The sequence below is a fragment of the Magnolia sinica genome, chromosome 4 (assembly GCF_029962835.1).
Source record: "Magnolia sinica isolate HGM2019 chromosome 4, MsV1, whole genome shotgun sequence".
Classification (NCBI taxonomy): domain Eukaryota; kingdom Viridiplantae; phylum Streptophyta; class Magnoliopsida; order Magnoliales; family Magnoliaceae; genus Magnolia; species Magnolia sinica.
Window position 1 is genome coordinate 98,017,549 of NC_080576.1, and position 72,089 is coordinate 98,089,637.

The window sequence follows — 72,089 nt, forward strand, 5'->3', positions numbered from 1 at the left end:
TTGCCAAAATGTGGGCTTGTTTAGTCCAGAGGGAGCTGGGCCCATTAACAACCTGATCATAACCCTTCAACTTTGGCCAGCAAATAGATACGTATAAACAGTCCGAGATTAATAATAGTATCTTACAATCATGGAGAATTTTAGAAATAGTATAACTACTTTGGGATGAATTAGATAAACGGTTTAGATTACTGAACATGGGCCCACTTATCTGGAAGTAATCATCTTTTTTCTTCACTATGATACTATACTCAGGTTTCCAGCTTCTACCAATAGGGCCCATGGTTTGGCCATTGGGTATGAAGGGCCCCCAGAAATGTTCTCTGCTAGCAGGCTTCAAATTGAAAGGCTGGGATTGCCATATCAGAGTATGGTCCATCCACACTGGGGCCCAAGTGATGAACCACTTAACCATTGGATACACCACCATTCATGGGGTTGGATGCCAAAACTCAGGCTTATTCAACACTTTAGTGGCCACCTAGAAAAATTATACCTAAAACATCTAAATTCACTTGGTATGGCCCACCTGAATATTGGAATACCGTTATAATTTTGGGGCATTTCTCTCATCGTGACTCGGAGCATCAGATGAATGGATTGGATGGTATAGAAACACCATGGTGGTCCATACAAAACTAATAGTTGGCGTTCCATATCAGTTGTTTCCTGTAGTGTGGCCTACCTGAGTGTTGGCAGATCATGAAATTTGAATTCAACGGTTAAAATGAGTCATATTACCTGATGAACGGGGTAGATCTCATGAAAGTTCCATCGAAGTGACTCTAGTTTTGTGAAAGTAACCCCGTAAGTATATGTGACGCTTCAAACGTACGGATCCTGTTAGTTTTTCACCATTTAAAAGATGGATACGCTTCAAACGTACACGTGTTGCAGTTTTAATGAACTCCAGAGGGCCAGATTGTTTAGGTGTTGATTGAGGATAAATGAAAAGTTCCACCGAGAAGATAATGTTCATTATCTGACTTTTCCCTTGGAATTTGGACCACTCACTACTTTTAATCATCTGATTGACAGCCATTAGCTGGACGGTTAGGATTTTTTTCTTTCTAAGTGTGATTTTAGAGATATACTCTAATCACAATGGATCCCACGGGTCATGATAGTCGAACATCAATGCAGATAGAGAATGAGTCACCACCGTCTTTTAAATGTTGCATGTCTAACATTCGAGTTTGCTCTATGCGAATATTGGTTACTACTATTCTCAAAGTGGTAGTGACTCAGCTGCAGTAGATGTAACACCCTTTCAAGGCAATCTGGACAGCCTATATCAAACTATCATAATCATCAAACCGGTGGCTGTCAAATATACTCTAGAAAATATCCTCAGTAATCCAGATTTGATGTGAAAAAATCAGAAGGTTAAGATGGTCGAACCAGGGTGGTTTTCTGGCTATACTCCATCTAAAATGGAAGCCTCCATCTGATCGGTCCAGATTGACATACACGTGTACAGTAGTCTGGCCCACCACTATCTTATAAATCCTTTTTCTAAGCTCCTCAAAACGTATGGTTCGGTCGGTAAATAGCCACATCAGGAATACAGACATGAAGAAAAGATTTCATTAACTGAGGTGTCAATCTAGGGATAAAAGAAAGAGTGATGATACTGTAAGTGTATAGGAACCTTCACATGCATATAGTTGCATTTGGACCTGTTAGAATCCACATCACATATCTGGACCACCCATTAGATCCAGCTCATATTTAATAGGTTTCCTAGAAAGAATCATAGTGATCAGATGATCCATACCATCCAATCAGTGGCATGCAAAAATGGATGTACAAGATTGTCTGTAAAAGATAGATCCAGACACAGATATTTTGGACCACCCGATTACTTTGATTTTTGCACCATATGAGAAGAAGAATGGACCAGACCCAACGGACGGTCTAGATAGGTGATGTAAATTCTAAAATGTCCAAATACAACCATGTGAGTGGGAAGGTTCCCATATATACTCACCCAACGTCTTCCCTCCATCGTCTTATCTTAGTAGAGGGATTAGGTCTTGAGAATTATTCTCCCATGCCATATTAAATTAGCACGTGCACAAGGCTACCCATCTACACGCGTGCACACATACCAACATGGCTAACAAATAAAAGATCCGAACGGTTCATCCGTTGGGTCACAAAGATCAGATACTCTAATCCAAAAATAACACTGGTTTACTCCTTAGATGGACCACAGTATAGAAAACAAATGGAAGGCTGTTATAAAAAAATTTAAAAAAAAATTCTTTCAGCCATCCATTTTTTCGTAAACAATGACCCACTATGTGTTTTCTGGCGACAAGATCTAGACTGTATATTGCAACTGATGGAATGATCAGATCCTTCATACGTGTACTACATGGGCATATGTGGCTCGCAATGGATAGGTAGAGGCCTGATAAATAAATCACTGATCTGCCCTAAGCTTTCCCTTCCCAAGACCTGAGTTAGTTGATCACAAGTAATTTATATATTTCTATGACATAAGCATGCCCGGTCTTGTGTTAGTTTTAAAGGTTTTGCTCCCTCACCATGATCACACTGTGATCATCTCACCACTGTCCACTTTCATGACTTCGTGGGACGGCTGAAAAACTCTTATTTTAATCTGGGCCTTGGTCACATCAACCGATAAAACATCCAATCTTGTTATATATAAATTGAAAGATTCTATCAAGGTCTGGTAGAGTATGGATTGTAGTCTTGCAAGAAGTACAGTATACTTGTGGGATGCATGTACTTTGATCCAGACCATTCAAAATGTGGTCCACTTTATGGAAGGGGTGTATGCAAAAGATTTATACCATTAGAAAATCCTGACGGTTGGATTTAGATTTAGATTTTTCTGTGGGATTGTTAGTGGTGACCATCTCCTTTCAAGGATGATGACTACTTATCGAATGGCTAGGATTGTCGCATCGACATCCTCATTTGTATATGGTTCATGAACAATGGGACCCACAATTTGGATGGCTTGGATCAATCTATATGAGTATGATTAACTATAGACTGTCGGATTATTTTATCATTGGTCTAAATTAATCAACATAGTTATCTTACAAGTTAAAAATCTCTCTCTCGAACTGCACACGTGTCGAGTCCTACTTAGCCACACCCCCAGCTCAGATTAGTGCAGTCCCTGACATCTGGGGTCTAAGTCTAGATTTTGTAGACCTGGACCCGCATCCACTTCCTGTCCGGTGCCCATCAGGTCTTTGTATCGAGATTTTGAGTTGGGATCGGGACAATAAGAACATTTAAATGGTTGGACTCACTCAAATGATGGATTAGATCTCACACACATGCCATTTTGAAACATGCATGGTGTGTAAACAGGTTCTCTCACACAGGTGTGGCTTAAGAAATCTCATTTCTTATGTTAAAATAATTAAATTATTAAATATATATAATTTTACTGATTAGTTTATTAAAACTAGCTAGACCCAATTTGGACCCAACTTAACTCGACCCAACGCAATATTAACAGATCCATCACACGAGCCAAACCTAACATTAAAAGGTCCATCAAATGAGCCAGACTAATGGAGCGAAGGACGTGTAGAGGTCGAACACGGTCTTTGTATCGAGATTTTGAGTTGGGATCGGGACAATAAGAACATTTAAATGGTTGGACTCACTCAAATGATGGATTAGATCTCACACACATGCCATTTTGAAACATGCATGGTGTGTAAACAGGTTCTCTCACACAGGTGTGGCTTAAGAAATCTCATTTCTTATGTTAAAATAATTAAATTATTAAATATATATAATTTTACTGATTAGTTTATTAAAACTAGCTAGACCCAATTTGGACCCAACTTAACTCGACCCAACGCAATATTAACAGATCCATCACACGAGCCAAACCTAACATTAAAAGGTCCATCACATGAGCCAGACTAATGGAGCGAAGGACGTGTAGAGGTCGAACACCATCTTCCTATGAGATAAGTACTCCGAATTCATGGAGTTTATTTGGACTCCTCCCATAGATCTCTCGAATCCAAGAAAATAGAAACAATAAAATAAAAATAAATTTTAATAAATTCATAATTTGATTAATGATCCAAATAAACTAGTTTACAACTCTTTAGATAGGAATATTAACCAACTGGAGAAGTTTCAAAATCAAACTACGACTAAAACTCCTAGAATTCGTGACATACTATAAATAGTAAACTTACTATTTACATATGATCATGATCTCTACTAGTGTGCATGGTTTTTGGCTAAAAATAGTAAGTGTACTATTTGGCTGAATCATGACGTTTCCCTAATTGTTTTAAGCATTTTTCATGTTGGATGCAACTCCTAAAGCCCATCCGATGAAGAGTTATAACCAGACTAAAACTTACTATAAATAGTAAAAAATGGAAATAAAAGAAGAATTCGAATGTCAATTTGGTGGAATCTCGCAAATTCAAGTTGCGCAACCCGGCACATCCGGGTTGAGTAGCTAAAGTAGCTTGTCCTACCCTAAAATCATGTAATGGTATGTCAAATAACTCATTCTAATTTGTGAGATACACCCGATTTAAGGTCCTGACAGGCCGAACCAGTCTAAACTCATTCCAATTTGCGAGATACAACCAGTTTAAGGTCCTGACAGTCCGAACTAGTCTGAACTCATTCCAATTTGGAGATACACCCGATTTAAGGTCCTGACAGTCCAAGCCACTTCCGCTTGGGATCGAGCCAGAAGATAGTCCGGATCACTTCCGCTTGCAATCCGGCCAGAAGATAATTCGGATCACTTCCGCTTGCGATCGGACCTTTTCTAGTCCATCTTAGCCATGAAATTATCCATGACCCGCTCTACATCACAGACCCACGTGGGTCGATCATGTACGAGCGGGTCTGATATCATGGATCCCTATCATGAAACAAGCCCAACTGTCCATTGAGCATTGACTAGTGGGCCACTCTCTCCCTTTCTCTTAGATCCAAACATGCCCAGATGTCTAGTTGGCATTGGCTAGAGGTGATGGAATCACTACCACTATACTTGAAGATAACATCATAACAGTCCTACTAAACTAACAATTTAGAAAGGACAAGGAAACCCACCATAAATGATTTGGGCACATGGGTTTGTGACTAAGCTTTCATACTCTTGCTTTATATTATTAGAGAAGCCTTATAAGCAGCCTCCTTTTCTGGAATACATGATTATGTTTGCTAATCCCACATGTGACAACCTACCAAGCATGGGGACATCCACACCGTGCATCAGGTTGGCACCTCCATTTAGATCACCTGCCACCCAAAACTGAGTTCAGGCCGCTAATAAGGTGGGCCCACATGTTTATATTGAAAGTGGGCTGCTGGCAATATTTTTGAACTGTGGCCTAAGGCCTGTTGGAAAGTGGGGACCACTTGATGAATGGTTCAGATGTCCCACCCACGTGATTGATGGCGTGTAGATTACCAAACCTCGTAATAAATAGGGTTAAGAGAACCCAATACACCTATACACATGCCTTTCATCAGGCCTAGATAAGGGCTACTATAGAATGTACAAACACCAAGGAGAAAGCTTTGTGATACAAGTTAAAGAAGACCTGCACCATTCCAGAGCCTGGGCCGCACCCAAGGTGAACGTTTCAACCATGAGGCTCTTCGACCGCTTTCGCAAGATTATCATGAGGCTCATCTTCTCACTCGCCACCCGATCTCAGCCGTCCCGCCAGAGGTCCGGTGATCGCCCCGACCCTCCGAAAACGTCGTGCAGCTCGTATCAATACTCGCCCAACTCTCATTACACTGAAGCCATTGCTGATTGCATAGAGTTCTTCAACAAATCTTCTCAACAGACAACATCTGAAGCCTTGGTTTGAAAGTCTTTTAAAGATATGGAAAACCCAACTTGTCATTTCAATACATCTGTCGAAGCTTATGGCTTTTGTTTGATCGAATTGCTTGTTTTCTTTGTTTTTAAGATGTGTTAGAATAGAAATACATGCGCTTGAGTTGCATGGATTTTGAGAGACTGATCATACAGGCAACAGACCACCGCACCACAACTTGCGGTGCCAGACCATCCTTCCTTTCCAACGTGTCGCTTGTGTTGGATATCAGTACCATGAAAACAGTAGGTCCCACCATGATCATCACCTAGCACAAAAATCAGGCCTCTGTTCATCCAATGGAACGATGGATAACTGACCGTCCAACTCAACATATTGGTGTGGCCTACCAAGTGATGGATCACCCGTGATCTTCATGATGGGGCCTACTTTTTTAACGGTACAGGTGTCATACACAAGTGGCACGTTAGCAGGAAATATGCGGTTGATGTACTAAATGAGAATATCTCCTGTACATCTTCTCTGTCATCCCAGTTGTGTACAACATCCATACCATACAAACAGTTGGCCCCGCCGTGGAGATTACGTGGCACAAAAATCAGGCTATTCTTCACATCAGGTGGGCCATGCTGTTGGAATCAGTGGGCAACCGTAGGTCTGACTCCATATACACGTATGGCCCACATGATGATGAGTGGTCGACAAGATACCCGCTATGGATGATCTTCACGATGGGGTAGTACCACAAGTTATCATGCAGGTACATGATGTGATCGGTTCTCCTTCGAACCAACCACGTAAACATGCATGTGTGAAGAGAATTGATCGCATAAAGTCAGAGGTACCATGCAAATCTTTCATTCTAACATGCTACGTGTGGGAAATCAGTACCGTGAAATCGGTAGACCCCACTATGTAGATCATCCTTATAAAAAACCAGGATGATACGCTCAACAGCTTGGCCACACCTGCACGTTGAGCTAAACCGTTGGTTGTCCATTGATTACAATGGTGTGGCCCACCTAAGGGTAGAACATATTGATTTCTGTTTGAGGTGATCTTAAAGAGTGAATTTATATGTGGGGACAAGTAGAATCGCCTATTATCATGGTGGAAAAGTATATAGGAGGGTCTACCATGTGTTGCAGATGGTCCTAATGCCAACATGATTGGATGATCACATCTTCTTCCTCTTGCTTTGCACTTTTTTGTTAGCTATGATCACATCCATTCAAATGACAGCCTAATAAATAGATGGCAAGACCGTTGTTACCCCCAACCTCCTATGTATGGCTGTGATTATCCAATCATGGTTTTTTGATCTTTTTCTTTTTTACAGGGTAGTCTTCCATCCAATAGTCTTTGTTGGTAATGGACCAGTGGGCAAATCCGTGGGGCTGACGCAAAGATTTGTATCATGCTGGTGAGGAGTGGTAATCGGATTCGGTAGTGAACCCTCGTGTATTGGTATTGGTAGGTGCCGTAGGCCATCATGCGGTGGGTGCCACCATGATGTATGTATTTTATCCACGCGGTTCATCCATTTTCCCGGATTATTTTAGGGCATGAACCCAAAAATGAAGCAAATCCAAATATCAGGTGGACCACACCACAGGAAACAGTGGTGATTGAACTCCCACCATTAAAACTTACTAGGGCCCACTATAAAGTTTATTTTCCATCCAACCTACTGATAATTTTACACAGACTTGGATGAATAGAAAACACAAATATCAGCTTGATCCAAAACGCTTGTGGCCTCCAAGAAGTTTTTAATGGTTTGTGTTCAATCAACACTGTTTCCCTTAGTGTGGTACACCTGAGAATTGAATTCGCCTCAGTTTTGAGCTCATACCTTAAAATGAGTTGGAAAAATGGATGGACGGCATGGATAAATACGTACGTCATGGTGGGGGCCACGGAACACCAACCACTACCTAGGTCGGTACTCATGTGGAGAGTGGCTGAACAGTAATCGATATGATGACCCTCACTATCTATTTCTTGTCTCAAAAGTAGCTTATGGAAGCGTTGAGTCGGTGGAGTATTTACATGTGAAATCCGTTCCCTTCTTTTCTTAAAATCTTTTAAATTTAATGCTTGATTATACATCAAATCAAAATTTTCTTTTAAAGATTTGATTTCCCTCCATCATATGCCCATTGGTATTTTTCTGCGGTAATTAGAAAATACAAAACGCAGAATATTTGGCCTTTTCCATATTAAATGTGAGCCGTTGCTACATTTTCTTTTTCCAACGTCCAATGTGGGTGGCTGTTAAATGATAAGAGCTTTTCTTTTTTCTTTTTTCTTTTTTCTTTTTTTTTTTTTAACATTGGGAGATTTAGTGCATGGGTCGTTCATATATAGTGGGGTCCACATAATCAACGGTTTTGATAACTGAAACCCCCAAGGTATCAAATTGGCCCAAGCACTTAAGAGCAGCGACTCCTTAATCAAATGGGTGATGTCTCAGCTCTAAAGAGAACTCATCACCTGCTATAGGTTGTAGCATGCACTAACTAGGGCTGAAAGTCAGGCAGGTTGGGTTGGGTTGGGTTGGTGGGGTCGGGTCGGTCGGGTTGATGCTCAACCCTAGCCCAACCCTAGGTTCCTATACCTCAACCCTAACCGAACCCAACCCAACCTCGAGTTGGGAATTCTCAACCCAAGCCCAACCCAAGTGGGTTCAGTCGGGTTGGCTGGCTTTGGTCAGGTAGATAGATGCTAATATTTTCATTATTACATTAGTCTATTATACATTCAACACAAGTTTTATTTTTTTTTACCTATAATTGTATTAATTATATATATAATTATTTATCATAAAGAACATTTTTTCTAAACAAATAAGCTAAAATATAGGACAACTACTCTTTTAAATGTCATATTGTGTACCAAGCAATCTATTTGGAAGAAAGAAATCTAGTGTATCTTGTTAACTTGAGTCATTAGAAATGATGTAGACCAATGAAACTTGATGGCATTGGAATTTTCGTGCCTTCAACATGGATGATCCGCACTCAATTATAATTAATTTATAAGAAACTTATGTATTGATTGAGTTCGGGTTGAGTCGAGCAACCTGAGACTTCAACCCGAGCCCAACCCAAGTTTTATCAGGTTGGCGTGGCCCAAGCCTGAGACCAAACACTATATATCCTGCACAAGCCTAACCCATTGTCGGGTCGGTCACAAGTTGGTCGGGGTTCAACCCGTCCAACTTTCAGCCCTAGTAGTAACATTTAACCAGCCACGTGTCACTTGTGTAGGCCATCCCATCAATGTAAACAGTGGCCTCACCATGAAGATCTCCCAGTGCAGAAATTAACCCCGCACACCAATGAATCATGATACAAGCATCAAAATTAAAGGGTTGCTGGTACAGGTGTGGCCCACCCCAATGAGTGGATACATTTTCAAGACAGGCCATCTTCATGGTGTTTAAATGGCGAGCCACCAACATTTTCAAGATAGACTATCTTCATAGTAAGACCCACTTTTTAAATGGCTTGGATGTCTTAAGCAAGTAATCGTTAGCCATCATTCTCGAATCCATAGTTGTCAAACTTTACAAAAGGAGGGAGTTCAATAAAACAAGCATGGAATATTAGAAAGAGAACTACTGATCACCTAAAACGACTGTAGGTTAACTTAACCTACAACCCATTATGATATTTTCAAGGGACAAAAGTGAAAATAACCCAAATCTCCGCCGTTGATCTTTTCTAAAGAAAAAAAAAAAAGGAAAGAAATGCAAACTCATCATGTATTGATATTATTACATCACTCACGTTTACTCAACATTCATGCCCTCCTACAATATCATTGCAAGGAACCAAAACTATCATTTTCTAAATGGTATCAAATCAACAAAAAGTAAAAAGAGAATGATTCTATACAACGACCTCGCATTGGATTACTGTGCAAATTAGTTGTATTGGAACATGAGCAGTTTATTCATCAGTCTGAACCGTCCATTTGCTCCATCAAAACCCGGTGTTGATGGCCACCGATAAGAAATAACACTTATCGGACAATCCTAACCATCGGATTGATAAATTTCAAAATGACGCCCCAGATGAACAATAGAATAAAATGGCCCGATCGAACTAAAAAAGTTCAGCTAGGAGATTCTGGATGGGACGATCCAACGATCCTAACCATCCAATTGGTCTCTTGAGTGATAGACAGTTGCAACAACAAGGTGGCTATTGTTTTGATGGGTAGGATCATCTGATCAAAGTCATATTGGCATGGTACTCCACAATAAGTGAGATGGACTGTATGGATGGTTCAGATCAATGTTTTAGACTATTCAAGTGTTCAATACAACTTATTGGCACTGCAATGAGCAGCCAAAACTAGTTTCATAGAATCATTCTGCAACCAAAAAAAAAAGAAAAAAGAATTATTATCATGGGCATTGATTATTGGACCGTAGAAGCGGTTTTGAATCTTCATATATCTACTAACCTTATGCTTGAGCTCTTGGTGAGGAAGCTTCTTGAAATCCCTTCTTCTTAGAGAAAATCCCGGCAATCAACGGTATCAACGGCTTCTTCTTCTTCTTCTTTAATGATGGATACCTCTCAAGAACTTGCCCACCACCTTCTGTGTTCAGAATCTGAGCGAAGGACGGCGTGTCGGCGAACTTCACATATCTTCTCCTTTGAAACTCCGTCCCTTCATCTTCGACCGTTGGGACCTGGACTTCTATCTGTGTAGTGTTCTCGACGAACTTGAGATCTTCAATCTCTGAGTCGAACGTTATTGGTTGTTTCTCTGACTCCTTTGATTTCAACCGTTGGAGTTCTCTCCTCGTCTGTTCGAGCTCTTCTTTGAGAGAAGTGAGGCAATTCGCCAATTGTTCGCCCTCTTCTTTAGCTTTCTTTAGGTTTTCTTTGGTTTCCTTGAGCTCGGCCGTTACAGTCCCTAGCTTCGATGGGCCATGGCTCGTTCCACCTGGTGCGCCTCTCATCTAACAAAGAAGAACCATGATCAGATCTTTAGAGAGATTCTGAGGGCTCATCTGCGCCCTCAATTTGCGATTGTTAGGGATGAAAGTCAGGCGGGTTCAATCCGACCGACCTGACATTGGGTTGGGCTCGGGTAGGATGTATCAGGTTCAGTCTTGAGCTTGAACTATACAAACACCAACCTGATAAAACTTGGGTTGAGCCCAAGTTGCCCGACCGTACCGAACCCGAACCGGATCGATATACAAGTTACTTATAAATTATAATTGAGTGTGGATCATCTTTGTTGAAGGTACGGGAAATTCCATTGCCATTGGGTCTCATTGGTTCACATCATTTTCGATGACTCAAGATAACAAGTCACGTGGGATTTTTCTCTCCCAATTGCATGCTACACAACACGACTTTTAAAGGAGTAGTTGTCCTATATTTTAACTTGTTTTGAAAACTGAAATTTTTTTAATGATAAATAACTACATACATAATTAATAAAATCATGGGTACAAAAAATAATGTGTAACGAAATATAATAGACTAATGTAACAATGAAAATATTAGTATATATCCACCCGACTAATTCGACCAACCTAGGCTTGGGTTGAGAATTCCTAACATGAGGTTGGGTTAGGGTTGAGGTATGGGAACCTTGGTTTGGGCTAGGGTTGAGCACTTGCCCAACCCAACCAATCCGACTTCTAGCCCCAGCGATTGTGCCCCACTGTGTTAGATGTCCTGGCCCAAAGTAGGTCAGTCGTTCATCTAGTGGACCACAGGTGTAGGTTATTTTGAACAGTTGGTCATTTTTGTTTACGTTCAAAGACGTTCGTACCCATGGCCATATTCGAGTGGATAGGAGCTTTGGATAAAGGACAGCCACACTGTGTGGGCCGCCTGTTGAATGGCTTGGATAACATCTTATTATCGGATGTTAGAAAAATCCAACCATCCAACAGATAGCCCACCTAGGGGTGCACACGGGTCGGTTCGGTCCGGTTCTGGGGTGAACCGGAACCGAACCATTCCTAACGGTTCTATGATATTCGGAACTAGAACTGGACGGTTAGCACCCTAGAACTGAACCGGTTTGGTTCCGGATCGTTTCCACGGTTCTAGGCTTTTTATAATTCAGCCCAATTGCAAGTTTTATTTTATTATCTAACTCATGTCCATTCATGTTGAGATTCATTTGATGAACGGTTTAGATATTGTATAAGTTGTGCAAAAATACATTTATAGAAACAATCAAATGGTGCATTATAAACCACAAATCATGAGTCAAATATGGAAACAATCGAAGGGTTCCTGGTTCGGTTCCAAGTTCGATTCCAAGTTCAGTTCCACAGTTTGGTTCTACGGATCGGATCCACGGTTCGCTTCGGTTCTACATACCTCCAAACTGAGAACCAAACCGATATAATCAGTTCTTTAATTTTTAGAACCGGAACCAGAACCGGTGCACTCTAGAACCGGACCAAACCGGACCATTTAGTCGGTTCCAGTTCGGTGTGCACCCCTAAGCCCACCTGTTGGATGTACCGTATGTAGTACCATTTGAATGATCATAACTGTCTGTCTGATCAGTGGAATTCTTTGCGGAACTTTGTTCTTCAACAAGTCTGGTAACTGTACAAAAGCCCAGTAGTATGCTATTGTCGAAGTTTAGAAATCTCTCAGTCATAGGACATCCATGAAGTGGGTTATTAATTGAATGGTTTGGATGGACGGATCTTTGCATCCATGTATTGTAAATATAGTAGTATACACCAAGAGAAGTTAGTCAAACTTTTGAAGAGAACTGAGTTGAGTCTAAGGAAGAAGGGTCGTGATTCGACGAAGGCTACTAATGGGAAGGGGCAGAATACGTATGATGGGCAGAAGGCATACGTGTCAGAGATTCAGACCATACATTCAGCTCAGTCATGAGTGTACTCCCCTGATTTTTTTGGTATATGGAATGTCCACAGTGCACGTGCACTACTTGGTGAATGGCTCGGATCTCTGACACATGCCTTTCCACCTAGATATCTGAGACGTGTTCCACTCCTCACACGTGGGGCCCTTATTGAATCAGGACCCTCGAGAGAATTGCCTCAACCGGACTCAATTCCGTAGATATATAAATAGTGAAAAATCAGGAAAGCACGTGATTTGGCATCGTTTGTGGCAGAAGAAAGCATTTGGAGTCTCCATCTCTTCCCAAAAAGCTTTAATACGATTCCATTAGCTTTACTGGAAACTTCCTAACAGCCCTGTTTCAGATCATAATAATAGTAATAATAATAATAATAATATTCTTTACCATGTATATGTATGAGGTCGCGAGCAATATTTGGCTGATTTTACCCCACAACTAGTTGAAGAGAGATAAAGAACTTTTGAAAATGATACATGTGTGAACCTTTAATTAAGGGTATTTTTCTCATTTTGGCTTCTTCTTTTTTTTTTTTTTCCTTTTTTTTTTCTTTTTTTTTTTTTTTAACGAAGGCAGCAGCTCTCACGTCGCTTCTTCTTTGATCTGCATGCTTGTACAACAAAGGTTACATGAGGTCCATCACCATAAAAATGAGGGAGATCAAAGGCTCAAGTGAGCCATAACACCCTGAGAGCTGATGGATAAGTTAGCCTTTGTTAAAACCATTCTTGTCTCTTTTCTCTTCATGTAGATTATGTAGAGTAGGCTGCGGAAGTATCCTCATATCGCTTTTATATATATATATATATATATATATATATATATATATATATATATATATATATATATATATATATATATATATTCTTTTTGGGAATTTTATAGTCATAGTATGAATTGTTGGGAACGTGACTCGTGCTCCGGTGGTAGACTCTCAGGAGTTTCAACACCCGGTCAAGGGTTTGAGTATCCATATGTGGTGAAATCCCACTACGGGGTGAGTGTGTGGGGGTGTGTGAGTATCCGTAGGTGGTGAAATCCCACTACAGCATTAGTGTGTGGGGGTGTGTACATGTGTAAAAAAAAAATAATAATAATACTATGAATTGTTCAACATAATTAATTTAAGACTTTTAATCTTTGGTAAACTTTATAATGTTTTTTTTTGCTTTTTTTTTTTTTAGGTCTTGTAATTGAGAAGTCAATATTATTAAATAATAAAATTTTGAATTTCTTTTTTTTATCTATGGATTTATGAACAACTTGTGAATTTAAAGTTTTGATTACTTAATGACGAGAGCCATGCCTTTCCCTGTCAGTAATCTACACCTATGCGTAACCCTTTTCCTAATCCTCTGCTTTTTCTCTCTTACCCTGCTTTATCTCTCTTTCCCAACTCTCTCGATGCCTACACGTGCCTCGGCACATAACAATAACAATAATAATAATAATAATAATAATAATACAAGGAAGCCAATTTACATATGGGGCAGGGAAGGAGCCGGGTGGGCCTGTCCAATATGGGTCCAACTTGGGCCTGTAAAATCAGGCAAGTGGGTTTGGCTCAAGCCTCTTATTTGTAAGCCCATTTCATAAATGGATCAGGCCCGCACCTCACTTTTTCGGCCAACCTGGGCCCGAAGAGGGAATTCCACAACTTTGATGAAACTGAAGGCCTGGTCACTACTAATGGTCCAGGCTCTGGCCTGATCTTTAGTAATGTTATAATCCATCAATTCGAAGCTGGGCCGAAATTCCCATTGCCACCCAATAGATATTTAAACCCATTCTAACTGATAAATACACCCATCCCTACTAATTGTAATGGTGGTGGTGGCGGCGGCGATGATGATGATGTGTAACTACGCATTGAACCAGATCATGTCAAGGCCCAGCCGAAAAACCGAGTCTATGGACCATGCTGGTCCAGCCCACTAACCAAGTACTTAACCCAATAGTTTTCAATTAATCGGGCATAATTGGATGTCTCATCCGTTTTCAGGCCCTCATGCATGCCAAGCCCAAGCCCAGATAAATTACCGACCATCGAAGTACAGTCCAGGCCCACCTCAAGGACCTTAAACTTCAGCCTAAATTCACAGAAATTGATCTGGGCGAGGGCCAGTTTCGCCCACTTTCGCTTCTTCCGTGAGAATTCAAAAGACTAGGCTTATTGTTCTTCATTGATTATCATGATGCGTATGTTGTATCACTTGGATTCAAGGGCTAAGATTTTTCTACGAATATATACCTACTAGAATGCAACTTAGAGAGCCAATCACCTACAACCGGTTGTACGTTAGCTTAACCCACAACCCATTTCTGCAGGCCGTTTTTTCATTTGAAGTATATGAAATTGTCGTGGGCAAAGCTGGAATGGAAATTCTGAGGAAATAACAACATGGATTGTAGCATACAACCGAGTGTAGGTGATCAGTCATTCGTAATTTAGAACTAAATGATCATAATAAATTCCAACCTTATAGATACCTCCTCTCTACACACGTGTATGCACGTGCACCCAAAGGAGCCCAACCGTGATAGCAGGCTCTGGATCATCCAAACCGTGCAACGGTGGGACCCACCACGTATTGGATCTTATCCAGAAATCAAGCCAGTCCATCATCAGCTAGTCCACACTTCTCGAAAATAAAAAATAAAAAATTGGACGACTTAAAAAGCTGGGCACACAGTCCATATCCAACGAACACGTGTAGTGCACCCCGATGAGTGGACCAGCCTGACTTTCTAGCCAGGTGGGCTCCACCAGCGGTCCATATTCAACAGACATCTAGGTTCATCGGCTGGGCCAGTTGCTGCACCCAAAAAAAAAATGGATGGATGGAAAAACCTTACCCAGAAGTGCACATCAAATGCACACCTATGATGCATCCGGTTCGAATTTCCGTCCACTAAATCTACACGGTGGGCCCCACCTGTTGCATGGTTTGGATAATCTCCAGATGTAAATCTAGTAATGATTCTGAGGAGATTGTAAATCACCTCTTTGAGCTTGTTGGCATAAACCTCCCCTGCTAAGACTCTCTCTCCAAAGAGTGCAACAGCCTCCTTGACGGATTGAAACGGTGCCCTTGTGTCGATCTCCGCTCTCCTTACGGTAACGATCCCTTCTTCGCTTTCCATGGTGCTGCTCATCATCTTCCTTGTAGCATCTAATGGAGAGAGAGAGAGAGAGAGAGAGAGATGGAAATGGAAGTGTTGAGAAGGGTCCTTTTTATTTTGGGAGGTTTCAGGTCGTTAGAGAGAGAGAGAGAGAGAAAGAGAGAGAGAGAGGGGATGAGGTGATTTGCTTAGGACTGGGGTGGTGTAATAATATTTAATAAGATCGTACGCTTCGTTTCTTCGCGTCCACTTCACTGGTATTCTGTTATTTGAAGGTGAAGCCAGTCGTTGGTGGACGGCCCCGATCTTGTAAGATCCGAGGGGCCTACATCCAACGGTAGCCCGAGAGAGACGCTTCACCCAATTCCTCTCTCACTATTTTCTTCACGGGGAAGATGGTGGTATACCTGAGGAGTACCAAATCAACCTTATGCCGTCACCCCACTGGCTGAGCCGGTGGGACCCACCCCACTAAGGTAGGGTTTTGATAGGTACAGTAACATGTGCGCGGAGTAAAGAGAAGAGATCACCTTCTTTTCAAGATTAGCCCTTGAATCCGCACGTGAAAGAAATATATAATTAAAACAAAAAATTTTAATCGATGTATTGATAAAAACACTAAAACAAGTTTATTTACAAAAGATTCTTGGCCAATTAATTAAGCCCACCTTCATAACTTTTCTAAAATAGTAAATAGACTGAAACTCTCTTCTATGACTTAAAGGACTTTAAATTGTTTCAAGACTCTTTAAACCCAAAAATATACTTAAATTATATATATATAACTTAATAAAATAATATATTTTGACTGAAAAATTAAAGATATAACCCCTAAAATGGCTAACAAAATATACAACAAGCAACAAACAACAAAAAAGTTGTTTTGAAAAACTCTTAATCGATCAGTGGCCTTTATTCTTTGCCAAGATGTCTTTAACACTAAGTTTTGGATCGCTTCATTTTAGGTCCATGCCATAAAATGAGTTACAAAACAAATGAACGCTTTAGATATAACACATGTATGTTATTGTCAATAGTTTAAAATGATGGTGGGTATCTCCATTCAATGTACCACCGTATTACAAACTAAAAGGAATTAAGCTTATCCCATCGTACAGTCTCTGCCATGGGTAATAATGATGTTTTTGAATCCCATCCCACCTAATAGGTGGGATCGTCTCCAAACAGCCCTAAAGGACTTTAGGGCCGGCCCTCTATGGAAAGGATCGGTGGGATTGGATTCAAAAACATAATTATTACCCATGGCAGGATCGCTCCCGCTACCTGGATAAGCTTAATTCCGCTTGTTTATAGAGAAGAGAGAGAAGGATATATCCACCATCATTTGAAACTATTGACAATAACACACATGTGTCATATCTAAACTGTTCATTTGTTTTGTAAACTCATTTTATGGCATGGGCCTAAAAATGAGGCAGATCCAAAACTTAGGTGGCCCTAAAGAAGTTTTCAACGGTAAGTATTCAATCCCCATTGCTTTCCATGGTGAGGTCCACTTGAGCTTTAGATCTACCTGATTTTTTGGCCCATGCTTAAAATGATCTCGAAAAATGGGTGGACGGTGTGGATATAACCCACACATCATGGTGGGACCTACACAACTTACTAACATTGAGTGGTATTAGCACGGGACCCGATATGATTCCACCTAGCCCACTTCCAAGCTTTTCCACTCTTCCCAAACAAGGAGTGGAATTGGCACAGGACCGAGTGTAATTTTCTGACATTCTCAATGCTAAATTCTTCTTTTAGCACATATATTGATCAAGCCAAACTGCTAGTAGCTTAAATTTTATATATATATATATATATATATATATATATATATATATATATATATATATATATATATATATATATAACTTAATAAAATAATATATTTTGACTGAAAAATTAAAGATATAACCCCTAAAATGGCTCACAAAATATACAACAAGCAACAAACAACAAAAAAGTTGTTTTGAAAAACTCTTAATCGATCAGTGGCCTTTATTCTTTGCCAAGATGTAGAACCAACGATGGCTTTCAAACGATTATGTTGTTAATGTCTTAAATCTATAAGCAACAAAGTTTACCGATGCCATCAAACAGACGTCAATGTCATCAACGAGTGCTCGATGACATTAAAAAAATCTAGAAAATTCATGTTAGTTATTGGAATGTTTTGGTATTGTTACTTGATGTCATCAAAGTAGGTTCGATGCCATCAAAGTCTTTGATGGGTTTATGTATGCCATCAAAGGTCCCATTAAACGCGTGCGTTAAGTTGCGTAAATACGGGATTTGTTTCTTATTTCGGTTTGATACTTTATTTATCGGGTGTAATCGAGATTTGGGAATAGGAAAGGTGTTATAGGGCTTTCTAAATCGTTTCTAAGGATTTCAAGGGCATAAGTAAGGCTTGTGAGAAAGATTTGAAACTTGTTTGAATTGGTAATACTTATCTCTTGTAATTTCTGCTTTCTTAGTGCATCACTCATTGCTTTGTATCGTACATTTTTTCAAAAGAATTTTTTTTATGTAAAATTCGAATTGTTTATGTTTGGACTTTGTTAGATAATTGCGAGTACTTTGTCAGATTCATCTCCGAGTGTTTTCACGGTTCCCCACGTGGTTTCAGAGATAATGTTCGGAAGCAGATCGAATCTGAAAGCAACGTATCAATTGCATCTAATTTGAAGTTCAATATAAAAAAAATACTTTAGTAAAAATAATTTTGAAAGCCTCGTAAATGTTTCTATTATGAAGGTGAACGCTCAATCATCACTGTTTCTTATCGTGCAGCCCACTTCAGTTTAGATATGCTTCAATTTTAGACTCATGGACTAACATTATATGGTAAAATGGATGGCCATGGATGGGTGAATTTCTCACAAACATCAAGATGGGCCACACCTAACTTTTGACTATAGGAACTTCCTGTAATGGTGTGTCGCAGGTAATCGTGTCCATCAAAATAAGTGGGTGTGGATTTCTCACAACGCCCCCAACTTTTGATTGCAGGAACTTCCTGCAATGGAGTGTCGCAGGCAATCAAGTCCATCAAAATAAGTAGGTGCTGGATGAGGATTGCCAATGAGGTTTCATAAAATGTTCTTGGGCTCAAAAGCTAGGTGGGGCCACCGTGAAGTTTGTGGGAAATTCACCTGTCCATATGTTTTGCGAGATCATGAACTTAAAAATGAGGCAAATTCAAAACTCAAGCGAGCTGCACGCAGATAACAAGGAGGATTGAATGTTACCATTAAAACATTTGTGAGGCCACCGAAGTTTTGAATCAGGCTAATATTTTTATGTTTTCAGTTCATCTAGCAGGAATGACCTTATGAACCATTTTCAAGACATATCAATGTCACGGTAGACCTCAGGAAGGTTTCAACGGTAGGCATTTCCTTGTCCTCATTTTTCTGTGGTGTGACCCACTTGAGTTTTGGATCTGCCTCATTTTTAAGAAAACTAATGGACCGGATGAATTTCTCACAAACATCAAGATGGGCCACAGATGCCTTAAATCTAGCAGGATTTTGGGCCGCTCAACTAGTCAAGGGTCACTCGACTCAAAATCCAGCGAGATCAGTTTTCTGGCATCAACCAGTCGAGGGCTTGGCTCGACCAGTCGAGTGAACAGTGCTCGACCAGTCGAGGCCCTGGCTCGACTAGTCGAGGGTTATGAAGATTTGTGCGGATTTTGTGCGGACTGCATAAATTGGAGGCGATTTTGCAGAGGTGCGAAAGGGAAGTTGCCTAAACTATAAATAGGGGTCCCTATGATTTTTCTAGGGCATAGGGAAGGCTTTCTAAAGGGTGTAGCAAGGGTGAGATTCGAGGTTGTTCGAATCGGATAAGTCCTTTCTCTTTGTAATTTATATTTTAGAGTGGAATTCTGTCGCTTTGTGCTATGGTTTTTTCCCGCAAAGGTTTTTCACGTTAAATCTTTGTGTTCTCTTGTGTTTGCTTGGTGCCATTGGATTGTTATCCTAAATCTAGATCTGTGTGATTCCGCAACACAAATCCCCAACAAATGGTATCAGAGAAATCGTTGGGGCACAAATTTGAATCTGAGGGATTAGTAATAATGACAAGCACCAGGTATGATATTGAGAAGTACTCAGAGAACAATAATTTTGAGTTATGGAATATCAACATAATGAGTTCCTTAATTAAGCAAGGCGAAGATAGTGCTCTTGAGGAGCAAAAGTCTATTATGAGTGATGATAATGGAATACTCTTGATAAGAATGGCTTATCATCGATCCGTTTATGTCTCACGGATGAGGTTCTCTATAACGTTATGAGGGAGAAAATTGTGACTAAGTTATGGGCGAAGTTAGAGGATGTTTATGCAAAAAAAATCTTCTGAAAATCGCCTACACTTGAAGCGGCAGTGGTATAACTTCAAGATGGCAGAGGGTGGAGATCTAGAGTCTCACATCAGCAACTTCAATAAATTGGTTTACAAATTGCTAGATATGGAGGAAGTGATGAAAGATAAAGAAGAAGTATATATGCTGTTGAATTTACTTCCAGCGTCTTATGAGTCATTCAAGAACACAATGTGCTCCACGAATAAAACCCTGAGTGTCGACACCGTTATCTCAGCCCTTCAAGATAAGGCCATGAGAAAGCTTAACGTTGACATTGGGATATCTTCTGATGCACTGGTTACAAGGGGCAGGAATTTTGAATAAGGTACAGGTTCTTTAGGTTCTAGATCCAAATCCAAGAGTAATGACAAGGGAAAGGTAAAGTGCTGGAACTGTAGGAAGGAAGGACATATGAAGAAGGATTGTGAAAATCGTAAATCAAAGAGAGAATATTCTGAGGCTTCATACAAGGAAGTCAATGCTGCCACGTCAGATGGATTGAGTAGATATGATGGTGATGTTTTGTTTGTGTCTACGATCAGACGGTCATACGATGATCGTAAGGACAAGTGAATTCTAGACACAGGGGCCTTTTTTCACATGACTTCTCATCGGAGTTGATTCACCAGCTATAGGGAGTGTGATGGTGGATAGGTATTTATGGCCAATGACAGTGCTTGTAATGTTGTAGCTGTTGGTATGGTGTGTATCAAGATATTTGATGGGGTGGAGCGTACCCTGACTGATACGAGGCACGTTCCTGATTTGAAGAAGAATCTGATTTCTCTTGGTGTACTTGAGGCAATGGGCTGCAAGTACACATGTATTAATGGTGCTCTTAAAGTATCTAAGGGGGCACGGGTGATCATGAAAGCGCAACGACTCAATAATGTTTACAGGTTGATCAAAAACACTTCAAAAGGTGGAGCTATAGTGGTTGTAGCGTATTCTACCTCTGCACGTGTGTGGTATGCTGAGCATGGCCACATGAGCGGGCAGTGCATGAAGGCTAAGATGCACGGACAGGGATACAAAGCAGGTGGAGTAGCCACCTATGAGAAGAATCACACGGCATGATCGTAAGATATCGGCGAGGTACATGGACGACTCCAATATCGAAGGAGGATCTGTCTTCTATTCTGATGGATCTAGGTGATCCTGGTGCTGAGAAGTGGAAGGTGACTATGGGCGATATGATGGACTCGTTATACCAGACCGACATGTGGAAGCGGGTGGAGCTTCCAGTGGGCCGGAGAGCGGTTGGATGCTGGTGGATCTTCAGGAGGATACAACATAAATACAGAGCGAGGTTGGTGGTGATGGGTTATGCTCAGAGAGAAAGGATATGCTTCTCAGAGATATTCGCGCCGACGGTATAGCAGGCGTCTATTAGATCCGTGATTGGCACTGGTTGGCCAATGTGATCTTGAGCTGGAAGGATGGATGTGAAGTCTGCACTTCTGTAAGGAAAATTAGAAGAGTAGATCTTTATGAAGCAACCAAGCGGTTCGAAATTAAAGGGGCTGAGAAAAGACTTTGCAAGAGGTCGTGGTACGACCTGTGGCTTAGGCAGCGGTTTAATTCCTTCATGGTGAATCAGGAATTGATGACATATAGATCACCAATTATGACATGTCTGAAATCAATATACTGAAGACTCGATTAAGTAGGACATTCAAGATGAAGGATCAGGGGGCTGCAAAGAGAGTTCTTGGCATTGAGACTGAAGGAGGAGTAGGCTTTGGTTATCGCAGGCAGAATACCTTGTATGTAGGTATTGATCCACGATGTGATGGACTATGTAAATCTGGAGAGCGTTCCCTACGCATCTCTCCTCAAGTTTTCCTCAGGACATGTCCCAAAACAGATGAGGAAAAGCAGGATATCTCATGAGTCTTATTTGAATGCGGTTGGCAGTGTATGCAATGGTATGAATTAAATCGGTTATTTCACAGGCTATCAGTGTTGTGAGCAAGAACCTCGGTAAATATTGGGTAACGATGAGATGGTAAGAAGACTACGTCTTTTCTTTTGGGAAGACAGGAGCAAAGGTGGTTGACATGTGGATTTAGATCCGACAGACATGATCACCAAAGTCATTCCTGTAGAGAAGTTCAAGTTATGCGTAGCTTCTCTGGGCTTGGCAATGGTGAAAAAGAAGAACGGAATGTGCATAAGAAGCTATGATGTAATGCAGAGATAAGAGAAGAGGTCAATATGCTACATGGTTGAAGATTGAAGGCATGGTGGAGATTGTTGTTAGATACCTTAAATCTAACATGATTTTAGGTCGAGGGCCTAGCTCGACTGGTCAAGTGGGCCGCTCAACCAGTCGAGGGTCACTCGACTCAAAGTCCAGCGAGCTCGGTTTTTTAGCCTCTACTAGTTGAGGGCCTGACTCGACTAATCGATGCCCTAGCTCGACTAGTCGAGGGTTACGCAGATTTGTGCGGATTTTGTGTGGACTGCGTAAATTGGAGGCGGTTTCGTAGATGTGCAAAAGAGAAGTTGCCTAAACTATAACTTGGGGTCTATAGGGTTTTTCCAAGGCATGGAGAAAGCTTTCTAAAGGGTGTAGCAAGGGTGAGATTTGAGGTTGTTCGAATTGAGTAAGTCATTTCTCTTTGTAATTTATATTTTTAGAGTGGAATTCTGTCGCTTTATGCTGTGGTTTTTTCCTGCAAGGGTTTTCCACGTTAAATCTTTGTGTTCTCTTGTGTTTGCTCAGTGCAATTAGATTGCTATCCTAGATCTAGATACGTGTAATTCCGCGACACAAATCCCCAACACCACCTAGCTTTTGAAGGCAAGAACTTCATGCCAAATGGTTTCACAAGCAATCCACGTCCGGCGGGTGCCATTACTTCAGCCAATGCAACAGGCCATGGCTTCCGTGGATCCCTGACTGTGGGCCCACTTTGATGTACGTGAATTACATCCATGCCGTCCATCCATTTTAATAGCTCATTTTATGAAATCATCCGAAAGACAAAAGCGTATCCTGATCTTAGGTAGTCCACACCACAGGAAACGGTGGTGATTGAATACCCACCGTTAAAATTTTCTTAGCGACTACCAGAATGTTAATTTGCCATCAAACCTGTTGACAATCTCACAAAGATGTGGATGAAGGGGCACAAAAATATCAGCTTGATCCAACACCTCTGTGGCCCACAAGAGGCTTTTAATAGTCAATCACCGCTGTTTCCTGTAGTGTGGCCCACCTGAGATTTGAATCTGCTTCAATTTTTTGGTAACGTGCCCTAAAATGAGTTGTCCAAATGGATGAACGGCATAGATGTAAGTAACATACATTAAGGTAGGTAGGCCCCACAGTCAGGGGTCCGGGGCCCAATGCAAAACAAGTCTGCGGTGTACGCCCATTCTGTGGTGCACCTGCTATCAAATGTCTGTTTTCAACGAGCAGGCCATCATGCCACTGTGCGCACCGACTGTACTGTTCACATTACAACAAGTCTCCAACCACACGGTTTGTTGGAATCTAACAAGCATTTTGAAATGCTTACTTTCAAAAGCTTTATTTTGAGAGTGTTATGATTCCAAACCCACCACTGCTGACTGTACGGTGGAAGCATGGGCGCAGTCTTGGTGCACACCTTGCACCCACTAGAAGTGCACATGCGTCCGTTTGGACCGGTTTTGGAGTGAAACTAAAACTAAACTGTTCTTAACAGTTCCAGATAAATTGGAACCAGAACAGGACCATTTGCACCCTAGAACCGAATTGGAACCGGACTGTAAAAACCGGTTCAATTCCGGTTTGGTTCTTTAGGCTTTTTATAATACAGTTCAATTACATGTTTTTTTTAAATTATAATCTAGCTCATGTCTATTCATGTTGTGATCTATATGATAAATGATTTAGATATTATGTAAGGTTGGCAAAAAAATATTTATAAAAATAATTAAAAAATGCATTATAAACTACAAATCATGAGTAAGATTGTCAACTAAAATATATTGTAAACTAATAAAATAGATAACTAAAATATATTATAAACTCAAATTAGTTCCGAGTTTGGCTATACAGTCCGATACCAAGTTTGGTTAGATTCCATATGACCCCAAATTGAGAACCGAACCGAACTAATCAGTTCTTTGATTTCCGAAACTGGAACTGGTGCACTTAAGAACCATGGTTTCGTCGGTTCAGTCCGGTTTACCGATTCTACAAGTTCTCCGTGCACCCCTAGCACCCACAATTTTGTTTTCTGTTTTTATCTACTCGGCCGCACACAATCACTCCAGGCCCCGCCTGTTGTTATCCCTGCAGAAAACCCAAACCACACCGCCAGAGCATTGAATAGCACCTTCATATTAAGAAAGAACCGTACAATATCAGATGCTTTCTTTTCTGCCAACGCAGCATTTTGGTAGAAAATCCAAGCCGTACAGAAGGTAGACATACCATAACAATCACTTGGGTGAAAACTGGGACCAATTCGGTCATCAGTTCGCTCATAAGATTAATGGGCACGGATTGGATACTGACAAGGTCAGTAGCCAAATCGACGTCACCGAGCTATGTGGACCCCACCATGATGCATGTGTTGTATCCATACCGTCCAACCATTTGTAAAGAACGTTTTATGGCATTACAAAGAGAAGGAGATGGATCTAAATTTCAAGTGGACCCACCACAGAAAACCGTGGGAGCCATCACACCCACCGTTGAAACATTTATAGGGCCCACAGTGATGTATTTTTGAGATCCATCCTATTCATAAGTTAACATAGAGATAGATGAAGTGAAAACAAAAATATCAGCTTCATCGGAAACTACTGTGGTCCCTTAAGAAGTTTTTGAACGGTGGATGTCACTGTCCCCACTATTTTCTATGGTGGGGTCCACTTGAACTTTAGACCTATCTCATTCTCTTTGCAATGCCATAAAACGATCTCTAAAAATGGTTGGACGGTATGGATACAACACATGCATCATGGTGGGGTCCACAGAGCTTGGTGACGTCACTTTTTGGCTACTGACCTTGTCAGTATCCAATCCGCGCCCCTTATTAATGCACCAACCTTGCTTTCACGCCTTTTGAAGGGCTCGAATGTTCTATGCCCGCAGGAATGAAAGCATTTTACGTTAAGTTCACAGACAAGAACGTTTATCTTCATTCCTTTCCAGCCAGTTTGTCACCTAGAGTAGGACATCCGATCCGTTAAAAACATGGACCGCACCATAAAGATCATGTGACTTGAAAATCAGGACGGCCCACTAATCAGTTGACTGCCAAGCATTCGAATCAGTTGTGTTCACCCACTCAGCAGATTGATCTGATTTCCTCCCCCAGGTGGGGCCCACCTTCTGCATCGATGAATGATCTATAAAAGCAACACGTGGGCGAGAAAGAAAGCATTAAATCTGAAACTTCAAATGGTAGGGCCCACCTTTCCCAACCTAGCATTTCCTTTGCGTTGTACAGGCGTGTACCTGTTGCTAAATGTTAAAAGAAAATGAACGGCTAGGATTTCCTTTTCCAACTTGGCATTATCTTAGGCTGATATGGTAACTACACAGCTGCAGTAGCCATCAAGACGACATGGTTGTATTGGCACTTTCAATGTGACTTCCACCAACCACTCAAACACTACTGGCCATGGTTGCACTTTTGTTGGAAATTGACCCAGTGGGCCCCATCCCAACTTGCAATGGTTGCAGGTACTTTTCAGTTCTCAAATTCACCATGTGGACTGGTATATATATAGTAAATTACTCCCTACACATAATGGTGCACCTGCTCATCAATCTGGACCGTTCAGTTAACTCAGGGCCTCACAAACGAATATCACATATTTTGGATGGTCCTAATCATTCAATCAGTAGACTTTTTTGGGACCATAATCATACTTAACATTTAAATAAATAAATAAATAAATAAAACAATTGGAGCAGATATGCAGTTTGCCGATTGCGTGTTGAGTAAATTCTGGAGGCCGACCATGATGTATGTCTTATTCCCGCCGTCCATCCGTTTTCCAGCTTACAGCATAAGCCCAAAATTGAAGCATATCCAAAGCTCAAGTGGACCCCACCATAGGAAACAGTGGGGATAATGACGTCCGTTGTTGAAACCTTAGTAGGGCCACAATTATGTTTATTTGTCATCCAACCTGTTCATAGTCTGACACAGACACAGACATGGATGAAGGAAAACACAAATATCAGCTTGATCCAGAACTTCCGTGGCCTCCATGAAGTTTTCAACAGTAGGTGTTCAATTCCCACTGTTTCCTGTGGTGTGGCCCACTTGAACTTTGGATATGCTTCAATGTTGGATTCATGCCCTAAAATGAGTTGAAAGAACAGACCGACGGTGTGGATAATACATATACATCACGGTGGGACCCACAGAATTTATAGCGTGCTGAGTCACTCAGTACGTAATCCCCGCGTTCCAAGTCATCGAACGATCCTAGCCGTTGAAACTTCAATGAGGTGGCTGACAAATATACGCTTTGGAGGAGAAGAAATGTCCAGCAATGGTCCACATTCAACTGAATTTTTAGAAATAGCGAAAAAGTTACAATCTTCCAATCCACGGTCGATATGATCAGATCAGCAGTCTAGTTCACTGAAACATGGGACCCACATGTACAGAGTCCAGTACATTGGCAAAAATATATGGTGGATGATTATACGAACCCCGTAATCCCTCTTTGCAGCCTTGATTGCACTTTTTTTTAGGTTGCGTTTGGATGCCCAAGTGAATCAAATTGCAAACATTTGAGTTTGATCATGAGTAAATTACAGGAGCCAATGATTCTTCATAATTAGAAACTGGCCTTCCAAATGCAATTATTTTACTTTCAAGTCCAACTTGAGAGTAAAGCAATCGCACTTTGGAGCCCCAACATCAATGCTTAAGGAAAGATATTCTTACGTCTTTCCTAGCTTAGCAGTGACTTGCTTACCGTACACGTGGCAAACGTGGACAAGGATCCCACACATCTGAGATGGTGGGCCATACCCCAAAAATCACACCAATCTGACTGTTCTAATAACCATTCCATTGGAGGGATAGAAATGGGTGAGGATAGGATGATCAACCAAATTTCTTTGATATTAAATTCATACATTCGAATGGTTAGGATCGTCCAATCATTGTGAATCTCGTCATGTGGCCCATTTCAGGTAGGCCCATCAGTACAAGATTCTGACCGTCCATCATTGGGCCATACCACAGATGGTCACACGCCAAAAATCACACCAGCCAGATGATCCCCGAAGGCCTTTGGAAGACTTCTGCTCATTAATCAACCGTTAAGAGCGCACTATTTTAAATGGCCCGAAGTTCTCAGAAACCATGCAATGAGTGGTTAGGATAACCTAATCTCAGTGATTTTTGGGGTACTCTCAAGCCATGGTAGAGCCACCAGTGGAACAAGTGAATGTTTGCGCGTGTTCTGTTTCAAATGTCCTTAGCCCTGACCAGAGAACAGGTAGTGGGAATTATAAGTACTTCCACTGATTTGTATGCTGTTGTATATCAGGGCCTGTTTGATAAAGAGAGAAAACAAAAGAAAGCACTATTGGAATGATGATTTTCTGCTCTACTCTCCTCCTTTTAAGGACGTCTAAGGAGTTAACCTTGATGCGGTGGGTTCAATGAGTAAAGGTTTAAGGGGCTAGAGAAAATATGCTGCTCCACTATCCTACTAACTTCTGTACATCTTACTTTATCTAAAGTTGGTAATCTTACCTATCTACGTGTGACTTATTCCTTTTACTTCCATCCCCACCATCCCTAAGTCAATATCTTTTGCAAGACTAAGAGATAGATCAATAGATCTTAACAATTGAATGTCTATCAAGATTAATTTAAAACAAATCAACATTTGAAATTGAATTTCAATGGTTGGAAGACATTAGAAAACACTGGATGCATTGGCCAGGTCAAAAAACGCTTGATGGACAATCCAAATCATGTCTTGGGTAAACAAGTAAACCTAATGCATCACCATCACCACTCACATGTGAGGTTCACAATGATGTATGTGCCTCAAATCCACATTGTCCAACCGTTTTGAAAGCTCATTTTGGGACATGATCCCAAAATCCTCATTGTCAAACCGTTTTGAAAGCTCATTTTAGGACATGATCCCAAAATTGAAGTAGATCCAAATCTTATTTAGACTATACCACAGGAAACAATAGTGATTGAATCCCCACTATTAAAAACTTCATGGGGGCACTGGAATGTTTATATGCCATCCAACCTGTTGATATGGTCACAAAGATCTGGATGAAGAGACCACACAAATATCAGCTTGACCCAAAACTTTTATGGCCCATTAGAAGTCTTTAATGGTCGGTTACCATTGTTTCCTGTATTATGGTCCACCTGAGATTTAGATCTACTTCACTTTTTGGATCATACCCTAAAATGAGCTTTCAATATGGGGATGGCGTGGAGTCACATACATCACAGTGGGCCCCACAGTCAAGGGTCCCATGCACCTTGGTGGATCCAGCGGCTCACCTAACCCGCTCCCCACATTGGATGACCACATCGGGAATAAATAACCATAGGTTCCCCCTAAAATCTACTAAGTGGTCATGGCCAATCTAGAAACTGAGATCCATGGTCCACAACTCTCCCCTTCATGTGATTCTTATGTCCAATCTTAAGCCTTTAAAGACAGCCACACGAGGTTTATAAATAAGCATTAGTTTTTAGGACATAACACGCCACGATAAAATGAGATTGTTGAGAGGAAGAACCGTCACATGGTTGAGGTTGCTCAAGCTATGATGAATGGAAAGAATTTGCTAAAAGTTTATTGGACAAACCAGCTTTGACGTCCTACGGGATAACTTGTGTAAAACATAATGATGAAAACTATGACAAGCTTGATGAAAAAGCCTTAAAGTGTATTTTTCTTGGATATTCAGTTGGAAGAAAAGTACATTGGTATTATGATCCAGTAAAATTATCATACCCCAATGTACCTAATCAACTCAATAAGAAGAAGCTAGCTTTGACGCACTACAGGGTAACTTATGTAAAACATAATGATGAAAACTATGACAAGCTAGATGAAAAAGTCTTAAAAGTGCATTTTTCTTAGATATTCAGTTGAGAGAAAAGTACATTGGTATTATGATCTGGTAAAATTATCATAGATACAAGGGTCATAAGATGAATTTTAATGAGAATTCACAATGAAATCAAGGTTTGAATAAGAAGATGAGTTTTCAATCTCTATAGAAGATGAAGAGCTAGATACAAGATCGCCCACTCAACAAATTAGTGAAAAGATCTCAGTCGATAAAATCAAAGGAAAATGAGGCCATGCAAGTGATGATATAAAACAACGATATTATATACGTGAAAGGTTTTCTGTTAAAAGAGTTGTAGGTTATTATATCACAAATATATATGCACCATGCTTAGATGGTGTGGGTCATGGATTCATACGAACCAAATACCTTGGAAGAAGCAATTGTGATCGTCAATGGCAATAGACAATGAAAGGAGATATATGCACTAAAAAATAATGGTCTATGAGACCTAATCGAGCTCCCGCAACGAAAGAAAACTATCGGTTACAAGTGGATACATAAAATAAAACAAAAGGCTACAAGTGACTGGAGAATTACAAAACGCATTTGGTAGTTAAAACGTTTTTCTCAAAGGCATGGAGAAAACTACAGTGAAATATATAGTATCGTAGCTAAAATCAGTGTGTTATTATATCTTTAAGCAGTTGCAAAAGGTTGGATGCTTTAGCAGATTGACATGAAGAATGCATTCGACATTGATAAAGATGTATATATGGAGTAATCTAAGGAATTTGAAGATCTTAAAAAACCAAGGCATGTGTACAAGATCAAAAAGGTGCTCTATGGTTCAAAACAAGCCCCCTGAAGCTTGGTTTGGAAAGGTTAAAGAATTCTCTCTTTCAAGTAGTTTTATTTCGTCTTCTATTGATGCATTCACTTTTGTGAAGCACTATACAACGAGAAGAGTCATAAGTGTTGTCTATGTAGATGATTTTATCGTTAAGGGTAGTATTTCGAAAAGGTGGAAAAGTTAAAAAAATTCTCTCTTTTGAAGATTTGAGACGAAAGATTTAAGAGACCTTAAATACTTTTTTGGTATTAAAGTAATAAAAGAGGAGAAATTTGGATTCTTTGAAAAAAATATATATATATTTTGGACTTTGCAAGCAAAATTTGGTTTGTTACATTCAAAACTAATGGTGATGTCACTTGAAGTGAATCACAACCTAATGAGGGGTAAAGGAAAGCCACTTGCAGGTACATGTAGTTATCAAGAAATGGTTGGTAACCTGACATACTAAACAATTACCAACCCAAATTTAGTATATCACACCACATATGGATGCAGTGAAGAGTATCTTGAGATAGGTGAAGCCAATCATTGATGAAAGTGTGTTTTATGAGTATGGTGTATTGGCTATTGTGATGTAGAATGGGCCAGGGACCCAGCTACATGCTGCTCAACATCGAGTTCTGTTTTAGTCTTGATTGGGGAAGCATGTCATGGGGAAGTTAAAAGCAACCATCTATCATCTCTTCTACTACAAATGTCAAATACCAAGCTATAATGCTAGCTACATGTGAAAGTGTGAGGTTGAAATAATTATTGAGAGACTTCAGACAAAAAGTTGACCATCTTATTCCAATCATGAGTGTCCAAGCGGTGGATATTTTCACCAAAGCACTCAATGCAGATAAGCTTAATATCTTCAAAAGAAGTTTGAGAATGATAGATGAAAGGGAGACTTAACAGTAAGTGGGAGTGTTGAGAATCATTGTCAAGCCCTAATTTAATTTTGATACTTAGTTATTAAGCAAGCTTCGTTGAGTCAAATTAGTAAAATGGCTAGTTAGAAAACCTCCTTATTAGAGTTGTAGTTTTAGTAAGATTATGAAATGGTGAGCCCTCTTCCATATAAAGGCCTATCCTAGTACATATACAGCATATGTAAAAACTCTCCCTCCTCTCTTACTTTTTGAATATAGTAATTTTGTCTTTTGGTCTCTCTCCTCTTTACACTCTTCTTTTGTCTATTTTCTTTCTTCTTTTTGTGGATGCTAAAACCTTCCTCTCCATAGCTTTGCTTGTATGATTTTTAACAATTAAAATTAATGAATTATGGGATGAATGAAAAGTGGGCTGATCATTGACATTCCCTATATTACAATCTTGTGTCATCTTTTTTCTAAATTAATAATTATTTAAAATATCACGAGGGAGACAAATGTTTGAGCACCTTTAATAGGCCCTTGTGATGACAGCCATCTTGGAGTTACTCTTTCATTTTGCAGCCTTAATGAGTAAAGATTTTAAAAGAGTTTTTCTTAAAGGCGCAAAAAACATTTGTTTTCGTTTATGAAAACCAATCTAATAAAGTTCTTCTAGACCCAAAAGACCGTATGTGTGCATGACTGACTGATCATGTCAATCCAAGTGGTCTTGCTTAGTAAAATAGTTTACATAAGAGACCTATATTGTGGATTCCTTATTAGGATAATGTAGGACTAATGTTACCCTTGAAGTGTCCTGATCACATGTGTATGTCATCCCTGTCAGAGAATCAAAGCATGTCAAAGCCACACAAGGAGATCTTAAAAATTAAAAAGAAAGAAAGAAAGAAAGAAAGCCTCACTGCCCTCTGATCGAAGGACAAAAACAAAATGCATGGAAGTCTATGCTCCCATAATGGGATGTAGCATTCCTTCAAATGATCCCACATTCAATGTGCCAATATTGTACCCACTCATGTACTAATTTGAGTACCCAACTCAAATTGTCCAAGACAAGCTCAATACTGTTTATGCAGTCATCTAATACCATGACAACATCGCATATATGCCGCCAAAGCGAAGGATCATTGTGAACAATTCTCATAGATAAGGAATTTTAGGACCTATCTCTCATGTGTCATTGACTCAACCACATGCACAGCCCAATACAGTATCTATGAAGGACTACATGGATCAAATAATACAATATAAACACGTATAACCGATAACGATGTGCACACACAATAATGAAACATTTTCATTGATTGAATAAATCGGTATGTGGTTGTTCATCACATGGAGTGTGACTGGCTACACTCACCTCACGACATATATATTTGCGGTAAGCAACAAACACAATCTAAATTGCACCATATCTTTTGATAGACAAGAAAGAGAAAATGAATAATGTTAACCGCAGTACTCAACCTCCATACATGGGGCATAAATGGAGGAGATCCAAATGATTCATCCATAGTACCTACCATGTACAAGTCATTTGCAAAATAATAATAATAATAATAACAGAAGTCAGAAGATCCTGGGCATCAATTGAAGGATTTTGTAAAATTGGAAGGCAACCATTATCGGAATTTTTCCTTCTGTCTATCTGTGATCGGGATCACTCAATCAGTTTGATTTTCCTAGACTAACCATTCCTGGACACATGCATGACAAATGTTTGATAGCTAAGGTAAAAATGATAGCACTAGATCCTCTCCCAACAAGAGAGAGTTCTCCACCTATTAATATTCTACACCCATGCTTCATTTGCAGATTCTCCATCAAAATATTAAAAACTGTGGGTTGACATGAATAAAAAATTGTAGGTCTTCATTACTTGAATCAAATATTAAAAAAATTCACACCAAAATATACATTTTTAATGGTTGACATGTTCTTCAAAGTTGTAGATTACACTAGTAGACAGTAATGGATGAACTCACAATATGGATTTTCACCTCAAACACATATCATGATTCTTGATTTGACGATGATGAAACAACTAAGGTTGCGTTTGGATGCACAATCGTATTGAATTGTAAACATTCAGTTTAAATGAGTAAATGACCAGATTGTAGCGATGCTTCCAGGCACTCATAATGAAATAGAGAGTTCGTATGGCAGTGCAGACTCATTGCAAATCCAACTTGAAATGTAATGTAATTGCAAGTTGAAGCCCAACCCCTAATTAGAATTTAGTGATTTCAACTCTATCAAATTATTATTGCAATTCAATTAGATAGTGAACCCAAACACACCCTTAATTACAATCCCGAAAGGAAGTAGACAACAAAACAAAACTGTAGAAAAATGAATGCCTTACTGATCTGGTCAACGACCACTCTTAGCATTCATCTACATACCTTGAGTTTGCAGCTGCCAAAAGCGCTGCTCCGATGCCGGAACCATCCTTCGAGTGCTCAATTACTATGTTTTTGGAGGTAACCGGTCCCAGTAATTCCATGACAGCGTCTCGGAGGTACCTTCTATACTGGGGATAATGCTCGTACAAACCTCCATCCATTGCCACCACAGTCCTCTTCCCGAAGACCAGGCCTTTCGAGTCTTGTTCCATCTTTTGCAAAATGCCAACAATACCTGCTCCAGCCAATCGTCCACCCCGCTTCACGATAGTGTCACAAACCTCTAAAACGATCTTCCTTGCGCTCAATGAGGAGCTCCGTACCTGACATCGATGTGGGAATTGGAAATCTTTACACATGGAAGTATAATTTCCGTTAGGAGTACGAATTCCCAATGAATGAATTCTGTAATATGGATTTATTCTGTGAAATGTCCTGATATGAGAAATGAGGAATTCTACTATGCAGATCACATCATAGAAGCTCAATGCAGCTCCCTTTCTCATGGTACACTTGGTTAATGTGTAGCGATCAATACCGTTGGTCTGATAGGCCATCAAGTGGAATGACTTTGGGTCAGATATCAGTGATCAGACAATTCTAACCAATCCATCGTTGAGAGTTTTGATGATTCATGTGGATCAGTGCTCTGTTTTAGGCCAGTAATTGAATGGTTAGCACAGTCCGAACAATTGCCAGTCCACATGGTGGCCCACTGTCCCAATTGACATATGTTTTAAGTGTACCGCAAGGAGGGAACATGAGGATTCCTTGTGAGAATTTACCCCAACAACATCATTTAAGATTGTTCCAACTGCTTTTAGATCGGAGGAGTTATCCTGCTGCATAGCACAGAGATCGGGCGTCCTGCAAATACAGTTGGGATGAAAGCTCAGCATCACCGTGTTTTCTACTTGTTTACTACATGGAACTGTTTTCATTTAAAATTGAGCAGATTTGATCAGACAGGATACTTGGAAATGTTGTTGAATTTTGACAATGCACATCACGAAAACACATTGACCAATTACAGAATCCAGGACACTGCCAACTGGGCCACATGCAAAGTGCCCTAGAAGCCGTATAGAAACTGGATATAAGACAAGTATTCCTCTCTTGAAGATATACCACCAAGTGATAAAATATTCTATTAAATTGCAAAAGGGTTGTATTCCTTAAGCTTGGGCCTGCTTCTGTTTACCTGTTTCATTCATTCATCCTTCTCTATTCATTAACATTTATGGATACTTAAAAAGGTGTCCACCGTTAGAGTAGATAAGATAATCTTGGTTTATCTCCTGGATATGTTAGGATAATCTTAGAGTAGATCTTTTAGACATGTACACAAATGTACATAGCTAATCTTTTAGATATGTAAAAGATCTACTCTAAGATTATCCTAACATATCCAGGAGATGCACCAAGGTTTAACTTATCTACTCAAACATCCACAATCCTGTTTACGACGAGGTAATGTAATCTTAATCTCCAATCATTTTCATAATACGATATTGTAACTGAAGTATCATCAAAGTTCGCCAACAACAAGAGCAAGAATGAAGCACCAATAGGCAATCTCTCAGAAGTGTAACACCTATTGCTCTCATAACTACTGAAAATCATACTTCAAAATACTAGAAACTTGGCTAGATTTCCAGCCAGGTCGGATTGACTCAAAGACTTGAACAAGTCTTTACTTTAATTGGTATTTAATAATTAAATTTAAAATACCTTTTAGATAAGATGTATAAAATAGCTGAAACCAAATAATATAAAACTGCACAGCCCCAAGGTTGTGAGTCCAAAACTCTCAGACTTCTTTTAACTTCAAATTTTATTTTATTTAAAAAATTTAAAAAAAAAAAAAAACAAAAAACAAAAAGGGTTCACCAGGCAAGTGACTCTGGTTGAATCGACCAGTCAACTTGCCGACTTAACAAGTATTTTCCATTTGGAACCGAGTCAGCTTGAATCATCTTTGGTGAAGCTAAAAATTGTAGAACCATAGTGAATGTAGGATATGAACTTGCCTCAGTGTAAAAGGTGTGGAAAGGTTGTCAGGGACAGAATCACCAAATAGAGCATCTGCTTCAGCCATCTTGAGTAACACTCTTCTTGCAATTTCACCAAGGTACATACCAGAGATTGTCTTCTCGAATATCTGTATCCATTGGAACATAAAATGCAAAATTAGTGAAATTTCTGGAGTAAAAAAAATAAAAAAGAATCAGTTTAAATCAGCAAACACCAAAGTTTATTTATTTATTTATTTTATTTTTTATTTAATTCAACTCATCAGATGAACAAATATGCACCATGACTAAAAGATGAATGTACTAATAAGGGACATTATATGACGCCCAATCAACAGAAATGTTGTTTTTCTTGTCAACCGAATAATGGTACTAGTTGGGCCCACCTAGAGGTATTCTACGTCATTGATCTGGTGGGCCCCATCATAAGATGGGACGTGCCCCACTCCCTAATAAAATGATTCTCCTTGCCAATGACAGTTACAGTCAACAATCACATTTAGATGTCAAAATTTGAATGGTTTACCTGCTCACCAGGGTTTATGCTTGCAGCATCCATATCTTCATCAAACTCAGTTAAAGGTAGACCATTTGAGAATGCTCCCCACTCAGTGTTGATAATCTGTGAGGACAGAATCTTCATCAAACTGAAGGCCACTTTTCATTTCAATCCTTTCATATCAGAAAAACACCTTTTGCATCCCATTAACTCAAAATCGTCAACCGAGTTTAGACCACAGCACAGAGCCGTTAGTTACCAACCATTTTCCCAGAACCATTCGCCTGGCCTTGCAATTTTGGAATGGCATCAGTCCGTTCTACATAGCATGCATTAGTTCCAGTGCCCAAAATTACAGCAACCATCACATCATCATCCCAGTAGCGTGCTCCAGCTAGTGTTCCAACAGTATCATTAACCTGTCCCACAAGCATGGAGCATGATGATCATTTTACCAGCGATAATTACATGTTAGTTAGTAGGTGCATGCCTGCTTGAGTTTGTTGTGCTGTATAGGCAGCAAGTTATCAATATAAACGCAATCCTCAACAAGATGTGCTAGTGACATCCTTGCAATGAGAGATTGATGGGCCAACTGATTACGCGAATGCACATGTCAATGTGGGACACGTGAGAGATCCATGCCTTTGACCAGGTTGGGGCTATCAGGAACAATGCCCAGAAATCAGGTCGATGCACTCATCAGAGGGGCCTTGAATGAGAAAGCAGATGGAAAGAATATTACCATCAGGTCAATATTCAAAGTACATGCGGCTATACTGAAATCTTGACCTTCTTGATGAGAGATTGACAAGGCAATGTGAACGCAAACATGTTAATGTGGCAAATGTGTGCAAGATCCGTGCCTTTCACCAGGATGGGGATACCATGAACATCACCCAAAAATCAGGTTGATGATGGACCAAATATGTATGATTAAAACAGGCAGAAAAGAAGTATTACAATCAGTCTATTCTCAACATATACGTGTGGCTAATCTGAAAACTCGACCTTCTCGATTGTGGTCAAGGGCGTTTTCCAGGTGGCCCCCTCCCAGTCATTGGCCCGTAGCTAGTATGTCTGCCACATTGGCCAGTTTGACACGGATCGCCTCTTCAGTATTTCATAATGCAGATCGCATTAGTATTACTCATCTTCAATACCTATTTGACAACTTATAAACCTACCAGTGCAGATACCCGCATATCTAGCCCCAGTCTTTCCATTGCTTCGTTCAAACAGGCAACAACATCTCTTCCTGCCTGTCCAGATTCAGCAGTCCTCAGTTACGTCTTACATCGAGAAGCCAACATAACTCAAGAGTACATTACAAGATTCCTAAAGTGGTGATCATCAGCTGGCATTCATTGAATGAACAGATTCAAGCACCATATACTGGAAACAACCTAACCTCTTTAGTTCACAAATAAACTATAAGTAAAGAAATTGCAGGGGGGATGGTGGTACGACCCACTCGACAATGATAGCACACAAACCATATCAAAGAGTAGTTAAGACCATGGAATCAGAATTCACGTGAAACCAAGCCAACCGGGATTAGTTCACTAAGTAACGGTGGAGAAAATCACACCGAGTCAACACAATTTCAGCTACATTGGAAATTTTCATATCATGGTTTCTGGGAGAGTCACACACTGCAACTGAGTATCAATTTCTGGGTTAAAATATGTCACTTTGTGCATATCAGACTAATTTTGTAAATTGCACGATTAAGCATTGATGATTGTGTGTATGTTATGGGTATAGACATGAAGAACAAGTTTTGGAGAGAGAGAGAGAGAGAGAGAGAGAGAGAGATCATTCATCCTAACAACCTGTTTGGATCGGTAGAAATCAAAAAGTAGCTAAGGAAAATGAAACATCTGAAGAAAACTGTAAAATTTCCTTTTCTTTAAGTCTGGAAGTGGAAAAGGGAATGGCGATTTATAGAGGAAAACCAATGAGAAGGAAATTAATTTCATCAATCCTCCTATCTTTTGCATTCAACCTAACAGCCTATTTGGATTGGTGGAAATATATATATATATATATATATATATATATATATATATATATATGAAGTAACTGAGGAAAGGAAAATCAAACGGTGGAAATTTCCTTTTCTTTAGGTCTGACCTTGGAAATGGGTACGGCAAATTAAAGAGGAAAACTGAAGAGAAGGAAATCAATTTCATCAATCCTCCTATCTTTTGCTAACAAAGGAAAGCATCACAACTAAGCAGATTGATTTCATTTCATTAACGACTTGATTTCCACTAACCCAAACAGGCCCTAACTTTCTTTTACATTGACAAGGTTTACAGCACAAGTTCAAGGTAAACGTACAAAGATCATAAGAATGTAGGAATTGTGACACAGGGATGAACGTGATGAGGTTGATCACCGTCTTCCTCAAGGATAATTACTCCGAATCCACGGAGCTTCTCTGGACTCCTCACAGAGACTTCTCGAATCCACGAGGAAAGAAAGCAAGAAAATAGAAATAAATTCTAATAAAATTCGAAATTGATTAATGAATGAAATAAACGAGTTCACAACCCTTTAAATAGGGATACCAAGCAATGGAAGAGAAATCAGAAGCAAACTACAACTAAAACTCCTAGAATTCGTAACTTACTATAAATAGTAAACTTACTATTTATAGACGGTCGTGATGTCTACTAGTGCGCAAGGTTTTCGGCCAAAAATAGTAAGTGTCCTATTTGGCTTCACCAAACCGTTCTCCTAATTATTCTAAGCTCTTTTCACGTTGGGCACAACTCCTAAAGCCCGATGGATGAAGAGTTATAATCAAACTAAAACTTACTATTTATAGTAAAAACGAAATTAAAACAGGGAAATGACCGTCGATCCAGGGGTATTTCGCAAATCCGGCTTGCGCAACCTGCCGGGTTGGTTGGCTAAAGTAGCTCGTTCTACCCCAAAATCATATATTTTACGCCCGATAACTCATTCCGGATTGTGAGATACGCCCGATCTAAGGTCCGACGGTCCGGATCACTTCTGTCGTCGACCGGGCCTTTTCTGGTCCATCTTGGCCATGAAACTGTCCGCAACCCGCTCTACATCAAATTGACTCTTCTGCCCATCAAAACACTAACAAAAAAAAAATCAAAAGAGAACACAATGTACTAAAAGCAACCTACACAAAACACAATCTCACGCTAAAGTATAGACATTGGTCAGAACTATTCTTCCTCCTGTTCAATAAAGTGAAAGAGTGCTGGTCTACCATTCAAAGTAAAACCGTCTAGAAAAATCACTAGCACTTACACTGCATAACATAATGAAAAGAAGCATGGAACAGAACCACTAACCGTCCCAGAGACTGCAAAACCCTTTGTCCATTTGATTAAAATGCCAGAATCAATAGAAGTTTGTTTTACAGGGAAAGAAAATGTAAAACCAATCTCCCTTTTTCTCCCAGGAGGCAGGTGAAATCTTCCACTTTCCTTTTGGGCGAATTTTGCTAGCCCAGAAGCAATAAAATCAAACAATTCCTGCAAGTATGTGCAGATAGTAAGTAGAGAACAAGGCATGCATAGGATCATGTGCAGTAAAAGGTGCATAAAAAATGTACAAATGCAACCCACCTCAGAGGTGCCAAACATTAGATTTTGAGGAATTGATACTTGCTCGAATTCGGTATCAAGAACGCGGCCTTCCTTGCCTCCCAATTGCACCCTCAACACTCGGAAATTTGTACCGCCGAGATCCAATGCATAATAAAGGCCCTTCTCATTGCTTCCAAAATGCAAGGAGCATAGTCAAATCAATAACCTATTACCGATTGTGGAGAAAGAGAACAAAGAACAATTGACCTGATGGTCTGACAAGCATCAACAGTTCGGTTCACAGAGCATAAATGTGAATCAATCAATCGAGACCATTTGACTCAGGTACCCATTATGAGCGCATCCCAAAACTCACACCCATTGAACATCGAGCATAGAATTCTTTCATTTTAGCAATCCAGTTGATGAACATGAGGCTAGGATCATCAATCAGTTTGATTTTTGGGCTACCCCATCCAATGTGAGGCCCACATGGTATACATGTTTGGATGTGGCAAGATGTCTAGGATTAGAAAATGTGTGAAGAAATAACCCATCAGCTATAAGATTTTTGCCCCGATTGGCTTGGATGGCCTTCTTTGAGTTGAAGTCTTGATGGGCTTGGTTTTTGCCAGATTTACAACTCTCTTTTTATTCTTTTTTGTTTTATTGTGACCATTGGATGTGGCCCACTTAATAAGGTCATTTCCATCGTGTGAAATTTGCCTTTTAACTCGCAGGCGTATCATAATCATGGCAACAGTTTTCATTTAACAAGTGTTTTCACAACAAGTTGAAAACTCGTTTTATAAAGGAGACTTGGGATTAGGGTTTTTACACAGGAGGAAAAAAAAAATGAAATTCCCCTTTCCATCTGCGATCTCCTCTCTTGGTTTTAAATCGGGTTTTTCTCTTTTGGGCTTAAAGGAAGGAAGGTAGCGTTGTTGTTTTGTGGAGTTAGTGTTGGTGTTGGTGTTGGTGTTGGGATTCTTGCAGCTAGTGCATGCTGTGAACATCCATCTGCTGGAATGTTGTATTATGGGAGATAGCACATCGACGACTTTTTGTACCGGTTCAACATAGACGCGAATTATTTCAAAGATAGTGACCACATACACACCTCAACCCGGCAATGAATCAAAATCACCATCGGTTATCATATTGCAAATCTCTCAGGTCTCCCATGCAGGTGTGGAGTTCCATTAATCCCATTACGATTTATTCATATATTTCCCTTTTCCACTGCTTTAGTTTCAACAATTTGTACATCCAGCCTCAAGGAACAATGTAAAGTACTTACTATTGGTTTATCTTATTTCCTACTCTGTTTGATTCCTACTACCCATTGAACAGCAGCACAACCACTATATTTAGGATGTCTTCATTTTAAGTTCTACTAGAAACAAAAAACCAAATTCACTCAGGTTGAGATTCAAGAAAACTAACACGATGAAAATCATTTGTACATCCAAACACAGCCTCAAGGAATAATGTGGAGTATGTACTATTGGTTCATCTCATTTTCTACTCTGTTTGATTCCTACTACCCATTGAACCGTAGAACCATCTCCTTGTCTTTTTTGAGCTTACTCATGCCACACGTGTGAAAAGGGCTCACCTCTATCGGATCCAAACCACAGACTGGTGGGAAGCACCTTGGTCGTGACCATACCCAGACATCAGGCAGGTCAGACAATCGACACCGTGAAAATTTAAGAAAAAGACCGATGGTTAGACGATCTTGGCTAGTTGTTCACATTCAACGGCTCAAAACAAGCTGTTAGGATAGTATAGCTGAGCTGATCTTTGGATATGATCGCATCCATAGTGGTCCCACCTGATGAGCAGATCGGTCCCGCACAGTTGCTCCTGGTTCACTCACACGCGCCAACATGGCACACATGTGCGAGATCCGGCCAATGATTAGGTGGGACCGACCATAAATATAATAAAACGGGCCAATACACTCGTCAGGTGAGCTACAGGTGTGAGGAAAATGGACGCTTCAAAAGAAAATCACCGGGCCTGTATTTAGGGTAAATTGTGGCCACTTGATGAGTGGACCAAGGTGGATTTTGGGACCCTACCTGGTACATGGACGGGATCTTTCGCACGAGTGCCAAGTTGGCACATGTGACCTCCTCAATCTCTCCTATCACGAATTGCTTAATTAAAGAAATCAAAAAGAAAATTGAAAATAATTAAGGAAAACAAAAAAAGAAAATTTGCATTTCTGCTTTAATTATTAAAACATGAGAAATAAAAGAGAAAAGGAAGAATTCAAAAGAAGCTTCAAACAAAAACCCAAATACAAAGCTAACTCAAAATTAAAAAATAATAATAATAAAATAGTAATAATACACACACACACACACACACACACATATATATACGTATGCCATACGTATATACATAAACGTATAAAAAACAGAGAAATAACAAAAAGGAATGTGTACACGTACATACGATCATATACGTACATGAGCACTGCTAACGGGACTCACACGAGTTAAATGGAAAAGGAGCCAACCGCACACGTGCCACACTTGTGCGAAATCCAGACCATTCACCAGGTGCGGGACCACGTGCGGGACCACTAATTAGGCGGGCAGCACTTGTGTGAGGAAAATGGACGGCCAAGAAAAAGATCAACAGTCCACATTCAATGAACACTCGTGGTCAACCTGATGAATGGATCGGGTCTCTTCCACGTGGGCCGCGTCAGCACGCGTGCGGCGAGTCTTGTCGGCATTCCGCTGCTCGAATACGTACCCTGCTGGCAAGGAATCGACGTAGCTGAGGATCATCTTGAGGTTGCTGCCTCCGTCGGAGGCCAGACCCGCACGCATATCTTCGGCCATGGCGTCTACCACGTGGCGGAGGACGGGGATAGGCGTGGCGCACTTGTTCTTTAGGTGGGTGAGGATCGGGAGGGAAAGGCTGCTGGATCGTACGGCCAATCGCGTCCGCGGTCTTGGCGACGGTGATGATCGTGCAGTGGAAAAAGATCGGACGGTGTGGGATGATGTGGCAGCGGCCATTGTGGCGGAAGCGTTGGAGGAGGACTCTTCGAGATCTAAGACGGAAGAAGAAAAAGGCGTTCTTGTTATTCTCTGGCAGCGACTCAGTTCTGACGCTGAAATTGAAAGTGGCTGGCCCTCTCTCTCTCTTCTCTTTTTTATAAGAAATGTTAGAGGGATTCGCGCGAGGAGAGAACCAATAGGTGAATCGTGGCTCACGTATGTGAGATCTGGTCCATGAACCAGGTGGCCACCAAATGCGAACGTCTCCTGTCAAAAAATTCAGGCTGATTCACTCATTGAATAGGTCATTCATGTACGTTAAACATAGGTCGTTGTTTTTTTTTCTTCGGTTTTCTTGTTGGAATTTGATTAACCAGATTCATAGGCTAGGAAGTTTTCAACGATGGGCTAGAATAATGATCAGTTCGGATTCTCTTATACGTGTTCCAAATTGGCACGTGTGCCAGATTCACGTCTTCAATCTCTCCTCCCGCAAATAGCCATCTGCAATTACTGGGCGATTCGCGCGAGGAGGGACGAGAGATTTCATGCCGTGGAGAATTCCTCGCAAGAAATTCAAGTTGGTCGGATGGCCCATACGGTCTTTTCTTCTTTCGTCTGTCCACCCAATTTTTAATATATGTGTGGCCCACTTGATTTACTTAAACGCGTGGTAACACAAGGCCAGCTTTGTACGCTTACTACCGTACACGTGGCATTTCCTTGAAATCTTAACCAACCAAAAATTGGTACTTACTTTTTAGATTTTTCTAAGTCTTATACCAAAATAAATAGGTACCTCTCAGTAATAGCATTTTTTTTTTTGCTGAACTTAGAACGTTTACTATTTTAGTTTCCACCGTTCATCAAATTCCGATAGGTTGGCCAGTTAGATTTGTATTTTCTGTTCCAGATTTTGGTTATAATCCATCTACAGTGGGTCCCTTCATTTTATCGGCTTTATTTGTAATACGTGCCACGTGTACGGTAGATAGACGCCCTGCCAGATACTTATGTATTATGCCCAGCACCTCATCATTCCCCTATTTTACCTTTTTATCCTAAACGTGCGCTGTCTATCCAACCGCTTGTTCGTTGCTACAGTTTCGTATTGTCGACTTCGCCCGACTTTAGAAATAAGGTAAAAGACTGTGGTCCCTAGTGTGCACGGAGAGTTTGTGCGCACACATCAGCCACCGTCTAATAGCCATTGGTTGGTAAACCCAACTAGCACCACAAAATGATGTATTGAAAATTCGAATCTTGGAATGTTTAAAGAGTCCCACCGGCTGTGTTTGAAGTGCGACAGATTATGTGCGCAGCAACTCTCCGTACTCTCCGGGCGAATTGAAGTCGTTTTCCAACTGCTCCCGTTATTTCAACGCTACCTTCCACCAAGAACCAGATCTGCAAAGGGCGGATCTCACGATGTCGACTCGTGGAAAATCAACTCACTGGCGCCAATTTGTCCGATGTCATGTCTTGGCCGTCCATCAGACGGTTACTTTTATGTACAGCAGCCTGAAATCAGGCCAGCATAGGACGCGGATTGCCTTATACTGACTCTGTGGGCGCACCTTGATTTGTGTTTTATGCACCATGTACATCCGTTTTACGAGGCATAAGTCCAAAAATGGGATATATTCAAATCTCATGCGTATCACAAACACTGGAGAAATGATTTCGTATTAAACTGATATTTCTGTTTTCTCATTATCTAAGTCTGTGTGACCTTATAAACAAGTTGAATGGTAAATAAATATCATGACAGGCATTAGGAAGTTTTCGATTGTGTAGATAATTATCTCAGCTTATTCTTGTTGTGTGGTTCACTTGAGATTTGGATTTGTCTTATTTTCTTGGTTCATGCCTGATAACATGGATAAAACATAAATATCACAGTGGGTCCGATAGATTAGGTAACTAAGGATATTGATCCAGGCAATCTATGTCCACCTGGGTTTTCAAGTGGGTCCCACGATGACAAATTATCAAAATACTGGATCTTGTGGATGGACCACATCCAAATGTGCTATGGCTCAAAATTGTTGTGATTGGACAAATCTAGCAGTCTGATAGTTGCGATGCTTTGGGTTGGATTTGGACCATTGCCTATTTTTGCTCAATTTTGTGTTAGCTTGTCTATTTCTAGCACCCTTATCTAATAGCCTTCATTTGAGAACCATATTCCATCTGCTTGATGTCCGATCAGATCAATGCTCATGATTCTCATCCTCATTTGCCAATTGTGGGTGGAGGAATTTGATGCCATCCATCCAATCGCCGGTCCAACGAATTGGATACTATCCATCCAATCACCCTAATGGATGATAGCGTTAGTAAAGTAATATGAAGTTTTAATTAAATTTCACATCAGTTTTATGATTAAATTGCAAAAAATTGAAAACCATTGTGATTTTGAAATAGACGCACGCATAATGTTGATGTTCCCTAAGGAAATATTAACAATGTCCCTAAAGCTTTTAACTTACATTAACAATGATCATTGATTTGAACAGTCCATTCAATCATGTCACTGGACCCCTCCCTACGAAGTCATGCCAATTCAATGATCTCAACAGCCTGATCAATTGCTTGAGAAATCGGTTGTTAGGATTGAGAAGAGAAACAATGAATATTTATGGTGAACAAATAGGTTTTAGTCCAACTAGGCATGCTAAAAAATGGTTTTCGCACAATTTAATCAAACACAAAGCCACAGATGCGATCGATGGTTTGTATTCAGTTTACATGTGTGAGTAGGAAGTATTGGCGTGCCAGAGTTGTGCTTTTAATGTTTGATTGAATATTGGTGACCCTAATGCAGGGAGTATCGGCCAATGCACCAAAAGTTCCAAAGTTATTGGAGAAGCACCGAAATATCTCTTTATCTAGGCCCTCCTAGGCAAACCAATCGAGACCTCCCCATGGGCTACCCCACATCTCACAGGTCCCACAGCAGGATCCCACCTTGTGGGCCACCCCACCCCAGTGTGAAGATGCATATGCATAATCCACCCACATCAGTCAGAAGACTCAAACACTGGTCTCATGCTTTGATACCACTTCATGTGGGGAGTACCGACCAATGCACCAAAAGCTCCAGAGTGGTTGGGGAAGCACCCGAATATCCCTTATCTAGGCCCTTCCAGGAAAACCGATCAAGACCTCCTTGTGAGCTATCCCGCATGTCACACGTCCCATAGTGGGAACCATCCTATACAAATTCTGCATCTCACAGATCTCACCTCGTAGGCCACCCCACCCCGATATAGAGATACACCTTAGTAAGACCCCCATGCTGAAACGACTGAGTAAGACCAGATTAAAAAATTCAGTTGTCGACCCAGCCACTAGTTGTGATCAGCAATTAGACGATTTGCGAAAGAATAGGGGTTAGTACCCATCTCTAATGGATTCTTTTTGTCTTACGACTTCAGGACTTTTCTTTCCCCAATAATTGTAATTAATATTTCTCAAATGAATAAAGATGGTCAAATAAATAAATAAACAATCTTAAAACAATGCCAATTTTATTAATATTTGAACAAAGCTCATTACAATCGATAGTATGAAAATACACTAGATAAGTAAATAAAATAAAAGATAAATACATGATCCGTCTGTGAGAACAGATGATCGAGTTAAATGATTAGTAGGATGTGACCAAAGAAATGATCGTCCAAGTAAGAACTCAGTTAATCGGGATCCAGCAACTTAAGATTATGAATGTTTAATTTAATTCCATGATACTATAGTGGTAGCATTGGACAATAGATATCTATGCTGAGATTAGGCTATGCTAAGAGAAAAGCTACCATAAATGAAAATAATAGATTGTGTTTAATGTGGACCTCGAGCTTTTTCATTGTGTTCTCATTTCATAAGCTTCTAAAAAGTGGTTGCATTGTGTAGTCTTAGCATCGTGAAGGATTTGGACGATCAACTATACAATTTCCTTGATTTTCCATGTCGCAATAACCTATTGCATATGGTCACATGTACAAAAGAAATAATATCACTTCTTTTAATAACGCGTTGGACAGAGTCCCCCGCCACTAAACTCCTGCCTAGGAAGGTTGTTGGAGTTCTTATATCACTTGGCTTCGGCATCCATAGAGAATACTTTTGGCATGATTCTAGCATTTAATTCTAGATAGAAATCTACTTTGATAGGATTTTAGCATTTAACGTTGTAAGAGAAAGAGACTTACTTTAATAAGACTCTTGTTTTTGTAGATAGTACTTTTGATAGAAGTCTAGCATTTAATGCTCTCTCATATACACTTGTATAACTCCCCTTAAAGTTTATCTACACCACAAATAGCCTGCCACATAACACCTCCTTAAACTATTCGATCTAGCTGCGTAGGATCAATGTGAACAATGTTCATTGTACATGAGTAGAATTTCGCCCCTCATGTAGTGCGTAATGCCAGCACGTGACAGCATCTCATTAGTCCACGTAAATATGCCAAAATGGATGCAAATAGATGGTGCCTTTTGCGAGGGCAAATATGTCTAATCAACATCTTAAAATGCTTAGTCAATAAAATTGATCAGGTACTTCTTATGATTTTAAAGAAGTACTTTAATTTAGTGATTACCATCGTCTTAGAAGTTGTACAAAAATGGCTTACTCGAACCACTTAAAGTAATGGATTTTACTCCATTCAAAGTGAAACTCATGAATAATTGAGCGGATATTTCTGAAAAATATTAATAATGAAATTCAAAATCGGTAGCAAAATCAGAGAGAAATTGTAGTAGTCATGAGATATCCAATCGTTTGATCATCAAGAAGTAAAAAGAATTTAAAAGATAAAATAAAAAGAAACATAGATTAACAAAAGTGAAAATTTATAAGGTACGATTTTCTGGCATTGCTCATGCTACTGTGTGTCAGTTGAAAGCTTTCATGACATTACCTTCCATAAAAATGATTATTATCATGGCTCACTATATGTTAATCGAGGGTACGAATTAAGTTGGGCTAGGGTTGGTTGAGGGTTAACCTCAACCCTACCCTCAAGAATATCTAAACCAAATTAGAATTCCAACCTGAGTAGACCAACATAAACCTAACACGAAGTCTTTTGTACACAAAAAAACTTAAATTGACCCAAATTGCTCAACAGAAACACGACCCAAATTCGAATCAAGTTGGTAATTTTCAACCTAGACCCTACCTAAGGAACTTGACAACCCAACTTGACCTAACTGGAACTTGGGTTAGGTCAGTCAGGTTGGGGTTGACCCAAACCAAGTTGTAGCTCTAAGTTTGGCCAAAGGTTAAAAGACTTGGTGACTTAGACCAACTCATCTAATCATAGTTTTAAAAAAAAACCCTAAAAGTCAACTTGACTTAATGCTTAGTCAAATTGAATCGAAGACTTGGCCCAACTGGATTTGATATTTAGTTATTGTAGATTAAATATATTAAGAAGATATATATATATATATATATATATATATATATATATATATATATATATATATATATATATATATATATAATAATGATATATGAATGAATCATATAACACTAGTTTTTTATGCATGTGCCCCCCTTTCGACTATTTATGGTATTAGAATAGTACTTTAAAATGCTCAGCTCCTCTAGGGCCCAACTTTCACCCTGATCCAAAACTCAGGTAAGCCATAGAAAATAGAGAGGAGAAATCAAGGGAGGAAACTATTTTCTTTTTCTATGGCCTAACAGAGTTTGGATTAGAGTGCAAGTTGGGCCCCTAGGGTTTCATGGGGTGCCACATCACATGGACGATTTAGATTTTGGCCTCATATTATGTAAGATGAGTTCTCAAAAAGTTTTCACGAGTTCTCATGAGAACTGATCTGTAGGTGAGCATTTCGATATTAGGTGTGACCGAATGTGTACAGAACAATCCAATAAGAAATTGTGATTTTTGGAGATAATTCGGCTCGACATTATATATGATCAAAACCATGTTTGGTGCCACTGAAGAGAGGTTCAATGTGACCTAAGGAAAACAAAGACTTCAGATGTAAAGTGAATAAATTTGGCTATAACCAATAGGCTAATTTGGTACGACTGAGTGATATTCGGTGTGAACGATGCACAACAAAAGTGCGTAAATTTAAAGTTGGTTTTAAGTCGCTACATATTTTTCCTATATAAATGAGTGATTCTAGCTTTCTTAGAGGAGAATTAAGGTAGAAGAAATAGAGTAAGAAGTTGTGGAGCTTCTTTGAAATCCTCATTCTTCTCCAATCCTTTAGTTTTTCTTCAGTTTTTATGTTTTTCTTTGAATTTTAGTTCAATCATATTTTTTATTGGCTAATCTCTTGGCTAGGGCTAAGAGGTAAAGCTTGTAGTTATTCTTAATGCTTAGTTTACTTTGATTCAAATAATTGGTTCGATTGTTGAACAACTATTGATATTTGGTTTGAATGAAAATTTATTTTTAGTTTACTTTGATCCGTTATTGACTACGAACACATTGGATGCTTAGGAAAGTTAAAAGTAATTGCTTATTTGTTTTGTAAGGGATTGATATGTAAAATTTATTGATCTATTATAGATTAAGGGCACGATAAGTGCTTTAAATTTCCTGCAATCAATATTTTTATGCTTTACGTGGGAACCAATTCAATTGAAGTTTAAATCTATTTTGATATATGAATAATGATTTAATCGCTGTAAGACCCGTATTCTAGACCGTACCATTCTGTAGGCTTCTGCGGTACTCCCGGTCGAATTTTGACAACCCTCGACCTGTTACCAACATTTGCGCGCGGTCCTGAGTCGTGTCCCTTATATTTGAGTCGAGTCGAACCGAGACTTGTATCCTTGTGACTGCGCCGTCGCCGTGGTTCCGATCCCGCGTCTTGCGCGTCGAAGCGATACCCAAGCCAGGAGATGTGGGCTCGCATTCAGTTCGAGGAAAATGCCGCGCGTTACAAATCCTAAGAGAATCCATCACATCAAATGTCAAGTACACTCTCATCACTTACCATAACTCACACCCATCCCCAAGTACAACCACCCTCCCCAAAAGTCAACATTTTCTTAGAATAAGGTACCTACTTACATCACTCACCATCCCTCTCTCCCATCACTTCTCTTCCATCATCTCTCTCTCTCTCTCATTTCTCCCAAGCTCCATGGGAGCAACTCAGGTCCATGGCTTCCATGGGAGAGAGTAGTGTGGCCCACCTTTCTACCATCCAATCCCACCATCATAAGCTCATCTCAACCATTGAAATTGTCCCTTTGGGACTCTATCATGCATTGGCGGAAGAAGGAAGGAGAGATCTCGAGGTGGGTGACTTTTATTATTTGATTTGTGATTTAAGGGCCCACATGAGGGACCCATCTTGATGTATGCATGTATAGAGAGGGCCCATAGTGGCGGGGTCCCTCCCCTCTCACAACTGTCTCTCTCTTTCTCTCTCTCTCCCTCTCTTTTTGGTTGATGGCCCACCATCATGATGCACTGAGTTTTATCTACGTGGTCCATCTAACGGGCCAACCCACTGTCCGTGAGCGGACCCACCCTATTGCCCGCTTTTGGGCCGGCCTCGATGGAAGAAAATATAAATATCTGCTTTATTTAAACAGATGGGCCACACTGGCGTGGACCCCACCTTGATGTTTGTGTCTTACCAGGCCAGGCCGTACATCAGTAGGCCCGATCTGATTGGGGTCCAGCTGCTGGGGCTGGAGCTCCTGGACTAGGAGGAAATACAAATACCAGCTTTTGAAGAAGGTGGACCACACATGTGGACCCACCTGAATTTTTCATCCATGCCATCCATTGTTTTTGGATGATGGGACCCACCACGTGTATGTGCGCCCACCGGATATATGTATTTTATTCATGCCATCCACCGTCCAGACCCTGGACGGTGGGGCTTGCTGCGAGGTGTGTGGCCATCCACACTGTCCACACGGTCGTGGAACCACCTGGATGAAGTGTTTCATCCACACCGTATATCTGTGGGCCCACCTGACGTATGGATTTCCATCCACACCGTCCATCAACGTAACGTCCAGAGGCTGGACTTGAAATAATCAATATAATAGTAATATAAATAACGTCCAAAGGGCCTGGCTGGTTAGTAATATATATATATATATATATATATAGGTACAGCTAGTGGGCCCCACGTGGAATCCACCAGATGTATGCATCTCATCTTCCCATCCTCACCGTCCAGTGGATTGGACGGTGGGACCCACCTCAATTCATGTTATATCTAGCCGTCCAACATGTGGGGCTCCACTGTGACGCGTGTGCATATCCAACCGTTCATTTTTTTGGGGGGCACGTGACCCCACCTTGATGTATATGTTCTGTCTCCACTGTCCAGAGACAAGGACGGTGGGACCTACCTTAGTGTATATGGGTTTTATCCCCACCGTCCAGCAGGATGGGACGGTGGGACTCTCTTGCTGACATGCTGCAGCCCAGCAAGTGGGAGCTACCATGATGTGCGTGTTTCACCCTGCCATCCACGTGGACAGGGGCCCATGTAATGAATATCCAAACCGTCTATATGAGGGCCCCACCACCTACTTAGCTGTTGTGCTAACGTCAGCAGATTAGTTTGCTGATCATGAGGTTTGTGTACATCTAAACCGTTCATCTGGATGATGGGCCGGCAGGCCACACCAGCTATATGGCTGCCGTATCGGTGTTAGCAAGCCGTGGGGCCCACATGAGTTAGGCGTTATATCTAAACCGTCCATTCAATTGACAAGCTCGTCTCAAGGGCTGAGACTATAAATGAGGCAGATCGGTATGTTAGGTGGACCACACTGCAGAAACAATAGGAGATTGAATGCCTACCATTGAAAACCTTTTTAGGGTAACAGAAGTTTGGGTCAATATGATATTTGTTTTCCCTCTTAATCCAGGTCTTTGTGACCTTATGAGCAGATTGTATGGGGAATATGGTGGGCTCTACCTTGATGTATTTATAGCCAATCCATGGAGCCCACCCGGATGTATTTATGGCCCATTAGTGCGGCCCATTGATGCATCCCACTTGATGTGTATGAGGCCCATTAGTGCGGCCCATTGATGCATCCCACTTGATGTGTATGAGGCCCTTATTGTGCAGCCCATTGTGACGTGTATTAGGCCCATGACGTGTGGCCCATTTGATGTATTTGAGACCCAGATATGTGGTCCATTTGATATATGCGAGACCCATGTGTAGGGCCCACCAATTGTGTAGTCGAGGACCATGGGTTGTGACCCATTGTGATGTATTTGAGGCCCATGGGCGAGGCCCGATGTGATGTATGTGTGGCTGTTACATTGCGTATGAATCTCTTATGTGGGCCACTCCTTGAGAGCAATGTTGGATAGATGTCTATATTGATGGGCAATGATGATTAGATGTCCTCATTGTAACCTTCCCTTAAGCCTTGTTAAGCCCATTTTTACCGATCCCAATTATCGTGACCGATTGCTGATTTCGATTGATGTGACCGATTTGTCGATTTTAATTGACGTGACCGATTTGCCGATTTTGATTATCGATCGATCCCGATTGTCGTGATCTATTACCGATTCCAATTGACGTGACCGATTTACCGATTCTGATTATTGATCGATTCCGATTGTCGTAATTGATTGCCGATTCCGATTGACATGACCGATTTGCCTATTCCGATTGACATGACCGATTTGCCGATTCTGATTATCGATCGATCCCGATTGTCGTGACCGATTGCTGATTCCAATTGACATGACCGATTTGCCGATTCTGATTATCGATCAATCCCGATTGTCATAACCGACTGCCGATTCCAATTGACGTGGCCGATTTGCTGATTCTGATTATCGATCAATCCCGATTTGTCATGGCCGATTGCCGATTCTGATTGACGTGACCGATTTGTCGATTCTGATTATCGATCGATTCCGATTGTCATGAACGATTGTCGATTCCGATCGACATGACCGATTACCGATTCTGATTATCGATCGATCTCGATTGTCGTGGCCGATTGCCGATCCCGATTAACGTGATTGATTTGCCAATTCCGATTATCGGTCGATACCGATTCTCGAGGCCAATTGTATAGGCCGATTTCGATTGTCGAGGCCCATTCCGATTGTTGAGGCCGATTGTCGAGACCTATATGATGTGTATACGACCCATATTTGAGACTCAACGTGATGTGTGAGGCCCATGGTGTTGTATATTTGACACTTGTGTGAGGCCATGGGTCCACTATATGTTAGGCCCTATGTGGGTCATTCTTTGGGGGCAATGTTTGTTAAATGTCCACATTGTCGAGGTCGATTGTTGATGTCAGTTATTGATACCGATTATGAGTATGTGACAGCATAACATCATGATACATGCTCATTCGCATCATCTGTATGTTTGTTATGAGATGTGATTGACCATTGCATATGTCATTAGGAAGGATGTTATAGGACTCCCTGATAAGCGGAGGTTATCTCACATGAATGCACGGTATGCGTAGGATTGATGCATGACTGGATTGTATGACTCATGCATCTTGCATTGTGTACTGTGATTACTGTACGCCTTAGCGACATCAGGGTCGTAGCCTCCATAGGCATAGCGTGGATGGCCAGATGGGACACCGGAAATCTGTTGTACATGGGGTGCTATAGATATTCCTAGATGAAAGTCCCTAAACCCTCTTGGTTCTTGAGGTTGCTCCAACGTCTACACCGAGTGAATGCATGAGCGCATGAGGGCCATATACCGATAGGCCGCGTCTCCCACTGTGTCGTGGTCGATTGGAAGGGGGTACGGCCTTACCCGCCTAAGAGGAGGGGGCAATGCTAGACTGAGTCTGACCAACTGGAGGAATGGGTCCGCTATCGACGAGCCGGGCTCGATATTGGCAAGTGGATAGTGAAGTCTCTTCTACTCACCTTGTTGCGCGCGATGGGGCTGCAATTTGGTTTGGAGTGTAATAGATCCCGGTGATTTTTCAGAGAGAAACCGTACTGATATGTGGACTCATTGAGTAGGAGTTGCATATTCATTCATTCATTCATTCACTATCCACTCGGGCTGGTAGTGCGCAACTAATTGTTGTGTACCTTGGTAATGGCAAAGATTTCGGTTGGGCACGCTACCAACTTGAGATCAGGAGTCTACTACATTGTGTCTGGCTATCCAAATTTAGGTATGTGACTGGTTTGGATAGAAGTCCCTAGTGATGGACCCCGCAGCCTGCGATACTACGTATTATCATCCCGACTTCACACTCCAGCTTGATCATTTCATTTGCATCGCATTGCATCTTCAGCACATAGCATTTGGTTTACCGTGCTTCTATATTGCATAACATAATTAAGGTTAACAATATTCGTGGACTCGGTATTTGATATTTAGCTTACTATGTCTCTCCATTGCATAGCTGATCAACATTGCATCCTTAGTATATGATATTGGTTTATTGTATTCTTGCATCACATAGCCTGGATAAGGCTGATGGTATTTATGGGCTTATTAGCATGTTTTTGCATTACTTTGATATTGTATGACTCGTGGACTTACCAGTATAATTCCGCTTACTGTGATATCTTATCTTGTCAGTATTTTTATTTATTCCATTGTATGATTTATGACATTGCATTGCATACTTGACACTTACCTTGTGCACACACTTACACCACCCTCTAAACTTTATATAAGCTTATGCACGATAGATGCGTGCAGGTGATGTTAGGTTGCAGCAGTGTTGAGCTTGGAGCGTGCAGCGGTCTTCGGGAGCTTGATTTTCGATTGATGTATTTTCCTTTCAGTATTGTATTCAAATGATTATATTAGTGGATATGTGATGATGATGTTGCCTTTGTGAATTGGGTAATCTTATGGTTATGCTTATTACGAGTTAAATGTATGTTGAAAAATCCTCCTTGTAAGATCCCAGGATCGGAATCTGGCCTATAGACGCTAAGAACCGAGAATGAGGTACTATGGAGGCTGTCGGCATCAAATTTGACGATCGGGATTCCTATGAATCCGATTTTCGATTTTGGGGCGTGACAATCGCTCTATTATCTGGTTGCATATGATAAGATTTCAATTCCAATTGAGTTATATGATTGAATCAGGTAATTAAAACATTAATGATGGTTATAAGTGGTTCATTGACGCTCTACTGTTTTATCCTTATTAATTTCTCTCGCAATTACATTATTCCTTAATTCGGATTCTATAAGTTAGCCTAGACTTAGTGTTCACACTCCAAGTATAGGGTTGTGATGTAGTAATAATCTCGGTAAGATCGAGGTCGAATCCACAGGGACTGAACCTTGTACGTAACCTAAAAGTAACCAGAACTAGAACTAGAAGAAGATGAAATCTAAATCAAGCAAATATGAGAGAATAATGGTGAAATAGTAAACTAAAACTTAGAAAATTCAAAGGTGGGAAACTAGGGATTCAGAGGATCCACTTGTAGAGATCAGAGAGATCTACGCTTGATTCATGAACTCAACTGGACTTTGAGTCCCATCTTCATCCAGTTGGAAGATATCATATTTAAAACCAAATCTAAACTTCTTTTGATCCAGTTTTCAATAGCAGATGGGTACGAGAATTAGAATTGATTCCATCACAAAACTATGCCCATGAGACAAAGCAAACAATAGAATTTAGCCAATCCATATCCAATCTAAGGGATGTATGAATGTTAGGAAGGATTCCGTCATCCAACCATGCCCATGAGATGATGGTGAACAACAGGGTTCCCAAATTCACAAACCCTATAAAGCTAAGAACATGCTCAAAGCTATCGCAGATCAATTGTAATTTAAGTCACAACAAACCATTAAAACTAAAAGCATTCCTTAATACTAAACTATAATGAAAGACAGTTCAACTTAAACATGAATCAAAGCATAGAAGTCAACCCATCACACTAAAAGCTTTACCTCTTAGCCCTAGCTAAGAGGTTTAACCAGACATGATCTAGCAAAAATCTCTTAAAAACATAAAAGGAAAAGGAAAAAAGACTAGAAGAAAGAGGGAGAAAACTCCCTAGCCGGCCATCTCTCTCTCTCCTTCTCTTCTTTACCTGTCTTGCCTCCACGGCTGCCCCACACGTCCTTATGCCATTCTCTCTCTCTTCTCTCCTTTTATAATACTAGGAAGGTCAGTCGGTGGAGTTTATGCACAAGTTACGCAGCTAGATGCGTGCGTAATAGGTGCGAATTCTTGAGTTTTCGGTATCAGTGGGACCCATTATCGTTGTTATAAGAGAAATCCGACCCGTTCATTGGATTCATGGCGAAAAACCAGCTGGGAAGGAGTGATTTTTATGGGGTTTTGGTGCGATCCACTATATCAAATCAACTCGCCGTCTATCTTGCGTTTTCTGGCGATCCACGTGTGTATGTTTGCGCGAGAATATGGGTGGGGCCCACTATCAAAACCCAGTCGGCTTGGGTGTGTCCGCCGCGTTTTGCGCGAGAAGGGCACTGTTCATATGTTTTGTTTAAAAAATAAGTGAGGCCCACTTCTGATGATATTCTCAAAGATCTACTCCGCTCATCTTCTTAGTAACTTGTAAGCTTATGGGTCAAAGTATGAAGTAGATCCAAGATCTAGGTGGGCCACACCATCCACCTGTGATGAGGCAATACCCACCGTTGAAGCAAACCTCTCTTCTCACGTACCTGCATGCATATGGAGTTAAATTATATATTTGCCATCATTCTAGTCACCGTCTTCTGAAGTGCATTATGTTTGAATGTACCATCTGATTTTCTTTAAATTGAGCAGGTACTCCTCATTTTTCGTGCTCTTTTCATCAGTCAAGTTTGAGCCCTAATCTCTTAAGGATGACTAAGATGCTTTTTTAATAGTTACTGTCTGATCTTGCCCATCAAGTTACTTATATACTGATCCAAGGGCTGAATTTTAACTTGTACAGTTAATTTATGGTCCTCAAGCCAGATATAAAGTTTCGAGCCGAACGGATGGTGAGAACCCTGTGATCTTACATTCTAGACAACTTTCAGGCCCGTTTAAACCCAATCATTTGATCTTCTCGGGTCTTTAGCGTGTGAATTCCTCGATCTTGGTCTCCTGGGGTCCGTCCTTTGCCTCGGTGACGTCTGAGCATTAAATCCATGCTTTTAGTACCATTTTTCAGTCCAGGCTCCTAAATTCACCTTGCAGCATAAATATAATTAAAATAGGACGTTAAACGGTATCATGTTCGTAAAATCAGATAATAACTGGGGTCTGATATGCAATATTTGATCCTCATCACACAGTTCTAGTTCTAAAGTGTGACAGATAATTGCATAATCATAAGTCCTTAGTCTCACTGAGTTATTACTACATTGTAGCCCTGCACTTGGGTTTGTTCGATCACCTATATAGGTGCCGGTTTAAAATGCAATGCCACTTATACCAAGAGTACTAAGAGTGCCAAGGTCCTTAGCCCCTTATACGATAGCCCATTGTTCATGGGAAGCTCATCCAGACCCTTCATCTCACCCAAACATGGGCCGAATCTTAGCATTGGTACCCATAAGCAATGGGCCCAACCCAAGGTCCAACATCAATCGTGCTCTTACCTTATGCAAGGTATCTCATGCCATCTACATTATCATCATCACACACACACACACACACACACACACACACACACACACATATATATATATATATATATATATATATATATATATATATATCATGACATACACCTCATGCATTGCATATATTTCACATGCTATCTACATCATACATAAATCTTATATACATCTACATCAAGCACACATCACATGCCCTCATGGGCTTATTACATCATTGCAAATGGGCCGGATCAAACATGAAGATCAACCATATAAACCACATTCACATAAATCAAACCATACATCATACACATAAGAGTCAGGCCTGCCCATTTAGAGTTGTTGGGCCTTGAATTACTTGAAAATCTCCTTCGTTAGGGATCCACATGAGACCCACATTCTAGCCTACTAATTCGGCATATTTGGGCCTTGAAACGGCTCTAACCATGCTGCCCAATAAATTTATGGCGTGGGCCTGGAATACATGCATCAAAGTGGGCTGCTACGACCAGGGTATAACGGACGCGGATTTCCTGCCAAAACCTTTTGGCTGGAAGTTGCTGCGGAAAGATACTGGGTGGGGCCCACTGCAATGTATGTGATAAATCCATTCTGTCCATCAGTTTTGCGGGCTCATTTTAGGACGTTCAAGAAAAATATGACTTGGATACAAAACTCAAATGGGTCACGAGAGGAAAATTTGGAGAAAGAAATTTCTACCGTTGAAACTTTCCTGGGCTCCACCTTAATGTTTATATGCTATCCAAACCGTTTTCAAGGTCATTCCAAATGGGATGAAGTGAAAATACCAAAAGGATAGCCTGATACAAAAACTTTTATAGCCATAAGAATGTTTTAACGGTGCTCACTGAATTCCCACTGTTTCCACCTTGTGTGGCCCACTTAGAATGTTGGATACATCTCATTTTTAGTTGCACGTCCTAAGATGAGCTCGCAAAATGGATGGACCAGGTGGATTTCTCACAAACATCTTGGTGGGTCCCACCCAGCATCCTTGCGCAGGAACTTCATGCGGAAGGTTTTAGCTGGGAATCCGCGTCCGGGGATAACATGAATATGCAACGCATATCATAGCGGGCCCTAGAACGGTCAAACGGTGTGTATATGCTACACATGTCACAAGTAGAGCCCGGTCCGGGTCGGATCAAATTGGGTCCAACTCGATTCGATTCGAAATCTCAATGGCCTGACCTGAACTCAATCTGATCCGGTGCCGATTCCGGGTCACCGGACTCGAATCAATCTGAAATGTACATGGCCTGATCTGATCCGAGTCCTACTCGGTCAGAAAAACCGAGTCGGATCAGATTGGGCACGGTTCGGATTGGTCCATATTATTATTATTTTTGAAAAATTAAAAAAAAAACAATTTTTTTTTAATAAAAAACCTAACATCCCATGGCAACAGATCTAACATTGTGGCCCACTGACAGAGAAAGCTCAAATAACAAGTGGGACCCACTTCATAATCTATGAGAAAATCTTCCAAACACTTCAAATTCATTAGGCGACTAACATCTTTCAAACACAAACAACAAACCATAGTAGAATTAAATCCAAACAGAGTCCATGAAACACAGCAACACCTACAATAAACCATCACGAGATAGAGATACCTATAGCTGCTAAAACAACTCTCCTAAAACAAACTCCTACTACCACTATAGAAAACAAACCATAGTAGTCATGCAACACACAAACACCCTTAAAAACAAGGACTCTAAAACTGCTGTAGCTTTAAGAGAGACTCCTAAAGCTCGTGAATGGACTTTCAGTTCGTCCAAGTGGCCCACGGTTTAGAGATGTTGGTCTATTAGGATCTGCCATGGATGTGGCCTGTGGTAGATGGTCAAGAACAGAGAGAGAGACAATTCAACCAGTGGACCGCACGACAGCGTTCAGGTAGAGACGATTCAGCCAGGGCAAGCCCCACCAGTGAGCCACGACTAGACAGTGTGGGCCACCTATCCAGATCGGGGGGACCACCAGCGGGCAGTGGTGAGTAGCCTATGGTTGGTTGACTAGCCACAACCACACAGCGGTTCACCACAGTGAGCCATTGCTCCTAAAATCATTAAAAAAAAAAAAAAAAACCTCATAAAATCATTTGATCGAGTGGCCGAGTGGGTCCTATCTTGAATGGAGAGACTCGAGTGGCCGGATCGGGATTTGGAGTGGCCTGATGAGTGTGCCGGGCTGCGGAGTGGAGTCTGGAGTGGCCGGATCGGGATCGAGATGGGCAGATGGCTGCCTGCGTTCGGGTAGAGAGGCCGGGTAGCGGGTAGGGATTTTGTGGATTTAGGGTTCAGCGGGCGTTCGGGTGCGGGTAGAAAGGGTAGGGTAAAAACTAAAATTAGGTAATACACACACACACACACACACACACACACACACCCCTTAGGGTAAAGTAGTAAATAACTAAATATATATTAATAAAAATACTAGACCCGGTCCAGATCAGATTGGTCCGGATTGGTATGGATCCGAACTTGACTCGAATAGCTTTTGGATCTGGATTGCCCTACTTGATCCGCATTGATCCAGGCCGTCGGATTGGTTCGGATTAGGTCGGACCTGGTTGGATCGGGTCAGTATTGCCCAGCTCTAGTCACAAGGTAGGCTGTCAAAATGAATAGACACAGTGTATAAGATACCTACATCATGGTGGTCCAATGGCCAGTGGGGTCCACACGCTGGAAATGACGTGGATATGACCCGTACATCACATTGGGATCGACCATGGTGCGGGCCACTAAAATTTGGATCAAACTGATTTTTGTGTATTCCCTTTATCTAGGTCTGACATGACCTTACCAATGGATAGGATGAAAATTAAACATCAGCACGGCCCCAGGGATTTTTCAACAGTAGGTGTCAACTTCCACGGTTTTTGGTGGTGTGGCCCACATAAGATTTGGATTTGTTTCATTTTTGGGCCTAACCCCTACAATGATAGGAAGAGAACTTGATGGACAGCAAGGATGTAGAATAAATACATCAAGGTGACGTTAGCAGGGTGGCCCCACACGCTGCCAACAAGTGGGCAGCAGCAATGCACGTTGCTGCCCCGTTCCCCTTTTCTTCTTCTTCTTCTTGTTTATTTATTTATTTATTTAGGGGGATGATTTTAATCAAAGTAGCCTTGTGATATTGCCATACCGCTGGATTTTTGGAGGATTTAAATGAATGCACTAACTAGCCTCCTTATACTCTAAAATAAAAATAAAAAATTAAAAGGGTAGTGATTTTGATCAAAGTAGCCTTGTGATATTGCCATATGGCTCAATGTTTAGAAGGTTTAAATGAATGCACTAGCTTGCCTCCTTATACTTTTATTTTTAAAAAAATTAAAAGGATAGTGCCCGTGGGGACTTTCTCGTTCTTCCTCTGTTATTTTCGAGGAGTTTTTTTCTTTCTTTTCAAGCACGTCTTTTGCGGACTCCACCACTACTTTCGAGTGCATTTTCTACCATACGGTCACCGTCATTAACTTCTCTGGCATATGGGTACACTAACAACTCCTATGACCCTTAAAATAAATATTGTTTTTGATTTGACTACTTCATTTCTCAGAGATGCAAGCCATTATGGGTGGAAGACATTTTAAATGGATTTTTATTTATTTATTTATTTATTTATAGATTTTTAGAGATGAAAATCACTTTTGGATGTGAATAGAGATGGATGGCCATGGTTGTTATTGTGGAGAGAATTAATTGTCGAAAGTAGTTTGAGGTTGAGATGAATGGTTTGGTTGTCACATGAAAGACAATGAAGGAGATCCAATTTGAATTTTATAATGTATTGCCTTTGAATACACTTTGTTAAGGGTTGATGTTATGTGTTAAAGGTTTGAGTTGTGGTTGTCATGTGTTAAGGGTTTGGGATGTGATTGTCATATGTCAAGGGTTGAGGTAGTTAATGTCTGGGTCATGGTTGTCATGCATTAAGGGTCGAGGTTGTTATGTGTTAAGCATCCGCGTCATAGTTGTCATATATTAAGGGTCGAGGTTGTCATGTGTCAGGGGTTGTGGGGCCCATTGTAGGATGTGTTGAATCCATTCAGTGGATTAGCTTCAAAATCTAATTTAACATCATGGGATGGGATAAAGTATGAGTTACGTCTAAAAATTATAGGGTCCCAAGAAGTTTTCAATGGTAGGTTTTCAATCTCACTACTTTTTATGGTGTGTTCCACTTGAGCATTTGATATCCCTCCTTTTTTGGGCTCATGCGCTAAAATGATCTTTCAAAATAGATAACCGGCCTGATAAAATACATACATCACAGTGGGGCCCACAGGACCATCTATCTCGAGCTAGGTCCCACACCCATAGCAAAAGCCTTTTGCATGAAATTTTTGCCACCATGAAATTTTTGCCACCGGAAGCTATGTTGGGCTTACCGCAATGTTTATGGGAAATCCACTCCGTCCATCCATTTTGGAAGATCATGTTAAGACATGAGACCAAAATTTAAACAAATTTGAAACTCAAGTGGGCCACATGACTAGAAATAGTTGAAACGGATTGCCTACCGTTCAAACCTTTCCTACTCCACTGTATTATTTATATACAATCCAAACCATTCATAAAGTGACCCAAATGCTCATAAAATCCTTACCACGGGGATGAATGGGAAGAATAAAAATATTAGCCTGATCGAAAGCTTCTCCAGCCTTATGAATGTTTCAACTGTGAGCGTACGATATCCACTGTTTTCTATTGTGTGGCCCACTTAAGCTTTGAATCTACTTTACTTTTGGGCTCATGTCATAAAATAATTTGGCAAAGCATATGAACTATGTGGATTTCTCACAAACAACATAGTGGGTCCCACAATATTTATCCCCATCCCAATCCCTCCCAGCGCGCTGGTTTGCATTCATGTAGGGGCAATTTCATCCCAAAATTTTTGAAAAAGGCTTAGGCATTTATTTAAACCTAACCATTCCAAAAAAAAAAGAAAAAAAGAAAAATGAAAAAGAAAAAGAAATGGAGAATGGGGCAGCAAGCACGCTGCTGCATTTTTGTTGCCCACTTGCTGGCAGCGTGTGGAGCCACCCAGTGGAGCCACCTTGATATATTTATTCTACATGTATATCAAGCTTTCACCTTGATATAGTTATTCTACATCCTAGTCCCGGCAGCCCATGTGGCCCACTTTGATATATGTATTCCAGGCCCACATTACAAAATCATTGGGCAGTGTTGCCAAGGTCCATTAAGCCCAATTAGAGCCATTTCAAGGCCCAATATGCCAGATTAGCCCATTAAGCTCAATTAGAGCCGTTTCAAGGCCCAAATATGCCGGATTAGTGGGCTAGAACGTGAGCCTCATGTGGAACCCAAACCAAGTAGATTTTCAAGTAATTCAAGGTCCAACAACTTTAAATGAAAAGGTCGAACTCTCACGTGTATGATGTCTGGTTTGATTGATGTGAACGTGGTTTATATGGTTGATCTTAATGTTTGATTAGGCCAATTGGTAATGATGTAATAAGTCCATAAGAGCATGTGATGTGTGCTTGATGTAAATTTATGTATGATGTAAATGGCATATGAGACATGCATGATGAAGAAGATGACATGTGATAGATGCATAATATGGATGGCATGAGATATATGTATGATGTAGATGACATATGAGACATGCATAGTATAGAAGGCCCACATACATAACAGTGGGTCCCACCAGATGAGAGTGGGACATACAACTCATATATCAAGTGGGCCGTGCCGTTGGAGTGTAGGCCCAGCAGCAGCCCAAGACAGGGATGCCTCATGTGTAGGCAACCCTATGGGCCCGAGTATTTAGCCCAAAATCTCATCTAAATGGGCCCTAATTGCAAACCACCCAAGGGAAAGATGATCGAGTCTCCTAAGGACCCCACATGGATGGCTGATGGGATATACAACACATCTAGGTGGGCCCACAAAGTAGGCTAGACGCCCCAGCCTGGGCGTCCCTGCCAGGGGGGCCACTCCAGCTGTACCGTGGGCAGTACAAAGGCCTGATGGCTCTGAAATTTTGTAGGGTGATACCTCCTAGGGTGGGACACGTCTCCACAAAATTTCATGATTTTTGAATATTTATAAGTATTTAAATTTATTTACGGAAAACAGTCTGCCCAAAAATTCTGATAATCCTGGACGTCCCAACGTGGTGGGCCAGTCCAGCCCTTTCCATGGTGTGCACAGCGGTTCATTGGCCCCAAAAATTTGTAGGTGGGTCACATCATGAGTTGGCCACCTCTTTATAAATTTTTATAATTTTTGGATACTCAAAAGTATTTTAATAAATTTCGAAATTACAATTTGTCCAGGGTGAAATATTGCTGGAAATATAACTGTCCTAAATTTGTGCCATCCAAATGGGTGGGTTCTGGGCCTCCAAAATTCTTGAAATTTGGACCTAAGGTCCCTCATCAAGCCTAAAACAATGTGAGACCTAGAAAGATAGCCCACCTTTTGAGAAAATATTTTTAAAATTTTATTTTTATGGGACTATACTGCTAGACTGCACAACAGAAATTTCTGGTAGTCCACTATTTTGGCCCACCCTTATGGATGCCCAAATGGGGTCCATTGGCCTTAAAATTTTGCAGGTAGGTCCTTCCATGAGTGGGACACCTCTTTGCAAAATTTTAGAATTTTTGGGATAGTAAAAATATTTTATTTAACTCATGCAATTTATGGATAGCAAGTTATATTGCTGCCTAAGACAGCCCATAAATAGAAGTCCAGCAAGAAAAATCCTCATATACATCAAGGTAGGGCTACCTAAATGGGCCACACACATCCTGAACTTGCTCCCAACCGATCCAGACCTTGCATGTATAATTGGACAGCAAGATGAGTCTCTATATGTCTAACAAATGGGACATAGGGGCGTCCCATCAAGTGTGGACGGTTGGATGTGCCTTGCACATCAGGTGGGCCACCATGATTAGCAACATTAGAGAGAAAAAGAAGGAGAAGGAGAATAAGAAAGAGAGATCGTCCATTCAAGAGAGATTTTGCCACTATAAATCCCCTATGCACAAATAGAGAATTAACCATACAATACTCATCTTATAGATCATGCATGCATGGACCTTCATAATAAAAATCTGACATCCCCACCATAAAACAAAGGTCTAGATGACCGTAAAAGGGCCGAGATTATGAAATGCATCATGATGGGGTCCATGGAGAATGGCCCCATCATGAAGTAACACATGCATGAAGGATGGCTAATGACCTCATCCAAAGGGTTAGATGGGGCCCCCACCATGGATTGGTGGGTCCCACATGTCTCAAGCATAAAGAAACAAAAGAAATAAGAGAGAGAAAGGAGATCAGTAATTGTAAGAGCACCCACCTTAAGATCACTCCCTCCTTCTTCAAGTACTAACTCCAAAGCTTCAAGGGAAGGCCTCTAATGGTGGTGATGAGGATTAGAAGGTGGGATTGGGAGAGAGAAGAGGGAGAAGTTGCTAGAAAATGGGGAAGATGGTGGACGTCCCACCTTGCAAGAGAGGGAAATGAGAGAAATGAAAGAGGAGAGAGAGGGAGGGAGAGTTGTAGAGGGTAATTATGAGCTCTCTTACTTTAGGTAGGAAAACTCATCATAGTAAGTGGGGTGATATAAACAAAGTTGTAGACTTATAGGTTTGGGTGGTGTTTGTTCTATAAAATTTGTAGTGCGTGTGGGTAGTGTGCATGAGAACTTGTGCCATTGGAGTGGTCCATATGCATTTGTACAAAAAGTAGGTCACATGATGAAATGCTCATAACTTTTGATCTATAAGTCGAATGAACGCACAATACGTGTCGTTGGAACCGCAACGACGATACGAACGAAATGACATAGGTATAGGGTCGATCCGAGTCGGGTCTACATGACTAAACTCAAGGATGAGCACAAACACAATCCGAGGGTCACGGGTCGCCAGAATTTGACTGGTAGGACCACGGGACCAAAATGAACGAGATGCATACTCACACACACACATGCATACATGAGAACTAGGGTCGGGTCTCACAATCCTCCCCACTAACAAAGAAATTTCATCCTCGAAATTGACAAAACCGGAACAACAAAATGCATAAACATCATCATATATATATCTCAATCATCAATCACAAGAGAAAACAATACAAGTAATACAATCAATCAATCATCAAATAAATGGAGATAACACTCTCTAATCTCGGCCTCACATTCCCAAGACGTTTCGGCTTCTGAATGATGACCCCATAGCACCTTCACCAAGGGAATGACCTTGGTCCTGGGGACCTGCTCATTCCAATCAAGAATACGAATCAGCTGCTCAATGTAGGAAGCATCCTCACGGACCTCAAGTGGCTGCCAAACAATCATGAGAATAGTGTCTTACCCACATTTCCGCGACATAGAAACATGGAATACGTCGTGGATCGTGGACAACTCAGGAGGTAAGGAAAGCCTCTAGGCCACAGCACCCAGGCGCTCGATAATCTCAAAAGGTTCAATAAACCTTGAGGCGAGCTTGCCCTTCACACCAAAGCGAACCACGCCCTTCATAGGCGAGATCTTAAGATATACCATGTCCCTGACTGTGAACTCGAGGGGTCGACGCAGATGATCAGCAAAACTCTTTTGCCGACTCTGAGCTGTGCCCATCCTCTGCCTGATAACATCAATACCATCTGACGTCTGCTACACAAGCTCGGGACCTAAGAGACAACGATCTCCAACCTTGGTCCAACAACTAGGAGATCTGCATGGTCTACCATAAAGTGCCTCAAAAGGAGCCATGCCAATAGTCGCCTAATAACTGTTATTGTATGCGAACTCGGTGAAACACATATGCTCATCCAAACTGCCCGCAAAGTCGATCAAATAAGCTCTGAGCATATCCTCAAGAATCTGGTTGACCCTTTCGGTCTGCCCATCAGTTTGCGTATGATAAGTAGTGCTAAGATGCAAGGTGACCCCCAACACCTGCCGGAAACTCCTCCAAAACTGAGACGTAAATCTGGAGTCTCGGTCTGAAACGATCGAAACTAGAATGCCATGCAGCCTCACTATATCCTCAATAAACACCTTTGCAAGCCGGTCCATAGACCAGGAAGCATGCACTGGAATGAAATAAGCTGACTTTCAAACGATCGACGATAACCCAGATGGTATCGTGACCGCATTGAGTCCTCCACAAACCTGCGATGAAGTCCATCGACACGTGTTCCCACTTTCACTCCGGAATGCTCAACGGCTGAAAGGGACCAGGGGGTCTCTGATGATCGGACTTGACACGCTGGCATGTGTCACACTCGGCCACAAAACTAGCGATTTAACGCTTCATCCCCTGTCAAAAATACTGCCTCCTCATATCACGATACATTTTTGTGGAGCCCAGGTGAATAGTAAGTCTCGATTGGTATGCCTCGATCATCAGATCGCGACGCAACTCTGGCACGTCCAGGACACATAATCGGTCTCTAAAGTGTAATCTACCATCGGAACCAATTTGACAGTTTGATTGCTTCATGGATGCAGCTTCTGCTCGGTACTCCTGAAGTGACTCGTCCGTCTGCTTAGTCTCGATCACCCTAGCCACCAAAGAGGGTTGAATCGACAAGCTTGAAAGCTGAACACTAGAAGACTGCAGACCAAACTCAAAGTCATAATCTGAGACATCCTCGAGCATCTGCCACTCACGCACCATCATCTGTGTCACCAGGCCTCGTGGCTGACGGCTGAGCACGTCTGCCACCACGTTTGCCTTGCCTGGGTGGTACCAAAGATCAAAATCATAATCTTTCAGCAACTCCATCTATCACCTCTGATGCAGGTTCAACTCAGACTACGAAAATAGATACTTCAAGCTCTTATGATCCGAAAAGAGCTCGAACCTGACCCCATATAGATAATGCTTCCACACCTTCAGTGCGAAGACGACTGCTACAAGCTCCAAATCATGAGTGGGGTAGTTCAACTCATGGACCTTGAGTTGGCGCAAGGCATACGCCACTGACTTCCTGTGCGGCATCAGTACAGCAGGCAAGCTAACTCTAGATGCATCAGTGAAAACAACAAAACCCTCACTCCCATCAGGAAGAGTGAGAACAAGAGTGGACATGAGGCGGTCCTTCAACTCCGTAAATACCTCATCGCAAGCGTCACTCCAGACGAACTCGACGCCCTTCCGTGTCAACCGGATCAGTGGTGCTGCAATACGGGAGAAACCCTTGATAAACCATTGGTAATATCCAGCTAAACCAAGGAAACTACGGATCTCGGACGAGTTCGTGGGCTGGCCCCACTGACGCACTGCATCAACCTTCGAGGGGTCCATAGCGACACCCTCCCTCGTCACCACGTGACTGAAGAACTTCACCTCCTCCTGTCAAAAATCGCACTTCTCCAGCTTCACATACAGCTAGTGGGCACGGAGGGTCTCCAGCATAATCCGCAAATGCTCAACATGGTCCTCCCGGGTCCTCGAATATACAAGAATATCATTAATGAATACTACCACGAACTGATCGAGGAATGACTGGAAGACCTCGTTCATTAGCTGCATGAATACGGCGGGCACATTGGTCAGTCCGAACGACATGACCAGAAACTCAAAGTGACCATAACGCGTCCGGAAAGCCGTCTTCGGAATATCCTCTTGTTAGACCCGAATCTGATGGTAACCGGAGCGCAAGTTTATCTTGAAAAAATATTGTGCACCCTGCAACTGATCGAACAGATCATCGATACAGGGAAGTAGGTATCGGTTCTTGATGGTGACTCTGTTGAGCTCACGATATTCCACATAGAGGCGCAACGAACCATCCTTCTTCTTCACAAACAATATCGGGGCTCCCCAAGGCGAATTGCTGGGACGAATAAAACTTAACTCTTGGAGCTCATCCAACTACTCCTGCAGTTTTCTCAACTCTAACGGTGCCATCCAGTAGAGGGCCTTCGAGATAGGCGCGGTACCGAGCACCAGATCAATCTGAAATTTCACCTGCCAACACGGTGGCAAACCTGGTATCTCCTGAAACACATCCGGGTACTCACAAACAACTGGCAGTTGCTCAATACTCTCTGCCACAAAATCCTCGACGACTGATGCTAAGAAACTAGATAACGACTCTCCTCTGGGCTCGATAACGAACTGGAATACTGGCAAACTGGGAATGCAAAATGTAATTGTCCTCGCGGCACAGTCTAAGATGACACAATACTCCGTAAGCCAGTCCATACCCAGAATAATGTCAAAGCCTATCATCAACATCACCAACAGATCGACAGGAAGGAGCATCTCACCCACTAACATCGGGCAAGAAGGACAACAACAGGTCAACACAACGGACTTTTCCATGGGAGTCGAAACGGCCAATGCCTCAGACACGAACTCTGACAGAATACCGGTTGATTGATAAAACTGCTCTGCTACAAAAGAATGGGAGGCACCAGAATCAAATAAAACATGAGCAACGTAAGTAGAAACAAGAAGAATACCCTCGATGACTCTGTCGGTCGATAACTGTGGGTCCTAGCCTGGCGCCTGCTGCGATGGATAAAATTGGCCCTGAACTGGTAGGGGAAGAAAATTAAAAGACTGAGGGTCCAGAGTCTGTGCCTGCTGGGCTGCAATACACACTCGACCCAGGGACTGGACATACGGATATCCCTTTTACTGGTACTGCTGTTGCTACTGTCTCTGCTGCTTTACTGAGGAGGTCTGCTTGGCTGCCTCTGCTGCTGAGGAGGAGCCCTAAGAGTGGCGGGTGGAAGCTACGCTCTCTGCTACTGCTGAGGAGGATGAGGAGGAGGCAACTGCGGTGGCCTCTGCTGTTGAATGGGGAGAGGGCACTCACGCCTCTGATGCCCGTCTTGTCCACAACCAAAACAAAAACCGAAAAAGGGGCCGGAAGATGAAGTGGATGGCGGTACTGATGATGATGAAGAAGTTACTGACTGAGCCGTAGGCTACCGATACCCTGATTTGCCCCTCCATCTCTACTGACGGTGTTGCTTGGAACTGCCGGCTGGAGCTCTCCTCTTCCAGTCTCCACCGGAACTCTACTCTCTCAATCTCTAGGTCATAGCCCAGTCCTCCTCATAAACTAGTGCCCGATGCACAACCTGGTCGAATGTCTTCAAGTAATACCCTACTACACTACTGCGAGGGGCAGGACACAAGCCAGTCATAAAACGATGGGCTCTCATGTCCTCATCGCTGGTGAGATGAGGAGCAAATCTAAACAAGGCCAAGAAACGAGCCTCATACTGAGATACAGTCAAATCTCTCTGAACCAGGGTCTCAAACTTGATCGCCCTCTGGATCTGAACATGCTCGGGGAAGAATTTCTGGTCAAAACGGACCACAAATTCCTCCTAGGTCCAAACAAACTGGGGCCCGACTATCTTGGATACGGATGACCACCAATGACGGGCCTCTCCCTGAAGAAGATAGGTCGCAAGGGAAACTCTTTGATCCACAGGAAACTTCATGGTGTCAAAAATTCTCGCAATCTCAGTGCGCCATGCCTCAGCGACAAAAGGGTTAGGGTCACCACTAAACCTGGGTGGACCAGGCTGCCGAAACTCTCGAGTTATTACGCTCGCACGTGGTAAGTCAGAATGCTAAGAAACCTCGGCGATAGCAGGATGATGGGTCTATAACACAATGGCAACAAGCTGCATCAGCTACTGAAAATGCTCCATTCCTATAGGCACTGTCGGAAAAGTAGGAGCAGCACTGGCTTCGGGTAGAGGTAAGGGTGCGGCTGGCGGAGTAGGAGCTTCTGTAATCGGAACAACAGGCTAAGGAGGGGGGATAGGTGAGGGAACCAGAGCAACTGGAGGTACGGGTGTTACGGCCTCAACCAGTGGAACAGGCCGAATCAGGACCTCAGGAATCGAATCCTCAACAACGGGAGCAAGATTTGCTCGAGTAGGACGGGTATCTCAGGCGCCTCATCCAAGGGCACCACGACCACGGTGCCACATTTAGGTGGCATCGTCTACAAAATAACGACGACACAAGGAGTCAGGACAATTACAAGCTTGATACGGAGCGAGAGGAAGGGTCTTGGGACACTACTTGTCCTATGCTCTAAGCAGGCATGCGATATCATCCCGAGTTATTCTAGAATTACTTACTATGCTCTGATACCAACTCCTGTCATGTCCCAGACTCAGTAATCAGACTCACAAGGAACCCGATGGCCGGTTCTGGCCACAACAGCCTCCATAGTACCCCATTCTCGGCTCTCGAGGCAGGTTCAGATCGTGTGATTCTACAAGGAGGATATTCATAATAATATAATCATTTTCAATACAGGCATACCCAAGATCACAACAAGTATATATGAAAATAACAAAGGCACACATCATAAAATTCATTATGAATTTGAACTTTTAAAAATATCCATAAGGTTCAAAATGACATACATAAAGTAATAGGAGGAGAGGAAAGGATAGTCTGCAATACTGGGTCCTCAAGCTCAGTGCTACTCAAAGCTCTGCCTCTACGATGCTTGCCTAGGATCTCCTACACGCATCAATCGCGCATAAGCTTATAGAAGCTTAGAGGGTGGTGAAAGTGTGTGATAATAGTGCATAGAAGAATAGAAGGAGTTACAGGAAGAGAAACATGTTCAATGACAATATCACTAGCCTTGCCAAGGCTTATCATGAATACGATGCAATGAGTACTGGGCGCCATACCAAGGTAATGTATAAAAGGACTTATGCAGCCAATGCTAATGTGATGCAAAGTGATGCCAGTGCTCATATCCAATCCACATATCAAGTACATTTCCAATCATAAGGAAATCACTGGGGTCCATTACACTGCTGGATGACTGTCGCTCCACAGACCCCGCACAGTCAAATGAGCGTAAGAGACCTCACTACCCGCCTGTGGATAGCCAATCACCAACAGGGCTCGACGATAGCGGACCCATTTCACTAGCTGGTCAGACTCAGCCTAATAATGCCCTCACTCACAGGCGGATAAGGCCACATCCCTACCCAATTGACTACACGACAGTGAGAGTCATGGCCTAATAGTATAAGGCCGTCATGCACTCATAGTTTCTACTCGGTCAAGGCGTTGGGGCAGTCCCTTGGTACCATGGAAGTTTTGAGAATTTCACCCATGGGCATCTTATGCACCCGGTATACTCAAGTAATATTTCTGGTGTCCACATATACGGCCATCCACGAACATCCCTGTGGAGGCAGGGCCCTAATGAAGCAAGGGCGGTATCATCATGAAATACGATGCCAATGCATGAGTCACACATACAGATCATGCACAAGCTTCAAGCACTCAACGTGAACAAGGGGAGAAACTCCGTCCCTCTATGACCACTATACAATGTAATCAATTCACACAAATGATGCGTATGGGTCACAATGACGTAAGTATACTACCTGTAGAATGTATGTATTCCTCCTTCCCAAGGAGGGACAATGACAAGATATATATAGACAGGTACTCTAAGGAGAAATGAAGTTCTCTTAGTGAGGGCCCAACAGTTTGGAATGACCCACAAGCTAGGGGAGTCCTAAGGCCTCATAAAGGAAACAGGCCTAACAAGGTCCAAGGGGGGCCTTCAACCACCTATAAGGGCCTTATGGGCCTACCTTAGGGCCATCAAGGAGGACATCTAACCTCAACTGGGTCCCAAAAGGTAGCCTGCTACGTATGTAAAGTAAGGTCTAAGGCCCAAGCAATACGTGGCCTAATGGGTTATACATAAAGCCCAACTCATAGGCAATATGGTAGGCCCTCAAGTAAGGTTTGGGCCCAACCATAAAGGTCATAAATCCATATATTGTGGTGGGCTTCATGGGCAGCCCAGTAGTTCATCCTCATGGGCAAATTTCATATTTTACACAAGTGAGTTGGGCCCCACTTTTTGGCCCAAGTACAGGGTCAACTTTGTGGGTAGCCAAGGGCCCAACTACTTGCATATTATAGCCCT

General features: G+C 41.4%; 2 protein-coding genes across 2 annotated transcripts; both read right to left on the reverse strand.

Moving 5' to 3' along the window:
• Window positions 1-9,241: 9,241 nt before the first annotated feature.
• On the reverse strand, window positions 9,242-15,989 carry LOC131243463 (WEB family protein At1g75720-like). The gene is made up of 2 exons (XM_058242837.1): window positions 15,726-15,989; window positions 9,242-10,812 (listed from the first exon to the last, which is right to left on the reverse strand). The coding sequence occupies exons 1-2, from the start codon at window positions 15,879-15,881 to the stop codon at window positions 10,309-10,311; spliced, it is 660 nt and encodes a 219-aa protein (XP_058098820.1). The 5' UTR covers window positions 15,882-15,989; the 3' UTR covers window positions 9,242-10,308.
• A 16,858-nt stretch (window positions 15,990-32,847) lies between these two features.
• Window positions 32,848-42,765, reverse strand: LOC131243465 (hexokinase-2, chloroplastic). Its single transcript, XM_058242838.1, has 9 exons — window positions 42,279-42,765; window positions 39,546-39,696; window positions 39,270-39,452; window positions 37,119-37,193; window positions 36,195-36,350; window positions 35,959-36,054; window positions 35,430-35,560; window positions 34,185-34,266; window positions 32,848-33,722 (listed from the first exon to the last, which is right to left on the reverse strand). Exons 1-9 carry the CDS (start codon window positions 42,545-42,547, stop codon window positions 33,381-33,383), a joined length of 1,485 nt encoding a protein of 494 aa, XP_058098821.1. The 5' UTR covers window positions 42,548-42,765; the 3' UTR covers window positions 32,848-33,380.
• Between the last annotated feature and the right edge of the window lie 29,324 nt (window positions 42,766-72,089).

Coding starts and splice junctions, on each gene's coding strand:
- LOC131243463 (XM_058242837.1), bottom strand. CDS start 15,881: ATGATGAGCAGCACCATGGAAAGCGAAGAAGGGATCGTTACCGTAAGG. Junction 10,813..15,725: donor ATGCCAACAAGCTCAAAGAG/GTGATTTACAAT, acceptor CTTCTTTGTTAG/ATGAGAGGCGCACCAGGTGG.
- LOC131243465 (XM_058242838.1), bottom strand. CDS start 42,547: ATGGCCGCTGCCACATCATCCCACACCGTCCGATCTTTTTCCACTGCA. Junction 34,267..35,429: donor TCCACACCTTTTACACTGAG/GCAAGTTCATAT, acceptor CTGTATTTGCAG/GACGCCCGATCTCTGTGCTA. Junction 33,723..34,184: donor TCTTAAATGATGTTGTTGGG/GTAAATTCTCAC, acceptor CATCGATGTCAG/GTACGGAGCTCCTCATTGAG.